The following is a 69,857-nucleotide window of genomic DNA, read 5'->3' on the forward strand; positions in this document are numbered from 1 at the left end:
TGCCCTCCTTTCTAGTGGAAGTCGCCTTTCCTTGGAGGATTGTAATAAATCTTTTATTTATTTATTTTTCACCTTGAGAGTCTCTGATTTTAATTTGTATAAGTGCTGTTATTCCCCCACAATTCCCTCAACTCCTTAGACATGCTTCTCAAAGGTTGTTCTTTGTTTTCCAAGAGGACATGACATCAGAGCGTTGATACTGGGACATGCGGGTGATGGAGGGCTGTGCAAGGTCACCTGCTTCCCTTTCCCTCCAGAACACGTGGGTCCAGTGGCTACATAGAGATCGGGATCACGGGAAACGGCCCTGGACGTGATGGGAGAACGTTACCTTTTTTTTTTTTTTTTTTTTTTAATAATTTTTTTTTCAAAACATATGCACGGATACTTTTTCATCATTGCATAACCTTGTGTTCCCTATTTTCCCTCCTTCCCCCACCTCCTCCCCTAGATGGCGAGCAATCCAATATATGTTATATATGTTAAAATTTATATTTAATCCAATACATGTAAAAATATTTATACGATTATTTTGCTGTACAAGAAAAATCAGATCAAGAAGGAAAGAAAATGAGTTAAAAAAAAATGCAAGCGAACAACAACAAAAAAGAGTGAGAATGTTGTAAGAGCTTTGCCTTTTTAAGCTGAGGTTTTTAATACATCTCAGTTAGACTGAGGCTGCATCCATTCAGTGAGTAAGGTTAAGAAGCAATAGAAGCAAAGAATTTCCTCTTTCCTCTCGTCAAAAAAAAAAAAAAAATCTAACTAACTAAATAAATCTGGTTGGGGAAGATCCTCAGGGTTTCTGGCCAAAAAGAAACCAGTGGAGAAATGCAGAAAGAAGGCAGGGAAAAAGATGAACCCCAGGCCCCGCCCATAAACACCGGCTTCCCCTCCTTCCCCCGCCTTCAGGCCCCGCCCAACCCTAGCCGCTGCCCAGAGCCTTCAGGCTCCGCCTACAGGGACCCGCTTCCTGTTCATCATCTCTCGCCATATTTAATCTTCCGGAAGCTCGGTCGACTGCCGGCAGATCCTTCCCGCCGCTACTTCCGGGGGCGGGTAAGAAAATGGCGGCTTCCAGTTAGAGCTGCAGTTGCTGAAGCACCTGTCAGAGGAAGAATTCTGAGCTGTGAGAACCGAAGCGATAATTCGCTTCGGAATAACTGCGGAACCCTGGCGGAAGGTCAGCGCCTTGGGAGGGAGGCGAGAGCGGGAGGATTGGCGGACCTTGCCCGCTGGGGGGGAGGGGACGGGCCACACCTCTCGGGGTCTCAGCATCCTCCCCTGGGAGAGGATCGAGCTAGACCGGATCATCTCCGAGGCCCCTCCCAGCGCCCACGTTCGGTGACCCGCTAGTCTGAGAGGTGGTCCCAGGCGCCTGGCCTATCATCTCCGGCCTCCGAGCCTTGGCGCCCGGAGTTCGTTCGCTGTTGGCGCCTGTGGCTTAGCCTTAGGCTTAACTCCGGGCTCCCTTTTCGGATCCGCTGCGCCGCGGGGACCTCCCCGGGAGTTACGTTCTGCGTATTTCCCATGTACTTTGTGTTTGTTTGCACGGGCACATGGTTTCTCCAGACAGTAGCCGTTGCTGCAAATTGGAGGACCTTAGCAACAAAGATGGCGAAGGATCCTTCCAACTCCGAGATTTTGTGTTCTGTGTCAATTAGCCCGAAGTGTCTTCTAGTTCTAACATCCTGCGTTTGTTCTAAAATCCCTTCCAGCTCTGACAGCCTGTGTTACAAAACTTCTCCTCAGTCTGATGTCTACTATGTTTTTAGAATAGTATATTATTACTAACGTTATTAATTACTTATAGATATTTATTAGTTTTGTGCGTTAATATATAATATTGTATATAGTAAGCCTTTCAGAGCACCCACTGATTGAGTGCCACTTGTACTTGATGCTCCTGGTCTACGCACACACTTTGTTCAGCACATACTGGAACTATTGGAAAAAAAGATAACAGTCCCAGGATATGTTAGCGGTAAAAAATTTTTGCATTAGCCCTCATGGCAAGATGGATACTTTACATTATCTTTGCCATTTCTCAAGCTAAGAAGAGCTAAGTCTATTAGGATTAGGATATCTATTTTTCCATTTAATAGTATATATTTTTTTCCAATTACAAGTAAAAGTGGTTTTCAGTATTCATTTTTAAAAAAATTTTTATTTAATGATTACTTTATATTGACAACATTATCCCTTGCACTCGTTTCTTTTCCGATTTTTTCCCCCTCCCTCCCTCCACCCCCTCCCCTAGATGGCAAGCAGTCCTTTATATGTTGGATATGTTGCAGTATATCCTAGATACAATATATGTTTGCAGAACCGAACAGTTCCCTTGTTGCATAGGGAGAATTGGATTCAGAAGGTATAAATAACCCGGGAAGAAAAACAAAAATGCAGATAGTTCACATTCGTTTCCCAGTGTTCGTTCTTTGGGTGTAGCTGCTTTTGTCCGTCATTTATCAATTGAAACTTAGGTCTCTTTGTCAAAGAAATCCACTTCCATCAAAATATGTCCTCATACAATATCATTGTCGAAGTGTATAATGATCTCCTGGTTCTGCTCATTTCACTTAGCATCAGTTCATGTAAGTCTCGCCAGTCCTCTCTGTATTCATCCTGCTGGTCATTTCTTACAGAACAATAATATTCCATAACCTTCATATACCACAATTTGCCCAGCCATTCTCCAATTGATGGGCATCCATTCATTTTCCAGTTTCTAGCCACTACAAACAGGGCTGCCACAAACATTTTGGCACATACAGGTCCCTTTCCCTTCTTTAGTATTTCTTTGGGATATAAGCCCAATAGAAACACTGCTGGATCAAAGGGTATGCACAGTTTGATAACTTTTTGGGCATAATTCCAGATTGCTCTCCAGAATGGTTGGATTCGTTCACAACTCCACCAACAATGCATTAGTGTCCCATTTTTCCCGCATCCCCTCCAACATTCATCATTATTTTTTCCTGTCATCTTAGCCAATCAGACAGGTGTATAGTGGTATCTCAGAGTTGTCTTAATTTGCATTTCTCTGATCAATAATGATTTGGAACACTCTTTCATATGAGTGGTAATAGTTTCAATTTCATCCTCTGAAAATTGTCTGTTCATATCCTTTGACCATTTATCAATTGGAGAATGGCTTGATTTCTTATAAATTTGAGTCAGTTCTCTATATATTTTAGAAATGAGGCCTTTATCAGAACCTTTAACTGTGAAGATGTTTTCCCAGTTTGTTGCTTCCCTTCTAATCTTGTTTGCATTAGTTTTGTTTGTACAAAGGCTTTTTAATTTGATGTAATCAAAATTTTCTATTTTGTGATCAGTAATGGTCTCTAGTTCATCTTTGGTCACAAATTTCTTTCTCCTCCACAAGTCTGAGAGATAAACTATTCTATGTTCCTCTAATTTATTTATAATCTCGTTCTTTATGCCTAGGTCATGGACCCATTTTGATCTTATCTTGGTATATGGTGTTAAGTGTGGGCCACAGTATTCATTTTTAGAAGATTTTGGGTTCCAAATTTTTTTCTTTCCTCCCTTTCTAAGACAACAAGCAATCTTATATAGGCTATAAATGTTTGATCTTGTTAAACATATTTCCACATGACTCATTTTATGAAAGAAGACAGAACAAAAGGGAAAAACCATAAGAAGAAAAAAAAAGGAAAATAGTATGATTCCATCTGCTTTCATTCTTCATAGTTCTTTCTCTGGATATGGATACCATTTTCAGTCATGAGTTTTTTAGAATTGTCTTTGATCATTGTATTGCTGAGAAGAGCTAAGTCTGTCAAAATTGATTATCTGCACAGTGTTGCTGTTACTGTGTGAAGTGTTCTGGTACTAGTGTCTTTCCGGGTTTTTCTGAATCTGTCTGCTCATCATTTCTTACTGCACAACAATATTTTATCACAGCCTTATACTAAAACTTGTTCAGCCATTCCCCAATTAATGGGCATCCCCTCAACTCCCAATTTTTAGCCACTACTAAAAGAACTGCTATAAATATCTTTGTATATGTGGATCTTTCCCCCCTTTTTTAATAATCTCTTTGTGATACACACCCATCAGTGGTATTGCTGTACTAAAGAGTATGCACAGTTTTATAGTCCTTTGGACATAATTCTAAATTGCTCTCCAGAATGGTTGGATCTGTTCATAATTAAATAAGTGTTCCAATTTTCCCACATTTATTATTTTGGGAGCAGTTAAGTGGCGCAGTGGATAGAGCACTAGCCCTGAAGTCAAGAGGACCGGGGTTCAAATATGGCCTCAGGCACTTAACACTTCCTGGCTGTATGACCCTTGGCAAGTCACTTAACCCCAATTGCCTCAGCAAAATAAACAAAACAAAAATGTCTCTACAACATTTATTATTTTCCTTTCCTATTGTTATCCAACTGATAGATGTGAGAGGGTCCCTCATAGTTTTGGTTTGCATTTCTTTAATCAATAGTGATTTAGAACATTTTTTTCTTATGACTAGAGATAGCTTGAATTTCTTCATCTCTTCAGCCTGTTCATATACTTTGACCATTTTTCAATTGGGGAATGACTTGTATTATTATAAATTTTACTCAGTTCTGTAGATGTTTTAGAAATAAGGCCTTTATCAGAAACACTGGCAGTAAAAAATTATTTCCCAGCTTTCTTCTTTCCTTCTAATCTTGGTTGTATCTGTGCAAGACCTTTTTAATTTAATGTCATCAAAATTTCCATTTTTCATTTTATGTTTTCTATTTCTTGTTTGGTCATAAATTCTACCCTTCTCCAAAGATCTGACAGGTAAATCATCCCTTGCTTATGATATTATCCTTTATATCTAAACCAGGTATCCTTTTTGACCCTATTTATAGAGTGTGAGGGGTTGGTCTATGTCTAATTTCTGCCATTCTGTTTTCCAATTTTCCCAGTAGTTTTTGTCAAATAGTGACTTCTTATCCCAGAAACTGGAGAGTTTAGGGTTGATCAGACAGTAGATTATGATAATCATTGACTACTGTGTCTCGTGTTTCTAATCTAATCCACTGATCTACCACTCTGTTTCTTAGTACCAAATAGATATGAAAATTGCTGCTTTATAATATAGTTTTAGATCTGATATGGCTAGGCCACCTTTCTTTGCCTGTTTGTTTTTTTCCCCCTTAATTCCTTTGATGTTCTTTACCTTTTATTTTTCTAGATGAATTTATTATTTTTCTAACTCTATAAAATAATTATTGGTAGTTTGATTGAATAAATAAATTTAGATAGAATTGTCATTTTTATTGTGTTAGTTCAGCCTACCCACGGGCAATTGATATTTTTCTAGTTCTTTAGATGTATCTTTATTTGTGGAAAATGTTTTGTAATCATGTTTATAGAGTTCCTGGGGTTGTCTTGGGAGCAGGTAATTTTATATTGTCTACAGTTACTTTAAATAGAACCTTTTTTAAATTTCTTGCTGCTATGGTGATATATAGAAATGCTGTTCACTTATTTGGGTTCATCTTATATTCTGCCAGTTTACTAAAGTTGTTCATTATTTCACATAGTTTTTTAGTTGATTCTCTAAGTATACCATTAAGCCATCTACAAAAAAGATTTTTTTCATTGCCTTTTCTAATTCCTTCAATTTCTTTTACTCCTCTTATTGCTAAAACTAACATTTCTAGTACAGTAGTAAACAATACTGTTAACTATTATTATTATTATTATTTTTTACCTTATTGAAAATGCTTCTACCTTATTTCCACATGTTCTTTTTTACCTAAATGAGACAGACCTTTCTGGAAGTCCTCCTAAATTATCTTAAGCTGGAAAATTGTTTCACTCCATCTTTTTGTGGGTTTCATCACTCCAGAATCCATTTTGAGGCTTAATTTAACATTTCAAGGCTTGATTTACCATTTCTGAGGCAAACTAGGGAGAGTTCAGACAACTTCCTGGCTTCTCTCTGTCATCTTGTTCCTGCTAACATGCCCATTTTTCTTCCCCCTCCCCCCACCAATGATTATTTTACCAGATTTTGTTTGAACATTAAATTTATCCTTATTTTGCAATATGAAATAGTTGCCTGAAGCTTGTTATGAGTTTTTTCTTGTGTTTATATTTTTTACTTTTTTTTTTTTTTAATTTTTAACACAATTTTGGGGGCGCTTAGACTGTCAGTACAAATCAGGAGAAAACTTTCCCTTTGTGTTTTCTGAGCATTTAAATTTGGTTTGGGTTATGGGTTGTCTTTTAAGTCTGTTTTTTATGATCTCATTTTTCCTGTATTCTCTAAAACAGAGTTGTCTTTCCCTTCCTCTCCCCCTACTCCCTATTTCCCCTTAGTAATTGGCTAACTTGCTTATGTCATATTAAGAATGATTTTAGAAAAGGTGCCTTGGTAAGAAGAGATCATAGCATGTACATTTTTTAAAGAAGAAAAAAAGGGATGACAAAGATCCAAAGAGAACATTTTCAGATGACAAGAAGGCTTTATTTGGGTTTAAGTTTTTGTAGAGAGAATAGCATTTTTGTGCTAATAAAGATCTGCTTGCCCTTAGCTGATAGAAATAGTGGAAGTGGACTGTCCCCAGATGGTTTCATCTTTTCTTCTTACTGTTTCAGAAAGGTTAACGTGTCTTCTGAGTGGGGTCTCCAGTTTGAACTTGAGAGCCCCAACCATGGAGTCAGCAGAATCGGGAACTGCTGCAGATGAGGAGGAGGAACGGGTGATGGAGCAAAGGCCTCGGACCCGATCCAACCCAGAGGGAGCCGAAGACCGAGCCCTGAGTGCCCAAGCCAGCGTGGGAAATCGGAGTGAAGGGGAGGGTGAGGCAGCCAGTGCCGATGACAGTCCACAGAATCCACCTAGCACCAATGGCAAGCCCTGGCAGGTGCCACCACAGACTCCAGAATTTCAGGTCCGGACTCCCAGGGTCAATTGCCCAGAGAAGGTGGTATGTATCAGCTTCCAGCTGAAGAAATCGGGAGACTTTTGTTTTAGCAGTAATTGTGGTAGCATGAGCCCTCAGTGCAGAGCTCCCAGTTGGCAAAAAAAGAACCCAGAATGAGAGGACATGCAGAAAGCTTAGGGGATCCCCGACCTGTGTATTCCTACTTACCTAGGAAGAGATTTTTTGTTTTCCTGTTTCTAGGATGCTATACTGAGTACAGGAATCAGGAGATAATTAACATTTTTATAATACTCACTTTGTATCACTGGTGCTGTGGGAAAACCCTCTGATAGTAACCTTATTTTCACTTAGGTGAAGTTCTCTATCCAAAAGCTTGACTGAAGCCAATTGACCAAGAATTGAGATTTAGTTCCTTTTGTACCCTTTTCCCCAGCCAGAATTAGGACAAATCTGAATTCTCATCTTGGCTTTGCAAGAATACTTCCTTCCAGCTTTCCCACCTATGAAATGAAGAGTTTGGACTAAATGATTTTTTAAAATTACACTTCTCCCTCCCCCCCTCCCCCCCAATCAATGAAAGTCTTATCTTCTTTTCTACCTTCTCTCTCCTTTTATTCTCCATTTCCTCTTACTCTCCTTGAGAATTAAATGAAAAGAAAACCCTCCTCAAAACATGTATAGTGAAATACAACAAACTCTCATGTTAACTTTTTTTTTTAAGTCTGTTTTCACTCTCAGTATAGAAGGTAAATAGTTTGTTTTATCTCATAAGTCCTCTGGAATTGTGGTTGGTCATTGAGTCAGAGTTCCTAAATCTTTCAAAGTTGTTTGATTTTGCTCTTTTGGTTCTTCCTTTACTGTGCTTTAGTTTCATACAAGCCTGAATTTTCTTCCAGATTTTTTTGAACTTGGTGATCACAAAAGTTTCTTCCAGCTCTAGTGACTTAGAATTCTAGTATGTTATATCTGTTTGGGATTTGAGTGGGGCTGCTTAGGGCTTCCTGGTAGAACTGAGGATTCCTGCCATTCTAGATCAAAGTAGGCCCAACCGTGCCTACTTCACCTTTAGACTGGATTATAGAATTATTATTATCAACTTGCCTTTATAGCACTTTACAATTTACAAAGTCCTCTGCACTCTGTTGATCCTACCACAGTTTTTTAAGATAGGATTACTTGGTCCCACTTTATAGATGAGAAATTTAGGCTTAGACTAAATATGTGTTTTATCTAGGGTCACATTTTGTAAACAATAGTCTTAAAGTTTTACAAAATCTTGTTTTTACTAAATCGTTTTTGCTTGATTTAAGCTATAGCCAACATTGTTGTCCCAAGTGAATCCCTCTTTTTTTTTTAATATTTTATTTTATTTTATTTAATAATAACTTTATATTGACAGAATCCATGCCAGGATAATTTTTTTACAACATTATCCCTTGCACTCATTTCTGTTCCGATTTTTCCCCTCCCTCCCTCCACCCCCTCCCCTAGATGGCAAGCAGTCCTATATATGTCAGTATATCCTACATACAATATATGTATGCAGAACCGAACAGTTCTCTTGTTGCACAAGGAGAATTAGATTCAGAAGGTAAAAATAATCCGGGAAAAAAAACAAAAATGCAGATAGTTCACATTCGTTTCCCAGTGTTCTTTCTTTGGGTGTAGCTGCTTTTGTCCATTATTTATCAATTGAAACTCAGTTAGGTCTCTTTGTCAAAGAAATCCACTTCCATCATAATACATCCTCATACAATATCGTTGTCGAAGTGTATAATGATCTCCTGGTTCTGCTCATTTCACTTAGCATCAGTTCATGTAAGTCTCTCCAAGACTCTCTGTATTCATCCTGCTGATCATTTCTTACAGAACAATAATAGTCCATAACATTCATATACCACAATTTACCCAGCCATTCTCCAATTAATGGGCATCCATTCATTTTCCAGTTTCCAGCCATAACAAACAGGGCTGCCACAAACATTTTGGCACATACAGGTCCCTTTCCCTTCTTTAGTATCTCTTTGGGGTATAAGCCCAATAGAAACACTGCTGGATCAAAGGGTATGCACAATTTGATAACTTTTTGGGCATAGTTCCAAATTGCTCTCCAGAATGGTTGGATTCGTTCACAACTCCACCAACAATGCATCAGTGTCCCAGTTTTCCCACATCCCCTCCAACATTCATCATTATTTTTTCCTGTCATCTTAGCCAATCTGACAGGTGTGTAGTGGTATCTCAGAGTTGTCTTAATTTGCATTTCTCTGATCAATAATGTGAATCCCTCTTTTTAAAGGATGTTTTTTAAATTAGAAAAGTCCCAATGATGGGACCAGCATAGTAGACCTGGGGTGACATTATTACTTTGGCACCTACCTGAGGTTCAAGGGGCTGAATGATTTGCTGGGGATGGGTTGGGCCAGGGAAGTGGGTTTACATGGTGTTAACTGTTCTTTATTTTCTCCTCTTTTCCTTGTCTTTAACACAGATCATATGCCTGGACTTGTCGGAGGAAATGTCTTTGCCAAAACTGGAATCGTTTAATGGGTGAGAGGTTTTTTCTCCCCTAATTTATAAGCCCATTTGGACTCTCTAATCCTGCATTCCTTCCATCTTGGGATCCTTAGGTGAAGACAGATGGGAATTGATCCTTTGTTGCTTGAGCAGAGAGCAGAGTGAACCCATATACTGGGGAAATCCCTTTGGCACTTGAAGCATAAGTTGGAGAAGGAAAAGAAACTAGAAAACAAATAGGAAACAGCTAAGCTAATCCAGGCAAGAGGTAAACTAGGCTGATGGCCAGAGGAAGGAGGAGGAGGAGAGTGGAAGCAGTGTAATTTGGCAATGGTTGGACAAGACTGTTTGTAGCTCTCTTTGCTCTTTTGGGCGCCCTATCAGTTGTGATTTTATTTGGAGGGAAAGGGGACAGTCCAGTTAGAGATCTGTGGGGAAGAAATGCAGGGCTTGGAAAGGGATGAACAGACCCTGATACCTTCTGTTGTATGGGTGGGTGGAAGATTTAAGTCTTAGTCTGATTCTCTTATGACCTGAGGTCCCATAGAACTTAATAGTGACTGAGTGACGGTGATGGTGACAGACTACAGCCCTCACTGAGAGTGGGGAGTCATCTGTGACTTAGCCCAGACAAGTGACCTCTTCATGGAGCCTCCATTCCCAGGATATGACTTAAGCTGTGGGGGTACCTATCCCTGAAGAAACCATAGCGGTTCTCCATACCTGAAAGGTGCCTTAGCACTGCCTGGAGCCTACTGAGTGTCCTCTGTCGTCCCTGACCAGCTCAAAGACCAATGCCTTGAACGTGTCCCAGAAGATGATTGAGATGTTTGTTCGGACAAAACACAAGATTGACAAGTGCCATGAGTTTGCCCTGGTGGTGGTAAATGATGATACTACCTGGGTGAGTGAGAATGGGAGGAGGCCCTGCTGCTCCTCTCCTTTCCCTTCTGCTTCTTTTCCCTTACTTCTTTTCTGTTTCATGGGAAGAGGTTAGGTACCCAGCCCACCTGATCTCCAGCTTCCTGCAAGGAATTTTCCCTCACTTTAAATGAATCATAGAAAACCAATCTAGAACACAGAACATAGGCTATTAGAGATGGAAGTGCTTTCTAATCCTAGTGCCAGAAAGAACTTTAGGACATGGAATATAAGAGCTAGCTGATACCTTAGACTATAGGGAGCCAGAGTTGGGAGAGAATGTCTGAAGTGGGAATGGGACCTTAGCGTTTGCCTAACCCTTCTATGACAGTTCATTTTGCAAATGAATATTGAGGTTCAGAGAGAGTATGTACTGGTAAGTAGCAGAGAGGTGATCCGTGGTCTCCTGACTGCAAGTCTGTGACAAGTTTGATCCAAGCTCATGAGAAACTCCAGAGGTCAGGTGCTTGATGAGAACAAGATTAATGAGTTAAATTGAAGCTCCCTAGTTACTGAGTAACCCATCCTCCTTTTGCCCTACTTCAGATCCTCAGAAAGTAGTAGTCTAAGGGGAGCCTTGGGGATGGGGACTGCTCTAGGACCAGCCGAGCCAACACATGGAGGAAGTAGTACCTGCCCCGACAGAGCTGTCTGCCTATCAAATGGTTAACTGGGAGGTGGGGCTTACAGACCAGGAAAGACAGACAGGTGAGCAGCCCTGGTTTTGTTTTTAGCTCTCAGGCTTGACTTCTGACCCCAGGGAGCTGTGCAGCTGCCTCTACGACCTCGAAACCGCTACTTGCATGGCCTTCAGTATCCTTCTGAAAGGGGCAAGGGGAGGCTGGGGCAGGGGTGATGAGGGGGCTCGCAACCCCTCATGTGGAGGAAGCACTGCTCAGTCTGAGGCCTCACCTCCAGAGTTGTCGGGGAAGAAAGCCTCCTTGGTACAGCCAGCCTTGCCCACTTTCCGGCCTCTTCTGTCTTTTTCCACATTCTCCTTACCTTTCCAGCCTGTGCTTTTCTGCTCCACTGGTGACCTGATCACCTCAATTGATTGTTTGTCCTCATAGGTCTACCTGCCTTATCCTGTAGTGGACTGTACTCTTGTTTGTAAACTGGAATGGAAAGGGAGGGCTCCCAGTCCTTAGGGGGCAGATTGAAAGGATGCCGTGGGCGATAGGAGGGTAACAGAGAACATCCAGTTACTGGGGAGGCCTTGAAGAAGGAACCCCACATTTCCAGAGATGATGACCTGGTCATCAGAGAATTGACCTCTGGCATTTTCACTGGTCCTTATCTCTCCCAATCCAGACTTGGACAGCCTGTTCAATCTTATGTAAGTTGCTGCTATTGTCATTTCTTGACACAAAGATTAGGAGGTCTTGGTGAATGTATTTCGAGGGACCTAGCCTGACATCCTTTAAAAATTTATTGACAAGAAGTTAGTGCTCTGACAAGAACAAGTGCTCTGAAATGTCACATATATCCCCTTCTCTCCACTTATCTAGACAGCAGAAGATTGAGCTTCCAGTCACAGACAATGTCCAGACCATCCCACCACCTTACGTAGTGCGGACCATCTTGGTGTACAGTCGCCCTGCCTGCCAGGCCCAGTTTGCCATGGTGGAACCCATAAAGGTAGGTGAGAAAAAGGTTAGGATGTCTGCAGAAGAGCCATCCTTCCCAGTCTGATGACCAGAGGATCTGGGAAAAGGATTCTAGAATGAACTTCCAACCCCACTGCCATGATCATCTCACTTCCTGGCTCAGAAGCGACCAATGATTTTCAAATCCTTAACAATTAAAGACCAAACTCCTTTTGACATTCACAGGCTTTCTCAATCTTAGTCCCACCTGGCTTTCTTTCCTGTACACTTACTCTACTCAGACAGGATCGTTGATTATCTCTGAGTTCATCCTGTACTCTTCTTTCTATCTTTTTCTTCTTCTTCTTTTTTTTTTTTTTTGGGCATGATTCCTATGTGTGGAATGACCTCTCCCCATTGCTTGTTGACAGTCCTCCTGCCCTTTCAGGTTCAGTTCAGATACTACCCCTTTTTGAAGTCTAACCTGGTCTTCTCAAGCTAGAAGTGACACCTCCCTAACCCATCTCATATCACCTTGTCCTGCCAGGCAGTTACCATTTTCTTTATGTTTTGTCTGCATATATTTCATACCTCCTTTGTTAGATTGTGGAATCTTTGAGGGCAAAGAACCAGCCTTCTTTATCCTGCCACATCTCCCTTTCTACCTGCACAGTGCAGTGGACATAATTACTTAGTAAAGATTTGTTGGGCAAAGGAAGGAGTGGATAGATGTACCAGGCTGGAGTGGATAGCACACTATGGCCATTTCCATTTAGATTGCTATCAGGAAGAACTTCCTCTTTTGTCACATATGGACATTGGGCTACCATGTAATCTATTTTCCTTGCTGGAGGAAAGAACATTCTTTGTCAGGAGAAAATGTAGGAGTCAAATCTGTATGGAAGGCATGGAGTTGGATAAAGTTTTGGTCAGAGACCTTTAGTGTCTCTGAAATGCTTTATTTGTATTATCAATTTACTCCTCACAGCAGCTCTTTTGCTAATGGGCAAGACCAGAGCTTACGGTCCCCTGAGGACACAGTTAGTGGTCAGCAGTAGCATTTAGCATTTAAACCCAGCTCTCTCCTGAGTCCCAGGCCAGCCCTCTTTCTAGTAAGGGATGCTGCCTTTTTGATTTCTGAAAACAAGTTTGCTATTATTCTTTTCCTGCAGAAGATGCTTCAGTGTCCATATTTCTTTTTTGATGTGGTATATATCCACAATGGAACTGAGGAAAAAGAAGAAGAGACCAGCTGGAAGGTAAGATGAGAGATGAGGGCAAAGTTGCCAAACTATAGAATGTTAAACTCTTCTTGAAGTCTTGGGAAAAAATGACATTTTATTGGAAGGAACGGTGTCACTCATTTCTGTTTAGACATGATTATGAGATTGGTAAGTCAGGGGAATTCTAAAGATGTCCTCTAGTAGATTTGAGAAAAGCATTTGACTAAGTATCAGGGATAAAATGGAAAGATTTAGGCTCAAAGAGACTATAAGTAGATGAATTTGATGCTGGTTGAACAATGGATACAGAATGGTCATTAATTCCTGCAGTGTCACCTTAAGAACTGTAGTACTAGAATGTCTTGAAATCTGTGTTCAGCATTCTTATTAAAGCACAATTGGTATGTTTATCAGATTTGCAGAGAACAAAACAACTGGGGTAGGGAGCTGGGGGAAAGTTGCTAAAATGTCATTCTATAACAGGATCCAACAAAATAATGGGCATAATCTAGTAAAATGAAATTTATTATGAATAAATATAAAGTCCCATATTTGAGTTTTAAAATCACTAGCACAAATTCAGAATATCAAGATGCCTTTAGATAGGAGTTTGTGTGAAAAAGATCTGGAGGTTTTAGTGGACCCCAGGCTCAATACGAGTCAGCAGTGTGATATAACAACCAGAGCCCCGTAACTGCAGCAGTGGAGGCTTCATGCCCCGGATGAGAAAAGTTGCTCCCCTGTGGCTAGGTCAGACTGAATCTGGAGTATTTTGTTGAGTTCTCTCCAGGAGGCACATTAACAAGCTAGAACGTGTTTGGAGGAAGATCACCAGGTTGTACAAGCTCTGAAGGTCCAGAAGAGACTCAAGGGAAGGAGGGGGGAGGATTTGAGGGCTGTGTTCAGACATCCAGGTGACACTTTGCAGCTTCCTGGGCATTTTTCTTAAAACAACTCTCTCTCTGAAGCAGGGAATACAGCGACCCAGAGAAGTTAAGTGTAAGCTAGATTTCTGCCTCTGAATCCATGACCTTTGTCATGACATGATACTGCATTGTTAGCTGGAGCCCTTGTGCTTAACCCTTCCCTCCCTGGGGCCTACGTCATCACTTCTTGAGGGCCAGGGTGGCTTGTTCCTGAGAAGGCAGGTCTCGGGGGTTGGGGGCAAGGGAGGGGAACGGACCCAAGAAGGGGTCTCAAGGGTAATCTTCAAACAAGATCAATTATTTGAAATAAAGACATGCCCACTGGCATTTAGCAGGGGGAGGTAACCTGCCTGCAGCCCCACTGCTGTAGGAGCAGCATGTATGCCATCATCAAGCATCTGCCCAACTTCCCCTTTGGTGATCCCCCATCACTCACACCAGCATTAGACATTCTGATGGGCTAGGAATACAGGGATTCCCAAGGACTTCGAGTCCAGGCTCTTCTTCACTTCCATTTTGTGAAAGAGGAGTTGAAGAAAGGCAGGTGTACAGTGAGACATGGTGGGGAGGTGAGGTGTAAATGTGCTTCTATCATGTGGGTATGAGGAGAAATATGCTCAGACACTGACTCACTGTTTGTCTGGACAAGTCACCCCTTCTCAGCTTCTGTATGCTAACATATATGAGGGTCACTGATTGGATGAGTCATTCCCCAACAAGGAGATTCCCCATTTGAAAAGTGTGTGAGGTGGAGGTAGGGTGTACTAGATTACCTCAAAGGTACCTTTCAACCTTTTCCTTGTATAGAGCTGTGGGGCTTTGGGACACAAGAACAGCTGGTTGGATTGTTGGATGAGGAGTGTGGAACTTCCTACCTCTGCATCTCTCCCCAACAGCTCACTGTGTCATAGCCTGAAAAGGGTTGGGAACCCCCAATCTCAACCACAGATTCCATGGTTAAGTACTATACACACACACACACACACACACACACACACACACACACACACACTATAGAACATAGAATATTAGAACTAATGGGAGTCTTAGAAAATAGCATGTCAAAGCTGGGAGGGACCTTATAAAATGTTAATTCTGGGAGGGCAGGACAGGAATAATAGCCATTTGTAGTCAAGGACACTCAGGCTCAAGAGAAATCATCCCTCACCCAGTGCTACATGTTTTATAAGTGACTATAGAACATGGAGAGGTTTAGAATAACTTAGAATAACCAGAGTTTTTTCAGACATACCAAACATTGCCTCTGAAAAACTGAAACCACTTCATGTCTCTTGACACATACTGGCTGTGTGACCATGGGCAGGTCACTGCCAGGGCCTTTGGCCAGACTCGTAAGACCTTTAATTACCGAGAAGGGTGTGCTCTACATGGGTGACAGAAGCCTTTCACCAGGAGCTCCAGACAACAATGAAAAAGGGGTTTGGGCCCCCTTCCTCAAAGGGCAGGGCAGCTGACTGCTGAATTTGCTGAAAGCAAATTCGTCTGTCAGCACCTGGTCTCATCCCCAGCCTCACTAAAGAGCATGGCTGTCTGAGGATGGGTGCTGAGTTTGGAGAGCCCTTTCCATCCTATGTTCCTGCCCTTAGAACTGGCCTTTTAGAATAGGGGGAAGACCAGAGGTCAGGAGTCTCTTCCTTCTCTGAGCTTCGGACCTTTGTCTCAATTGCCTTTGGACTTCACCTCTGGGTGTGCATGTGGGTGTATGTGTGCTTCTGTCTGATGAGCTCTGGCCCCTTCTCCCCCTCACCCAGGACACATACGCCCTCTTTGGAGGCCTGGATTCCAAAGGCACCAGCTACAAGTATGAGGTCTCGCTGTCAGGGCCAGCTGTGGAGCTGCACAACTGCATGGCCAAACTCCTGGCCCACCCTTTGCAGAGGCCTTTCCAGACACATGCCTCCTACAGCCTCTTGGAGGAAGAAGAGCCTGCAGAAATGGAAGCCACTGTTTGAGGCACTTTGTTCTTCACCTGGGATGACCCCATCTACAGACCTGGAAAGAGGGTCATTAAAAACAGTGATTATGGCCCTAGTGGAAATGGTGGCTCTTGAGGGAGGTCTAATTAATGACTGATCTGGGCCTGTCTTGCCACAATGTTAAATGCAGCCTGTGGGCCACGTGGTTATGAATTTTGACTCTATATTAAACCGTCAGTATTTTGTCCTGGATCTGGACAGGTGGTTGTCTTTTGTCTCTCCCCTGGGTTTTGCTGTCATGGCCAGAATGAGAGGGATGTTGCTGCCCTTTACCCTAGCCCGATCACATTTAGAATGTTCAGTTCTGCATGAAACTTTACTTTGTGTGAAGTACTACTGAGATCCATGGATACAAAAAGAGATTCCTACTCAAGTATATATTCAATCGGGCTACATTTTAGGAGAAATGGTGATGAATGATCATGATCAGAAGAGGGGAACCAGCCAGATTGGTGGGTGGGAGGGAGGGAGATTGGGATTTATGCCATGAGGATGGCTTGAAGGAACAAAGGATATTTAGCATGTGGAAGGAGGGACCAGACTTCTTTTGTTTGGCTCTAGAGGGCAGCACTGGGCAGAATTACAGGAGGCCAATTTGACTGGGCCCAAAGAATTCAGCTGCCAAGCATAGGCTGGTTGACCATTTGTCATTAGGTAGAAATGGAACCAGGAAGCCATTGTAGGTATTTTCTGCCTCTGAGACTGGGGCTTGGGGCGCAGAGATGAAGAGTGGTATGGAAGATATTAATGGAAGCTTGCTACTCCAGGCCTGAGAATAAGAGCAGCAGGGTTGGCTGCCTTGCACATGCAGCATAGTACAGGAGGAAAACCACTCACTGGTTCTGGAATCAGAGGAGTTGGGTTCAGATTCCATGTCTGTTGAATGCTGCCTGTGTAATGTAATCTTGGTGGTGTGATTTCACCTGCCCTCACCTTGTAGCTCCCTTTTAGCTCCATATTTCTAGTCTAAGGCTATGGTCCAAGTGGACCATCTTTTTTTTTTTTTTTTTAAATAGCTTTTCATTTACAAAAATTTGAAAATGTTGAATAAATTTTTCAGCATTGACCTTTGCAAAACCTTTTGTTCAACTTTTCCCCTCCCAGCCCCTCCCCTAAATGGCAGGTAGTCGAATACCTGTTAAACATGTTAAATTATATGTTAAATACACTATATGTATACATATCTATAGTTATCTTGCTGCACAAGAAAAATCAGATCTAGAGAGAAAGTAAAAAAAACCTGAGAAGGAAAATAAAAATGCAAGCAAACAATAACAGAAAGAGTGGAAATGTTGTGTTGTGGTCCACATTCGTTTCCCAGTGTTCTTTCTCTGGGTGTAGCTGTTTTGTTCATTACTGACTAGTTGGAACTGATTTGGATCATCTCATTGTTAAGAGAGCCCAGGTGGACCATCATTAAAGGACTTGAGCTCGCAGGGAATTTTTCCCAACCATTTTCTCCTGGAAAGCTCATCATGTCATTAAAATGTTGGGATTGAGAATTCCTTATCCTTTATTGAAAACAGAATAGATTTAGGCTTTTCCCCTGATGAGCAATTAGTGACCAAAGACTGGGGAAATAGTGAGGACATTGAGTATAGAAAAGAGATGAGAGAGGAATTGTTGCTGTCTTTAAATAGCTTGGGGCAGAATTAGCAATAGTCTATAGCTTTCCCTTCTGTATAAGAGTTCTTCTGACTAATGAGGCTGTTTAAAAATGCAGTAGCTTGCCTGGAGAGTGTACACTGTTCTAGAGTATTCAAATGTTGGTTCAAATAATATGGCAGACAGAAGGGATTCATCCCTCTTCTGGTGGGAGCACGACTGGAGACATTGGGGTTCCCTTTTGAATCAAAGATTCTGTAATAACTAAAAATACTTGAGCTTAAAATGTTGTGACCTGTCCAGAGAATGAGAGGACCATGACTACGATTTCAAACCCGAGAATTGATGGTGTCCGTGACAATTCACCAGTTTCTTCAAGACCTCCAGTGATGAGGAATTAATTGGCAGCCGTATTTCATCAAGAACTCCAAATATTAGGAAGTTCATCTTTAAAACGATTAGGTTTGGAACAGTCCCTAGGTACCAAGTATCCAACGGAACTGACTCCCCTCTGGTCAAGCACTATGGGCAATGGCCAAGCGCTGAGGAAGCGTTTATTCCCCGCCCTCCTTTAGCTGCGCTGTCAGTGCTGGAGACAAATATGGCCTCTGTGTTTCCCTTCAGGCTCACCTCTGCCACTGACTTGCCACTTACCCTTAGGAGGGAAATAGCCCGTCAAAGGGAAGCCCCTAAGGAAGCCTAGTTAGGACTGGACTGCTGCGAGGGGAGTCGGGAGCCCAGGGCCTCGCCCGCCTCCGCCTCAAGCTGCGGCCGCATCCCCTCCCCAAGCAGCCCGGCGGCAGTAGCCGCTTCCCTCGGGCCCCGCCCGAAACCTCCGGTAATCCCCTTCCAATCCTGAGCCCTCACTTGTGCGGTCGTGCTCTGGGCGGATGCCCCGGGACCTGAGGCCGGGAGAGCGGTCCGCCCCGGCCCACTGCGCGCGCCCGCACTTTATCGCTTCCCTCCAGGCGCCACCCAGCAGTTTATCGCCCAGGTCTGCGGCCCGGGAGCGGCGACGGCGGCGCTCCCAGAGCTCTGCCGGCGCAGGGCCGAGTGCGGAACGTCTGGAGCCGCTCCCAGAGCTCTGCCGGCGCAGGGCCGAGTGCGGAACGTCTGGCGCCGCCCCTTGCCGTAGGCCCATCGCGGGGCGGCCCGGGCCGCGCAGGCGCACGGAGCAGCGAGGGAAGTTCGAATGGCCGAGATGGGACCGTGGACAGCGGACTGGACCAAAGACAGCCCCGACTGCCGGGGCTCGGTCCGGCTCAGGGGAGCGACAGGCGCGGCCGCCCTGGCTCTGGCGCGGAGGCTCCGAGAAGCGCTGAACGCCGGCCAGGCTCGGTGAGAGGCCGGCCCGATGCATCCCTTCCACGCTGGGGCTAAGGGGTCCTCGGCCCAAAGGAGGGACGGGGCGAATTGCGTCCTCGGGCAGCTCCGGGGTCTGCTCTCCTGGGGCTCCGATGGGCTCCGGCTCTGCTCCTCCGGGGCCCGGGCTCGGCCGGGGCTCTAGGAGCTCTGCAGCCCGAGGCCCGGACGGAGCTGGCCGAGCCTGGCTCGGGCCCCACTCCAGTGGTTCTCTGATCCCTCCAGGGAGGTGGAATCGCTGCTGATGCTCGGGGCTGACCCCAACCTGGTGCTGCCGGATGGCGTGGCCGCAGTCCACCTGGCGGCGGGGAGCGAGCGGGACAGCGGCCTGCAGTGCCTCGCTGTGTTGCTGCGGCACGGAGCGGACCCCAACGCCCGGTACCGTGTCAGGACCCTGCGCCCAGCGCCCTGGACAGCCAGAGCCACGGCTTGACCCTTCCCCACGTAGTCCCGGAACCAGTCCCTTCAGTGAGACTAGATCCTTGTTCCAACTTCCCCTTCCCGGGGAGACCACCTCCCATTGAGCCTTTCTCCATAGGCCGGGTCCTGGGGGAAGGGAACCGACGTCCACCCTTAGTGCAAGGACCGCCCCTCCCCCTAAACCTGAAGGCGAGAGGGGGGGCGCGCGGCCCCGCTGCCAGAAAGCCCCCGGCTTAAGAGACAGCTAGTGATCCAGGCTCTCATGGCCGCCTCTAGGTCTGAGGATGCTCTGACCCCTGTGCATGTGGCTGCCTCCTGGGGCTGTTCCGAGTGCCTGAAACTCCTTCTGAGGGAAGGAGGCGACCCCGAGCTTCAGGACCAGGTGCCGGGCCTGGGTGGGGAGGGGGCGGAACTTGGGGTTCTTTGGGGGGTGGGCAGAGGCGGGTCTTCCAGAATGGGTCTGTAGCCCCCCGGGGCCGGGAGGGCTAGTCTCAAAGCTTTGTTCTTAGGATGGGAAAAGAGCGCTGGACCTCGCCGCGGAGCACGAGAACCAGGCGTGTGTGGAAATCCTGAGGGAGCGCGCCGGCTCCCAAGGGCTGCTCCCCGGTCCAGCCCTCCGCAGAGAGGAGGATCAAAGCGCCGGCTTCTCTGCCCCCAATGGAGAGGAGCTTGACACCAGCATCTGGGGACTTTCCGATGTGACTTCTAGCCCGAGGCCTCTGGGCAGCCCAGTCAGAGCCCAGCTGGATGGCCCCGAGGTGGGGGGTGAAGCGGTGGGGGCTGGGCACGCCCTCCCAAGCCAGGCTCTCCCAGCCCATCCTCAGCCCTCAAAGGGAAAAGGGCTTGGGGTGGATAAACTCTCTGGATCTGACTTCCGCTTCCCTGCCCCCCTCTTTCCCCAGCCCACTTCCTCACTTTCCCCAGCTCCTGCCCTGGGCTCTCTGCCCCCCTTGGGCCTGGAGGACAAACCCCCAGACCACAGCTGCCTCTCTCCCCCAGACCCTCCCTGTGAAGATCAAGATGAGACGCTGTCCAGCTCCCTCCCTGCTGCTAGGGACACTTCCTCCCCTGACTCCTTCCTCACTGCCGTGGAAGCCTTTGAGCCCGATGGCCACGGACCCGATGCTGTCCCGCCCACCCCCTCCGGCCCGGATACCATTGTGGCTGCGCCATCTCGGCCCAGGGAGAGGAGGAGTGGGTCCCAGCCGGGCAGCACAGAGAGCAGGGCTCCCCAGACATCAGGGCCCCCCAGGAGGGAGCTGCTTTATACAGCCCTGAGGGCTGAGCTCAGGGCCATGGCACTGAGTGCCGAGCCCTCCCAGCCCACTCTAGAGCGCCTGCTGCCAGCCAGGGTGGACCCTGTGAGCCAGCTAAATGCCCGGCTGAGGGGACTGGTTCTGGGTTCTCCCCCAGAGCCCCAAGAGTTGGTCACTACTGGGACTTCCTACGAGCTTCAGGGCTGGGTCTCCCACAATGGCGAAAGCTACAGGTCCTCCTTTTCTGACCAGAGAGTGAAACAGGGCCCACCCCCGAAGGTGCTGCCAGGAAGGGGTGGCCCAGGCTCCCTGAACAATGAGACTCCCAGGCAAGGGAAGCCCCCAACTCTGGGCAGGTTAGAAGAGGCCGGAGCGAGTCCCCTCCCTCCCCAGACTGACCACTCGGTAGCATTCCCTGGAGACGACCCATTTAGTGAGTTCCTGACCGATGACAAGACTTCCCAGAGCAGTGAGGATATGGATGGGGCCAGTGTGTGGCTGACAGAGGATGGGGAAGAGGAAGATGACCGCATCCCCAGAAGCTACAGGACCAGCTCCTGCCAGAATCGCATCGGGAAGCCTCCAGAGGCCCCTAGTCTAACCCTGTATCCTCGACTGCTCCCTGTGGGACGCTCCCCGCAGCCTTCTGGACCAGAACCTCTGCGTGCTGGGTCCAAACCCGGGCCCAGCTTCCTGGACCAGCGTCCACCACGTGTTGAGGACACAGACACGGATAGGCAATGTGGCTGTCATCCAGCCCTACCCTTCCCAGCACGAGGCCCTTCCACCCTGTCCAACCAGGAGCAGTCACAGCAGCGGCAGGCCCTTGGGGAGAGCCCAGGCCCGGGTCCCGCCTTCCCAGGACAATACCACCTCAAGCGACTGAAGGAGGGGAGCCCTGGGGGGCCAGCTGGTGAGTGATGGGTGATGGAACAGTCTTAGGGCCTTCCCAGTTATCCCGGAGCCTACCAGGCTCTGCCAGTGACTCACTGACACTGTTTCCTCCTGAAGGGATTCGTCCAGATAAATGCTGCTTCCCCCCCTCCCCAGTGAGTTCCCTGAGGAGGCTACACTGACCCCATTTTCTCTCCTGGTCTGGACATGGTCCTGCCGCAGCAGGATACAGCCGTGAGCTGACTCTGGCCCTGCAGACGGGCTGTGTGCCTAATGCCCAGGATGATGAGGATGTCCTGGCTCAGCAGTTCGACCAGCCAGACCCAACCCAGAGGTGGCGTGAGGGGACCGTGAAGTCAAGTTTCACCTACCTGCTGCTGGACCCCAGGTATGTGACTCTCCGGCAGAGGGGCGGGGGGTCTCTGCATCTCTGGAAGAAAGAGCCTTGGCTGGACAGTCCCCTGGGCTCAAGCCCTGGCTCCTTCTGGTGACTCTGAGAGAAGCTTTCCCTTCCCCTGGAGCTTGGTTTCCTCAACTGTAACCTAAAGGGACAGGTTTGATAGTGAGGTGGCCCAGGGCACAGAGCTCTGGGCCGGCATCGGGAAGACCCGAGTTCAAATAATGCCTCAGACACTTCCTAGCTGTGTGATCAGTCAGTTCACTTGTATGCCTTAATCCCCTGGAGAAGGAAATGGCAAACCCACTGCAGAACCTTTGCCAAGAAAAACCCCGTGGACAGTCTTGGGATGCCATGATCCACAGGATCACAGAGTCACAAAGACTGAGCAATGACAAAATCCTGTCCAGTTCTAATGTGTTCTTCCAATTTAAGTTCTAAAATCCCTCTCACAACCCTAAAATTCTGTGTTCTAAGGATTTCCCCAGCCCTGACCTCCTGGGTTCTAAGGGCCTTCCCAGCTCTGACATTCCCTGTTCTAGGGTCATCCCAGCTCTGATATTCTGTGTTCTAAGAGCCCTCTCAGCTCTGACATCCCCTGTTCTAAGGGCCCTCCCAGCTCTGACATTCCCTGTTCTAGGGTCATCCCAACTCTGATATTCTGTGTTCTAAAGTCTCTCCCAGCCCTGACCTCCTGGGTTCTAAGGGCCCTCCCACCTCTGACATCCTGGGTTCTAAGGGCCCTCCCAGCCCTGATCTCCTGGGTTCTAAGGGTCCTCCCAGCTCTGGCATCCTGGGCTCTAAGGGCCTTCCCAGCTCTGACCTCCTGGGTCCTAAGGGCCCTTTTAAGTCTGATATTTTAGTATTCTAAGGCCCCTTCTGGCTCTGACAGTGTTCTAAGGGCCTTTCCAGCTCTAACATACTGTAGTCTATATTCTTTGGATCCTTCTAGCTTCTTCACACAACTACATGAAAAGGCTAAGTTCATTAAACAAAGGGGAAAAAGTGAAATAAAGAAAGCTTCACTATTTATAAATGGACATGGGAAAACTGATTGGTTTGTTAAAAGAGAATTCTAAGGGAGTGAGAGAGTCATTAATAACTGGTGAGAATATGGAAAAGACCAATAGTAAGGCTTTTTTTCTCTTTTTTTCTTTTTAGGTAAATGGACAAACAGTAGGGTAGGAAATGTGTCAGACCTTCATCCTGAATTCCAGCTTTATGGTAGACTTAAATATAAGAAAGAACTACTACCAAAAAATGGAAGGAAATGGAATGTTTTTGATCTTAATTGTAGAAGGAAGCTGATTTTTCCTCCCTCTCAAATAGAAGGAATCATTAAGGACAGGATAGATGTCTTGATATAAAATGTTAACATGCTTTCCAACAGAAAGAAATGTGATCAAAATGAAAAGAAGGTAGATTGGGGAAAAGTTTGTGTCAGAAATTAATTTGAATTAAAAATTCACCATCTAAAATACATGAGAAGTGTTTAAAAAAAAAAAAAAACATAGAAAAGTGGCTCCTAGTCCTTAATGGATAATGGAACAGGGCAGTGGCGGTAATGGAGTGAAGGGGGTTTGGATACTATCAGAGCATTGAACATTCATAGGTAATTTAAGACAAGGCTTTTTAAATTTTGTCCAGTCAAGACCCTTGTTTACCCAATAAATTTTTATCCACCCCAGGTGTTTAAAACAAGTATACAAAATAAACCATAATTTTGTCACCCCCATATTCAGTTACAAAACCCCATATGGGGTCACGAACCACAGTTTAATAATTTAAGAAGCTGGAATTGAGGAAAAGTATAGGGCAGACTGGTACTATGAGTAGCATATGTTGTGGAGGATTTTCCCCCCACAAAAAAATCTATGTTTTTACCCCAGGGTGACCCAGAACCTACCCTCCCAGTGTCACATCCTGAGCCCAGCTGAATGCTTCCAGACCTTTATACGAGCCATCTTCTACGTGGGTAAAGGCACTCGGACGCGGCCATACTCCCACCTGTCCGAGGCCCTGCGCCACCGCCGGGACCGGCAGAAGCAGGTGCTGGGGCTGCAGGTGCTGGGAAGCGGGGGTGACTGCACTGATGGATCTGTGACCTAATCTCTCTCTTCCCAGACTTGCCCCAAGGTGGAGCGCATCCTGGACATTTGGGCAAGTGGCCACGGGGTGGTCTCCCTGCACTGCTTCCAGAATGTTGTGGCGGTGGAAGCCTATACGCGGGAGGCGTGTCTGGTGGACGCCCTTGGTGGGTACCGGTCGGGGCCCTGTCCCCAAACCCCTCCCCGGGGAAGACCTGGGGCCTTGCCCTGCGTGGGACAAGTTCCCTCTGTGTAGATGGGGCCTTTTTCTCTCCAGGGACGCAGGTGCTCTCTAATCAGAAGAAGGGCCACTACTACGGGGTGGCGGCGAGCTGGCCGGCTCCACGGCGCAGACGGCTGGGCGTGCACCTGCTGCACCGCGCGTTGGCCATCTTCCTGGCGGAGGGGGAGAGGCAGCTCCGGCCCCCGGACATCCAGGCTGGCACCTGAGGAGCATCAACCTCGGGCTGCTGAAACTGGGCCGTGAATGGCTCCGTCTCTCCCCGGCACCCAGGTCAGACCCCGAGTGGGGACACCCAGGTCGGACCCCGAGTGGGGACACCCAGGTCGGACCCCGAGTGGGGACACCCAGGTCAGACCCCGAGTGGGGATGGCCAGGTTGGACCCCCCCAAGTGGGAACGCCCAGGTCAGACCCTGAGTGGGGACATCCAGGTCGGACCCCGAGTGGGGACACCCAGGTCAGACCCGAGTGGGGACACCCAGGTCGGACCCCGAGTGGGGACACCCAGGTCGGACCCCGAGTGGGGACACCCAGGTCGGACCCCGAGTGGGGACACCCAGGTCGGACCCCGAGTGGGGACACCCAGGTCGGACCCCGAGTGGGGACACCCAGGTCGGACCCCGAGTGGGGATGGCCAGGTTGGACCCCCCCAAGTGGGAATGCCCAGGTCAGACCGAGTGGGAACACCCAGGTCGGACCCCGAGTGGGGACGGCCAGGTCGGACCCCGAGTGGGGACACCCAGGTCAGACCCTGAGTGGGCAGACCCTGAGTGGGCAGACCCTGAGTGGCCCTCAGACAAGGAGGCTGGCTCTGCGGGTCTGCCGGGGACACTTGAGCTCCTCTCCAGTGTTCACTGAGACGGTCACCAGCCCTGTGCAGCCACGTGGGTTCTGAGTTATGACTGCTGGGAGCCGCCCAGCGTGGCTCTGCTCGGCCTACAGCGGGGGGGTCAGTTCTGACGAATTCAGCAGCCCCGTTTCTAGGCCTTCAGCCGCAGCTGGGAGCAGCCAGTGACGTTCTTGGCTGGCGGTCCCATTTCTTTCTCTGTGGGACAGCTACCTCTATAATCAGTGGGGTCAAAGGCTCTCTCCCAGGAAAATGGCGCACTGGCTAGCTTCCCGCCCGGTTCCTGGCTCTGGGGATACAGGGCCCAGGACTTCCAGCTGTCAGTGCTGTTAGTGGCCAAGGGGTTTTCAACAAAGCCTTGTGACATGGATGATGGAGGCCTTAGCCGTAGATTCCTAGCATACCAACCATGGGAGGGACCCCACATTCTCTCCACCTGCTTCCTTTTATAGGTCAGAAAACAGGCCTACAGGGAGGAAGGGACTCTCATGCCATCCTACTTATAAATCAAATATCAGGGCTGTGACTGGGACCCAGAGAACCTGCCTCCAAGCCCCAGGCTCTTTAGGCCAGGCTGTGAGCCTGCAAGAGGACCCCATTTACAGAAGCTAGTTTTTTTTCCTTCGATTTTAGCCACGAAGAACCTTTGTCTCAGAGGTATTTGCCCAAGATCACTTCTGGAGCTTCGAAGCGTGCCTTGTTATTCTTCCCAAAGCCTAGTGAATGAGCAGGCTGACAAATGTCCATCCTGACTCGGTGGGTGATAGAAAAGTTAGGGACCATGTCAGAGGGAGTCCATCATAAACCAAGCACCTGCTCATGCAGACAAAGCTCGAGGACCCAGATGATCCCCAGCAGGATCCCACCCAAAGTGGGTGAAGGGTCTTCCCAATAGCATCTCCTTAAGGTGAACTTTCTCCCATCAGGGTCTTAACTTGAGGTCTATGGAACCTCTTCCCTTATTTTTGGAGGCCTGTGGCGTTCCATCTAATCCCAATAGCATCTCCTTAAGGTAAACCTTCTCTCACCAGGGTCTTAACCTGAGGTCTATGGAACCCCTTTTCCCTTTCTTTTGGAGACCCAGGACCACACAGCTACTGTCTGTCTGAGGTGTTCTCGGGCTGGCATTCTATCCAGCTGCCCCCCTCTGTGAACTTTTTTAAAAATGTACTAATTTGATAATTATTTCAATCTAATAATTGATTATTATTTTCCTTTGTAATCTCATCTCTTTTATTTGATGCATGTAAAGGCATGTTTCTGAGCAGGGGGCTCGCCAGAAGTAGCAGGATGGATCTGGGGGGTCAGCTCCATGCCGGGAGTCCAGTTCACAACACACAAAGCCCGTGAATGACGCTGATTGTCACATTTATTGGGCTATAGCTTGTGGTCTGAACAATCCACATCTGCTTCCCCACCAGCCCACCCGCTTCCATCCCTGACCCCGCGGGCAATCGTCTCCCGTCTCAGGCTGAAAAAGGTTTTCCAGCTGGGAGGAGCGCCATCGGGGGGAGTAGGTGTCCCTGGTCAAGTGGGGGGGAGGAAGAGAAAGGCAGGGAGGGAAGGAGAGTCCTTCCCCAGGAGCAGCCGTGCCGATGATGGGGAGAACTCTCAACTTCTAGAAATCAGTCCTCAGCCAAGAGACACACAAGACAGATGCCCAGTGGGGAGACAAAGGAGACCTTAATACTGAGCACTGGAATGGGGGTGGGGAAGTTGCAACATGGAAGGAGGCGAGTTTCTGTACAAGGTCCTTAAATATAGAGAGAGGGTGATTCCAGCTCTCTAGAAATATGGGGGATGGTGCAACTAGTCTTGCTGGGGGGTAGCCGGAGGCCACAGCTGAGCAGGGGAAGGGTCTTCCCCACTGCTGTTTTGGCCAGCCTGGGTGGGTGTCAAACCCTTCCAGAAAGCCAGGCCTGGCCAGTCTCTCTCCCAGGAGGGTAGGGGTTTATCCCTAATTTCCCGGGCGGTCTGCCTCGGGGACCCCTCTCCCCAAATAGCGCCTACAGGTACGCAAAGGAGACAAGCAAGAAAGGGGGGTGGGGTTGGGGGAGGCTTCAGCCCCCTCCTCAGTGGCCAGTCTGGCCCTGCTGGACAACTCCGAATGCCACTGGGCAGCCCCCTGTGGGCGCCTCGATCCCTGGATGGGGAGGGGCCCCCTCATCGTGGCTTTCCTCTCCCCCTCCATTAGCCGGAGGGAGGGCAACCATGGCCCTCCCTGAGGCCCGAGGGAAGGCGCCTTCTCCTGCAGCTCCCCGCCTCTTGAAAAGCGCCCCATCGGTCTGTCTGTCCGTCCGTCCATCCACTTTATTTCTTCTCGGTGGCACTGGCATCGGGATGTGCAGGAGGTCCCAGGACCTCTGGCTCCCACAGAAGGAATTCATGAAGTAGCGTGTTGACTGTCTCTGGACATTCTAGCATCACCATGTGGCTGCCCTCATCGATGAGCTTCAGGAAAGCTAAGAGGAGGATCTGGAGGAGGGAAGGCCAGAAGTCAATCCATCCAGCCCCAAGCCGCGGCACAGGTCCCCCAAATGGACCCTCCTCTTCAGAGGAACCAGGCTCCCTCACAAGCTAACCCAGCCCAGCCCTCTGAGATGGCACCAAGTGGCATTCTGCAACCTGACTTTCCCCAAGGAAGTCCTTCCCTCAGCCTCCCACAGCGTCTGTTCAGGAATCCTTTTCTCTTCATTCCTTTGTTCATTTACCTCAAGAACCAGGATTCTATCCCTCCTCCAGGGCTCCGTCCCCCTCCTCCAGGGCTCCATCCCCCTTCTCCCAGGCTCTGTCCCCCTCCCCAGGGGCCCAGCCCCCCCTCCCCACAGCCCAGTATTTCCGGGGCCCTTGCAGCTCTTCCCCTGGTGACAGAAAGGGCGGGGCTGTCAGCCTGTCCTCCCTACCTCTGCCATACGCTGGTCCTCTTCCACAGGCACAAATTTGTCGTGCATGCCGTGCACCAGCAAGACAGGTACCGTGAGCTCAGCGTGGTAGACCTCATCCCCTTCTGGCCAGTACTGCCCACTCATCATGGCCCGAAGCACGAAGGATGACACGTTGAAGGCGTTGCCCTCCTTCAGCAGTTGTTTCTCCTTGGCCCCCTGGCGGGCAAAGCCGGCCCTAAGGGGGTAAAGGGGGGTAGGGGAGGAAATCAGGATCTGTGGCTGAACCACAGCATCCCACCCGCTCTGAAATCAGGGGCACGTCCCCTCCTGGATCACCCCATGGGCATCATGGCCGGCCTGTAGCCGGGATACCTCCCTTTCAGGGTCACCCTGAAGGGGAGGGGAACTGTTCCCTTTAAGATTATCACTGAAACTGTTCCCTTTTGGTCTGTGATCCCCTTTGGAGTCTCAGCCCCTGCTGGGGAAGGCACATCCCCCAGGTAAGTTATCTTTTGGGGTTGCCAGAGCCTTTGATTCAATCAGAAATCCTGGTCCAAAAGCACCGCTTTGGAGTACTGTTAATTCCAAGTGGAGATCCAGGCCCGATACCGATAAGCAGCTCGGCCCGGGAACTCCCGCTTCCTTTTCAACCCAAAGCCTCAAGACCCCTTTTAAAGGGCAGTTTCTGAACTCCCTCCTTGCAGAAGGTCCCCAGCAGCTCGGGCCCTGCCCGCTGAGAAGGCCTTCTCTGCTCAGTGTCAGCCTCCATTTCCCTAACAGGACTTTGCCACGAAAGGAGTCATCTCAGCAAAACTGGCTTCCTGTCCAACACAAACTTTCCGCTTTGCCAATTAGTAAGTGGGGTTTCGTGAATTCTTTCATGAAGAACCTGCGCCCACCCTAAGGGGATTTTAACAACTCTCTGATCCACCCCACGGGCACCTGCCAGCCTGGAAACCAGGACATATCAGGACACCCTGCAGGCCTCGTGCCCGCCCTGAAGTCAAGGCCACCCCCACGGCAGAAGCCCCCTCCACAGAGACTGTGGGCCCGGGTCTCACTTGAGGAAGCTCCAGGCCAGGCAAGGAGAGAGGCATCGGAGAACACAGGTGGGCATGTTGAAGATGGAGCACAGGCTCGGCTCCAGGGCCGTGGGGCCCCCACCATTGATCATGATCACCTTATGAACCAGTTCCGGGTACTCGTGGGCCAGAAATGTGCAAAAGGAAACCCTGCAGCGGGGGAGAGGGGCTGCTCAGAGCGCGCAGGAAGAGGCAGGGTCCCTGGGACTCCTGCAGAGCCCCACCCCCTCCTCACAGGGCCACCCTGCCCCTCACTTCACAAGCATTTAAGAGCCAGGCACTTCGTGTGAGTCAGTCCTATGATCATAATCATTAAGTACCTACTGTGTGCAAAGTGCCCAGGAGGCCAAATAAAAATTAAGTCCCTGTCCCTGGAGGGCAGGGGCAGTTGGGGGAGTGGGTACCCCTTACAGCTATCCCCCGCTTTTTAAATCAGGGAAATGGCCCCTGAGGCAGCTTGGCCAAGGCTGTGTGACAATGGTGGCTGAGAGGACTAAGCCCAGCCTTCTCCGACCCGGAAATGGCGCCCCCTACTGCTCCCCAGTGCCCCGGACAACGACGACGCTCCCTCCCCACCCCCACACTCATGCTCCCTCTCCTCTGCCCGCGGTGCCCCCCCCCATGCTCCCCTCCTCCCCCGCCCCCATGCTCCCCCCTCTCTGCCCGCGGTGCTCCCCCTCCCCCGCCCCCATGCTCCCCCCTCTCTGCCCGCGGTGCTCCCCCTCCCCCGCCCCCGGTGCTCCCTCTTTCTGCGCCTCACCCGTAAGAATGCCCGATGAGCACATTCCGCCTCTTGGCGTAGCGCTTGAAGATGGCGCGCATGTCCTCGGCCAGGGCGTAGAAGGTGTAGGCGGCGGCCACCTGCGGGGCCGAGCTGGCGCCGTGTCCCGCCAGGTCCGGAGCCACCACCTCGTAGCCCAGGCCCACAAAGAAATCCAGCTGCTCCTTCCAGATGGCCAGGGAGCCGCCCACGCCGTGGATGAAGAAGAGGACCACGTCGGCCTGGGCGCCCTTGCAGCTGGTGACGCGCTTCTCACAGTCGATATTGATGGTGCGCTTGGGGCGCCGCGCCCGCCGCCGCCGCCCCGCGGGCCCCGAGCCCGGGCGGGCCCCGTCCCCCGTGGAGGACACGTTCCCCAGGGAGGAGGAAGGTTCGGGCATCTCCAGCTCCAGCGTGGAGGCCGGCTCCCCGATGCTGCTGTAGCCCTGCAGGAGGTCGGATCGCAGCACGTCCCCGAGGTTCTCCACCACCAGCTGCCCGTTGCGGTAGACGGTGATCCGCCGCTTGCAGTGCACCAGGCCGCCCCGCTCCCCCTCTGGCTGCGGCGGGGCTGGGGGCTGGTCTCCCACGGGCGGGGGGCACACGTGCTTCACCCGAAGGATTCTCCCCGGCTTCACCTCCACAAAGGTGTAGCCGTCGCTGGACTCGACGCTTTCCAGAGGGCCCACGGCGTTGGCTGCCGAGCCCAGGAGGCAGCACATGATGCCATCGGCCACACCGGTCAGCATGGTGTGTCCTGGGGGGAGAAAGGGCCGCGGGTGAGGACGGGCCCCAAGCGGGAGCCTCGGGTCCTCCTGCAGACTTCCGGACAGGGCCGGAAGGCAAATGGCATGGGCTGGCAGCAATGGAAGGCTCTTGGGTGGAGGACTGGTGCTGGAAAGGACCGTGGAAGTCATCGGGCCCAATCTTATTTCCTGCCAGATCCAGCAGTCCAGCTTCCATGTCCCAGGGCCTTCCCAGCTCCAACAGTCCAGGTCCCATGTCCCAGGGCCTTCCCAGCTCTGACAGTCCAGGTCCCATGTCCCAGGGCCTTCCCAGCTCTGACAGTCCAGGTCCCATGTCCCAGGGCCTTCCCAGCTCTGACAGTCCAGCTTCCATGTCCCAGGGCCTTCCCAGGTCCCATGTCCCAGGGCCTTCCCAGCTCTGACACCTTAGGTTCCATGTTCCAAGAGCTCTCCGGGCTCTGACATGTCATATTCTAAGGGCCTTTTCAGAGCTATGGTATAATTCTATGATTCCAAATTCTACTAGAGGGCCCCTAGGTGGCGCAGTGATAGAACACCAGCCCTGAAGTCCCGAGGACCTGAGTTCAAATCTAACCTCAGACATCTAACACTTTCTGGCTGTGTGACCCTGGGCAAGTCACTTAACCTCAACTGCCTCAGGGGGAAAGAAAAAAAAACTTTGTCCCTTGACTTGGAGATGGGTTCAAGTCTAAATTCTACTAGATCTTTAAGTTGCTTAGAACTTGATGGACCCTTTAGATTAATCCTTGGGAGATCTGGAACAATAAATGAGTCTTACCTGAAGAAGGTTCACACCCTCTCACCCCACCCCCTTTCCTCTTCTCTGTCTGTCTCTCTCCCTCTCCCTCCCTCCCTCTTTTCTCCTCCCCCCCATGTACACACAGCACTGTCCACTAGCACCTTGCCCTATTCCCCTCCTTTGTTAAGGATATATATATATATATATATATTTTTTTTGCTTTTACAGTGCCGAATTCTCCTTTATTCTCTCTTTCCCAGAGAACCATGGAGGGGAAATGGTTATGTCTCAAAGCCCAGAGTTTCAGAGTTCCCTGGGGAAGGAGAGAAGGCAGAGGGTCCCTGGCCGGGATCGATGGGCTCCGGCTGGCCCTCAGCTGAGACTTGGTGTCTCTGTGGAGGCCTCGGAAGGAATTTCCAGAGCAGGGATCAGGGACAGAGTCCAAGTCTGTAGGCCGTCCTTTCCATACCAGCCTCCAGGGGATGCTTTCTCAGCCCTATGGGGGAGTGGATGGAGGCGCTGTGCCGGGCTAGGAAAACAACCCAACAGCCTGGTGTAAAAAGCCCAGAAATGTCTGGGTGGAGGGGACATGCCAGAAGTCACCTCACTCAGGGAGTCTGGCCTCAAAAACAGCATCCCGCCAGGGGAGGGGGCAGACCCCACTCCGGGCGGTCCTTGCTCGTGGTGGGCGAGGGAAGATCCTCCCAAATGTCTGCCCTCGCCGCTGTTCTCACTTCAGAGAAGGGTGGCCGGGGAGCAAGGGAGGCCCCAGCTCCCTATGTGAGAACTGATTGGATTGGGGGGATGGGCAGAGCTTAGGGCAAGGTCCCTTGATCCCAGAGGTGGAAGTAAGTAAGTAAGCTCCAAGGCTGGAGGGGCTAGCTAGGGTCAGCACTCGAGGGACCTTTGGGGGATGGGGGGGGATCCTAGACTCACAGCGTTAAAGACAACATGAGAGATAAAGAGGGACAGACCTCGACCCAGGGAAGAAGCGGGGAGGGAGCTGCTCTTTGATGGGGAGGACGGTTTGATTTGGGGAAACAGATGGGATATGGTAGAAGAGCATAGGAGAATAACACTAGAGGATATTCATTCTTTCTTTCATTCCTTAGGTTCAACCAATATGAAGTGCCTGCTGTATGCAGAGCAGCCCTGGAACTGTTTCATTCCCTTAAGTGACTGCTGTATGCAGAGCAGCCCTGGAACTGTTTCATTCCATTAAGTGACTGCTGTATTCAGAGCAGTCCTGGAACTGTTTCATTCCATTAAGTGCCTGCTGTATGCAGAGCAGTCCTGGAACTGTTTCATTACATTAAGTGCCTGCTGCATGCAGAGCAGTCCTGGAACTGTTTCATTCCTTAGTTCAAGAAATATGAAGTAACTGCTTTATGCAGTGCAGTCCTGCAACAGTTTCACTCCCTAGTTCAACAAATATTAAGTGACTGCTGTATGAAGTCAGGAGTCCAGAATGCAAACTCCAGTTCCATTACTATTTGACCTTGAAGTCATTTAACCTGTTTGGACCTCAGTTTCTTCTTTTGTAAAGTAAGGGAGGATTGGGTTAGCTGATCTTCTAGTTCTAAACTTAAAATTAAGATCCTATGATAATTGGTGCTAGGGAAAAGATGAAAGTAACATAAGACAGAGGCCCTGCCCTTATAGGATTCACAGTCTGGTATATATAGTTAGGATTTTTAATTATATTACACAAATGTTTTGCTTTGGTTTGGGCTTTTTATTTTTGGTCCAGACCTGTGATTTCATTGGTAAAACAAACTTCTAGCCATCCAGAACTGCCCCTTGGAAAGTTAAGAGTGTGGCAGGGGATGGGGAAGGGGGATGCATTGGGATGAAATCACTTGCCCAGGGTCAAACAACTCAGTATACGTCAGAGGGAAGACTTGAATCCAGGTCAGCTCTTTAATCTACCACATTAAACTGCCTCTTGAGTATTTTAGAAAGGGGCAAAATCAGATCTCTAAGGTCCAAGAGAAAAGTCATGAGGAATCAGGCAGATATGGAAGAGATCGTATTTGATTTCCAGAGGCAGCGAGGGGCAGAAAGAGGCCATTCCAGGCCTGCACAACTGCAGGGAATTAAAAGAGCAGAAGAGCACCAGAGAGCTTTGAGGGACAGAGCTATCCAATCTGGCTTGATGGGTAATCTAATACTGAAAAGCTAAATGTGGTGCAAGATTTCGGAGGGCTTGGATGTCAGCTGGATGACAGGAGGAGGGTTCGGGTAGATGCCGGGGAAAGGTGTGGGTGACGAGAGACAGGATGTGGAAGGGAATATGCGGGGAGATGGGAATGTGGAAGTGGGAGGGCCATGGAAGAGGAAACACTTGAGGATGCAGGCTCCATTGTGATGTGGGGAGGGGGAGGCACACAGTGCTTAGAGGAACAGGGACTGGAGGACCGGGAGCCTGGAGAGGACATGGAGATATAAGTAGAGGACAGAGGGATAAAGACACAGGGAGAGACAGGGAAAAGAGGCGCTGGAGACAGGGGATGTTAAGGGGAGGAAGCCCAAGAATGAGACAGGGAGGGCTAGGAACCAGGATGAGGGAGGCTTGCATCCTTCTGCCTTTCCCTTCAGCCCCAGCCCCCCCCCATTGGTAACCATAGTAACGAGGCTGTGGCCCTGCCTGTCTGTTACATAACAGACATCCTTGGGCCTTGGGGAACACTGTCCCCCCCCCAGGGGAAGGTCACCCTCCTTATAAAGTGGGGGCACAGCTTAGTCTCCCAGTCCCAGGTCACTTTCTCTCAGCCTGTCCTTAAGGTCCAATTGGAGGTGTGGGGGGAGGGGAATCTCTTCCAGAGCTGCTCCAGCCCCACTGGTAGAGCCTGGGCACAATGGGGGGAGGGAACCCAAAAAGACAATCGGGAGCCAGACGTTCTGGATTCTCCCCTTAATGCAGAGGGAGGTGCAGCTGAGGCCTGAGGCAGGGGCGGGAGGGGATCTGGGCTGCGTCCTCCCGCGACTGCCTGGGCCTTGGCCCCCATCCTGGACCTGCAGTGACAGCACAAATGGGGGGTGGGGGCGGAGAGGAGGAGGGGCGGCGGGGTTAGGAGGCAATTGGTAGAGGCATCTGGGAGCCCCAGGGTCCAAGTCGGATTCTTCTCCCCCCTCCCCGGCCCTGCGGCTCTCAGGGATCACCCCCATTTCCCGGGATCCCATCTTTAATCCCCAGGCTCCCATCCCTGCATCCTAGTCCCCGGAATATGATCGCGGGAGGTTTCATCTTCACCCCTCCCCCTAGCCAATCACTCCCCCCAGTCAATGTCTCTCCCATCCCCCATCCTTTCTCTGGCTCCAGGGGGCCTCCTTCCAGATTCTATGCCCACTGCCACCCCACCCCCCGCATCTTTGCCCCCTAATTGCTTCTGCCATCGCCTCCTAGGTACCCCTTTTATCCCCTTCAGGAAGCTCCGAACCCCCAATCCCTTCTCATGCGCGCGCCCCCCCGCCCCAGACCCCCTGCTCCCCATGCCCGGTCAGTCGTCCTTCGGGCTCACCTCATCGGTGGCCCCCGCGGGCCGGAGCTGCAGGCTGCGGGGGACCCAGGAGTCCGGGCATCGACAGCGACATGCAGTCGCTAGCCTCTACATGGTGGCGGCCGCCTGTCGGAGCAGGGGTTAGAGGGCTCCGGCCTGCTTCTTCCAGGCCCGCTGCCCGGCTGGGGGCGCGGGGGTTCGGGGCGCTCGGGACTCGCAGAGCTCAAGGCGCTCGCATCTCGTAGCCATAGAGAGCGCCTAGGCCCTTTAAATCCCTCCCGGGTGGGAGGGGTGGGGGGGGCAGAAAGAGCACAGCTACGGGACGGGCAGGCTCCCGAGCCAATCCGCAGCCCCGGCAGGCCTGGCCTAGATAGGAGCCAATCAGAAGCCTCGTGGAGGGAAGGGAGGCGGGCACAGGGCAACCTCCCCCCACCCACCCCCACCTCGTCTCTCCTAACCTAGGTGCGCTGAGCTAGTAGTCTGGGTCTTTGGAGGGGAGGGGGTCGCCTGGAGGTCTCCAGATGCCCCCGCTGGAGGGGAATTGACTCGTCCCTTTGCCCATACCTTGACAGAAACTCTTTTCTACAATATCTTTGACAAAAGGTCACCTGGCCTCCGCTTGAATAGCTCTCTGGACGGGGAGCACACTACCTGCTGACCCATTCCCCCGGGGGTAGCGCTGATTGTTACATCAAAGCTTAAATCTGCCTCCTCGCCGCTCGCACCCACTACTCCTCGCTACTCCCGGACTAGCGGACCCGCCCAACCTTGTCCCACGCTTAAAGTCAGCTATCACGCTCTCAGGCTCCGCCATTCCTCCTCTCCGGGCGCCTCCAGGAACCTTCCTCGAGGGTTCCAGCCAGGAGTAATCGACCCTTTTCTTCTTCTAGGAGATGGATGAATTGAGAGTCGCAGTGTCAGACTTGGAATCCTGTCTCTGCCCCATGATCTTAGGCAAGTCAATCCTTCCCTCACCTGTAAGACCCGGGGTGGGGGGGGGAGGGGGATTAAAGGACCTCCGTCCCAGGAGTCGCACAGCAAGTCCGCTTCATTCAGTTCATCCAACCCTCACTAATTAAAATCCATCCCGTGCTAGGTCCAGGGACCAGAGAGAAAGCAACAATAACAATTACACCGTACTGGGGGGATGCTGCTTTTAACAAACTGCTCTCCTAAAGGAAAAAATAATGACCCGACATTTTAAAGTTTCATCCATATTATTAACATTTTCTCCATCACTTTATCAAATCCAGACAATCAAAAGATACTAAATCAACCCCTGATTTTTGTAGCGTTTGCCAGTTTCCAAGCTGTAAATACTCACACTGAAAATTGAACGAACCGATCTCCAGCCTGTTCAGCAAGTTTCAGCCCAGCCATATTTTATACAAGCACATAAGTAAATTAATATAAAGTAAGGTTTTTCTTTTGTTTTTGTTTTGATCACTTCTCAATGATTTCCCATTGCTCCAGCTCCATTGTAACAAACAAATCAACCCAATTAGCAGCTCATGACTCATTTGAAACCTGTCTGATACTTTTCAGTGGAGAGGCCTGTTTCATCATCAGTCTTGTGGAGTCATGATTGGTCACTGTGTTGATCAAAGTTCTGAAGCATTTTGGTATTGTTGGGGGGTGGTGGTTTGTTCTTGTTCTTGTGTTTTTTTTTTTTTTTATATTTTTAGCTTGCTTTCTGGTTTTATTTCATCTATACTTGTTAGCTACAATGCTATGGATCACATTTCACCCAAACCCTCTTTCTCTCCTTCCTTCCCCAGTCCCTTATTTACAAAGAAGAAAGAGCAGAAAACAGATTAGTAAAACACATCAAAAGTGTGAAATCCTTTCTTTCTGGAAAGTCCAGATTTTGTCTATATTGTTTCTAGGAATTAATCCGGGAATTTCTTTCATGGGATGATCAGTGGATTCCTTCTATTTCTATCTTGTCTTTTGATTTTTAAGAGATCTGGACAGTTTTTTGGTATGATTTAAAATGTTTGATGTCCAGGCTCTTATTTAGATGATGGCTTTTATGCATTTTAGGCAATTTTAGGTAAATTATCTTCATTATTTTCCAGGTCAGTTATTTTTACTATAAGGGTACTGTACATTGCCTTCTTTTTTACTTTTATTTTTAATTTTTTCACAGTACTCATTTCTTGCTTTCTCAAGGAGTTATTATCTTCTATTTGGTCCGTTCTAATTTTCAGGGAGTTTGTTGCTTGATCAAGGTTTTGTACCTCTTGTTCCAAGCTCTTTCCAAGTCTTTCTTCCACAATTCATTTATTTTCTAATTTTGTCCTCATATTACTAGGAGTAGAGGGATTTAAAAAATATTTTAAAAAATATTTATAACTTCATTTATAAAATATTTTAAACTTTAATTTTCAATTTTTTTAACTCTTGCTTTATATCTCTATCAGGAACTCTAGTTAAACTCCTGCCCAAACATTTTCTTTGAGACTTTTCTTTTAGGTTTATGTTTTGAGCATATAATAGGTTTTTATTTTCTTTGAGACTTCTCTTTTAGGTTTATATTTTGAGCATATAATAGGTTTTTATTTTCTTTGAGACTTCTCTTTTAGGTTTATGTTTTGAGCATATAATAGGTTTTTATAGTGAATTTTTTTTTTTTACTCATTCTAGCCCACTTCCTTTTTTTCCCAATAAGAAAAATTTCATTATGAATCCTTTATTAATATGAATCTTTTTCTGTGTTTAATTTTTACTTTGGGTTTTGAGCTGATATAAGTATAAACTTTCCATGAAGACCAAAAGCAATAGGTAAATATTAAGTACCCAGAGAATAAAAAATGTAAACAACCAATATTATAGATTTCTTAAAAAGTCTATTCTTAATAGACAAATAGCAAGTTACCCATTCGAAAAAATTTCCTTCCCTTACAGCATGAAGTTTTTCTGCAGACAGGGAAATGGCATTTTGATAAACTACTAAGATTTTTCTTGTGCTTGCTGATCTAAACATAATACCAATTCATTAGTTTGAGAGAATTTCCCTTTCAAATATGCTAGAAAAATAACTGAAGAAAACAGTAACATTGTCAGAATACAAAAGAATATACTGAAAGGGGAAAAAATGGCCTTGTTTTATTGGTCAAAATAAACAATCAAAAGGAGAAAAATCATAACATCATCTATGTAGCAATTGTTGCTTGGAGTTTGGAAACTGGCAAATCTCTTATCTAGCCCACTTCTTTACTTCAAACTTTATGTTAGGGCCTGTCTAGGCTGATGTGTATTCTAGGTTCCTGATGCTTTCTTGAATGTTGTTTAATTCTAAGATCAGGGACAACTCAGGCTGGCAACTACAAATTTTCTCTTGACACAAGGCAATCCCTCTTCTACTACGAATTTTGCAAGTGCCTGACCTGGGCTTTGGGGTCTCAGCTTCATACTTGCAAGCTTGCCCCTCGATGGAGTTCTTATTTTGGTACATAACCTAGGGACCCTAATCTCACCCTGGAACATCTCCCAAAGGCACAGATCCCCTCCTCAGTCTTGCTTCCAGAATTGGACATTGAATCACAGAGCATTCAGCTGACATGTACTCCTGTACCTCCCACAAGGTCAGGAACCTTTGTGCTGGATTTGGGGCCTCCTCTTGCTATGATTCACAACTCTCCTGACAGTGGAATGTTCTGTTAGCCCATTCTTGCCTTGATTCCATCTTCAATGGCCTTTTTTTTTGGTAGCCCTTTTTTCCTGTCTTCCTATGATGTCCTTGTGGGAAAAGTTACTCACTGTGATTCATCCTTGGCTTTCTGAATCAGAACTTTGGCTTGTGAATTTTCTGGTTCTATTTGGAGGTGAGAGGGGAATGGGGCAGATCTCAGCTGTACTTCTTACTACTACTCCACATGATAGGTTTAATATGATTGTACATATAAACCGATATCAGATTGATTGCTGTCTTGGGGAGAGAAGAGAAGAGAAGGGAAGAAAAAAAAAAAACGGAAATCAAAATATTATAAAAGTAAATGTTAAAAACTAATACATACATTTTATTAAAAAAGAGTACAATGTAATCAAATTAAGGAGGGCTTTAAAAAAGGCTAGGTAGAGGAATTTATTTCTCTTGATTTAGTCCCTCTGACTTAAACATTTACAAAACATCCCAAAATCAACTTGTCTAAAACCAAACTCATTATTTTCCCCCCTATATCCATGCTTAAGAGGTCACTAAGTGATGTCCTGGAATCAGGAAGACCTGAGTTACAGACATTTACTAGCTGTGTGACTCTGGATGAGTCTCTTCACCCCGTTTGCCTCAGTTTCCTCATCTGTAAAAGGAGATGGAGATGGAAATGGCAAATTTCCATTATCTTTGCCAAGAAAGTCCCAGATGGATCACAAAGAGTTAAATAAAACTGAACATCAGAGAAAGTTTTAGTTTATCCTTAAGGAGACAGAGAGCCATTGAAGATGACATGGTCAATTTGGATTTTAGGAATATCAATCAGGCAGCAATGAGGGGGGTGAACTGGAGAAAAAGAGACTAGAATGAGAGTAGTATCAAAAGTCCCGATGAGAGGCCATGAAACCCCGAGTAGAGACAAGTTTCTGCTGCCAGAGATGTGACAATTGATATGGGGGGGAAGAGTAAAGGATGACTCCAAATCCGAGTGTGGAAGTGTGGAAGGCCAAGCTTCTGATGGGGGAAAGGAGGAGAGGGAGGACTAGATGAATAAGACCTGATCCCTGTCCTCCTAAGGCTTACAATCTAGCAGGGGGCATAAGGCATGTGCAAAAATATGTGATCACTGCACGGAGGGTAACCGAGGCTCAGACTTAATTGTGTGAGACTCTACTATTAGAGAATGACTGCTCTGTATACAAGAGAGTGGAACTGGGGAAAGCCTGAGAGACAAGAGATCCTGGTTCTTCTTGGAAAAGGTGTCCCATGTGGCTAACTGGGGAAAGGTCCCCAGAGGAAAAAGAAAAAACTAGAAAAAGGTGATACACAGAGGAACTGGAGCCTTGGTCATAATTCTAACTCGTTTATCATAGTAGAAATTTCAGGGGATCTCTGTCTCTGTCTCTGTCTTTGCTTCTCTCTGTGTCTCTGTTTTTGTGTCTCTGTGTCTGTCTTTATCTCTCTGTGTCTCTCTGTCTCTTTCTCTCTCTCTGTCTGTTCTATTTCTCTCTCAATTGAGCTGGAACCTAGAACTCATTCACACTCTGAATTGTCTGACGTTCTAATCTGTGTAACTCCTGATTTTTGTTTGCTATTGGCTTGGATAAATGGGGTTATATGCTATCTGCCACAGCGGATACTCTGTATCAGTGGCATTTGGTGGCAAAGGGTGTAAAAGCTTGGAGCACTTCAAAGGACAAAGATCAATAGGGTCTTCAGCCTAAAAACTATTTCTCTAGACTAATAATACTCAGGGGAATAGATTGATGGAATTCTAGCCTATAACTCCGAGGTGAGTACAGTCTGCCTTAGCATCCCAGACTGCAACTTCCTTCTGGAAGGTATCAAAAGCTTTTTGGGAGAAGGGTGAGCTGAGGGGACTCCAGATATATCTGTCCATTAGATTGTGGATGCTTTGAGAGCAGGGAGGGTGTGGGGTGTGGTTTTTTGGGGGGAGGGGACTTTTATCTATATCTTAAGTGCTTAGCACTTGCCTGGCACATAGTAGGTGCTTGATAAATGTTAGTTGGTTGACTTTCACATCTTCCTAAAAGTCACATCTTGAGAGAACCATGCAGATGTACATAACCTATAAAGGCACAATGCATGCAGTATACTGTAATAATAATTGACATTTATAGGGTACTTTAAGATTTGGAAAGCACTTCATATTATTTCCTTTGAGCCTTGTATCAACCCTGTGGTGTAGGGACTAGAGGAAGTATTATTGTTTTATAGAACCAGGAGCGGAGAAAAAATCACAAGTTTTGCCCATTATCACTCCTTCAAGAAGGGCCACGAAGTAGCCTTTGAATCCAGATCCCTTATTCCAAGTCCATCATTGTATCCACTATATCCCACTGTTTCTCAGTAACTAGATTGTACAAATTATACAGTTAGAAAAGGAGACAAAAGGTGCAAATGCTAAGTAAACTCAGAGGAATAAAAGATCCTGTTCCAAATAAAGAGCTTTTCTGTTTTCCAGGGATCCCAGACTCCCACTTTCCCCAACTGAGATCTGGTTTCTGGGCTCAGGAAAGCCATAAACAAACGCAGGTGACATCTGTTATGTTAGTCTTGTCTGTTTCTTTGTGACTCCATTTGGGGTTTTCTTGGCCATTTCCTTCCCCAGCTCATTTTACAGATGAGGAAACTGAAGCAACACAGGGTTAAGGGACACAAACTAGTTTTAAGTATCTGAGGCCAGATTTGAACTCAGTCCAGTCCACTGTCGCTTCCCTGGGTGGTAGAGAGGGCAAATACGTCCCAGAAGAAGTTTGCCAGTTTCCTGACTCAGGCCTGTGCCGGCCTGCCGAATCCTGGCCCCATGGGATTACTGTGATGACTCTGATTATTGACCTTGACCTTGATCACTTGTTACGGTATTGACTCCGTCTGGTAATGGAAGCTGAGTGGCGCGTTCTGGATTCACTGAAAGGAGTTCTGAGTATTGCCAGGGGAAGCAGAAGGCCCCTTGGGCCAACCTGAGGCACAGACTCCATAGCTCTCTGAACGTAAAGGAAGCTTAAAAGTCCTTAGTCCCCTTGGCTGGGCCAGCCTTCTCTCCCCAAGGCCCTCAGGCAACGTGCCATGAAAGGCAACAGAGTGTAATGGAAATAACCCTGAGATTTTAAATCACAAGCTCAGGTTCAGATCCCAGCTCTGTGGCTTACTGCCTGTAACTGCACAATTCTTTGGGCTTTTTTGGATTGTTTCCTCATCTGTAAAATAAGGGGGTTGGAACTAGATGACATCTAGATTTTCCATTTCTAAATTCTAGAAATCTTATCAACTTGGAGGATTGCCATCCACTGAACAAACCCTCCCGGATCTCCAAACCTTCTTCACGAGAATTGTTGTCTAGACTATCCTCATTTGGTCATCCACTTGGTTATCAAGCCGTGAATATTATCCCTGCAAAATCCCTCAGAGCCTACACACACACACACACACACACACACACACACACACACACCTTCCTCCTTCTCACCTCCTTCACTTCTGTAAAATGCCTCATTGCAACCTGTATTTTTGTAATAGCCTCCTAACAAATCATCTTACCTGTAAAATGGATAATTTTGATTATACAAAACTAAAATTTGTTTCCCCTTTGATTCATTAGGGTCACTACTGGGCCTGTATCCCAAAGAGATCATAAAAAAGGGGAAAAGAGCCACATGAGCAAAAATGTTTGTAGCAGCTCCTTTTGAAGCAGCAAGGAATTAGAAGCAGCAGAAGTTTTGAAGCAGCAAGAAACTAACTGGATGCCCATCAGTTGGGGAATGGCTGAATATATTGTGGTATATGAATGTTATGTAAGAAATGACCAGCAGGATGATTTCAGAAAGGTCTGGAGAGACTGGGAAATGAGCAGGGCCAGGAGATCATTGTACATGGCAACAAAAAGACTATACAATGATCAGTTCTGATGTATGAAGCTCTTTTCAGCAATGATGTGATAACAGGATAAAGTCAATAAACTTGTGATGGAAAGAGCCATCTGCATCCAGAAGGGAGGATTATCTGCATCAGAGGGAGGATTGAATATGGATCAAAGTATCGTATTTTCACCATTTTTTGTTGTGTTTGGATGATTGTTTTTTTCTCTCATTTTTTTTTCTTTCTGATCTGATTTTTCTTGTTTAGAATGATAAATATGGAAATATGTTTAGAAGAATTGCACATTTTTTTTTTTTTGGCTATTCAATTTCTTTTTAACAAGATCTATGCATGGGTAATTTTTCAGCATTGACAATTGCAAAATCTTTTGTTCCAACTTTTCCTCTCCTTCCCCCCACCCCTTCCCCAGATGGCAGGTTGACCAATACATGTTAAATATGTTAGAATATAAGTTAAATACAAAATAAGTATACATGTCCATACAATTATTTTGCTGCACAAGAAGAATCGACTTTGAAATAGTGTACAATTAGTCTGTGAAGGAAATAAAAAATGCAGGTAGACAAAATTAGAGGGATTGGGGATTCTATGTGTGGCTCATAGTCATCTCCCAGAGTTCTTTCTCTGGATGTAGTTGGTTCAGTTCATTACTACTCTATTGAAACTGATTTGGTTCATCTCATTGCTAAAGAGGACCATGTCCATCAGAACTGATCATCATATAGTATTGTTGAAGTATATAATGCTCTCCTGGTCCTGCTCATTTCACTCAGCATCAGTTCATGTAAGTCTCTCCAGGCCTTTCTGAAATCATCCTGCTGGTCATTTCTTACCGAACAATAATATTCCATAATATTCATATACCACTATTTATTCAGCCATTCTCCACTTGATGGGCATCCACTCAGTTTCCAGTTTCTGGCCACTACAAACAGGGCTGCCACAAACATTCTTGCACTTGTGGGTCCCTTTCCCTTCTTTAATATCTCTTTGGAATATAAGCCCAGAAGTAACACTGCTGGGTCAAAGGGTATGCACAGTTTGATAGCTTTTTGAGCATAATTCCAAATTGCTCTCCAGAATGGCTGGATGTAGAATTGCACATGTTTAACCTATATTGATTACTTGCTGTTAAGAGGAGAAGAGGGAGAAAAATTTGGAATACAGATTTTGCAAGGGTGAATATTCAAAACTGCTGCATGTATTTTGAAAAATAAAAAGCAATAATATTTTTATTGAAGCTTTTTATTTACAAAACTTATGCATGGGTAATATTTCAACATTGACCCTTGCCAAACTTTCTGTTCCAAATTTTCCCCTCCTTTCCCCCACCTATCCCTTCCCCTAGATGGTTAGTAGTCCAATACATGTTAAATATGTTAAAGTATATGTTAAATTCAATATATGTATACATAGTTATACAGTTATCTTGCTGCAAGAAATCTGATCAAGGAAAAAAAACAAAGAAAACAAAATGCAAGCAAACAACAACAGAGAGAGTAAGAATGCTATGTTGTGATCTACCTTCTGTTCCCACAGTTCTCTCTCTGGGTATAGATGGCTCTCTTTGTTACTGAATAAGTGGAACTGGTTTGATTCATCTCATTGTTGGAGAGTCATATCCATGAGAACTGATCATTGTATAATATTGCTGTTGCCATGTATAATGATCTCCTTGTTCTGCTCATTTCACTCAGCATCAGTTCCTGTAAGTCTATCCAGGCCTCTCTGAAATCATCCTGCTGATCATTTCTTATAGAGCAATAATATTCCATAACATTTATAATACCATAAATAAAAAACAATTATAATTTTTTTTAAAAAATAAGACCCCCCCCAAAAAAAAAACACTAACATTTTTATACAAACAAAACCAATGCAGCCAAAATTAGAAGGAAAGCAGGAAACCGGGGAGGGGGAAGGGGGGTTTTACAGCAAGCCTTTGACAAAAAACTTTATTTCTCAACTATAGAGAACTGAGTCAAAGAATACAAGTTGTTCTCCAATTGAAAAATGTCAAAGAATATGAACAGACAGTTTTCAAAAGAAATCTAAGCTCTCTATGGTCATATTTTAAAAAATGCTCTAAATCACTATTCATTAGAGAAATGAAAAGAAAAATAACTGAAGAACCACCTCACATTTATCAAATTAGCTAACATGATATAAAAAATAAAATGACAAAAATGACAATTGTTGGAGGGGTTGTGGAAAAATAGGGACACTTAATGCATTGTTGGTAGAGTTGTGTGCTGATACTCCTACCCTGGAGGCTAATGCCCTAAAACTGCATACCCTCCAACCCAGCAATACTACTACTTGGTCTGTATCCCAAAGATATCATAAAAAATGGAAAGGACTTACATGTACAAAATATATATAGCAGCTTCTTTTGTGGTGGGGAAAAATTGAAAACTAAAGGGATGCCCATCAATTGGGGAATGGGTGATAGAATTTAGTTGTAATAGAATATTATTGTGTTGTAGGAATGATAAAGAGGATGCTTTAACTGGGAAGACTTACATGAGTTGATATAAAGTGAAATGAACAGAGCTGGAACAGTGAATACAATAACAGTAATATTATATGATGACCAACTATGAATGACAACTATTCTCTTTTTTTTTTTAATTTTTTATTTAATAATTACTTTATATTGACACTCGTTTCTGTTCCGATTTTTTTTCCCCTCCCTCCCTCCACCCCCTCCCCTAGATGGCAAGCAGTCCTTTATATGTTGGATATGTTGCAGTATATCCTAGATACAATATATGTTTGCAGAACCGAATAGTTCTCTTGTTGCATAGGGAGAATTGGATTCAGAAGGTATAAATAACCCGGGAAGGAAAACAAATGCAGATAGTTCACATTCGTTTCCCAGTGTTCTTTCTTTGGGTGTAGCTGCTTTTGTCCGTCATTTATCAATTGAAACTCAGGTCTCTTTGAATGACAACTATTCTCAGCAATACATCTAAGATTTATGATGAAAAAAATGCTAGCCATCCACCTTCAGAGAAAGAATTCGTGGACTCTGAATGCAAATTGAAGCATATTTTAAAATCTTCATTATTATTATTTTACAAGGTAATTGGGATTAAGTGACTTGCTCAGGATCACACAGCTAGTTGGTGTTAAGTATCTGAGATCAGATTTGTGTTAAGTATCTGAAATCACATTTGAACTCGGGTCCTCCTGACTCCAGCTGATTGATTCCACTGTACCATTTTCTTATGCAATACAGCTGATATGAAAATATTTCGTATGACTGCATATGTCTAACATGCTTAATTGTTTGCCTTATCTATAAAAGCGTAGGAAAGGGGAAGAGGGAGACAATTTAGAATTCAAAATTTAAAAAAAAAAACTGAATTCTAAAAATGTTTACTTAGATTTGAGAAAAAAAATAGTTAAAAAAAAATTTAAACTAAGTCTTCTCATATTGAGTTTCTACTCTCTATTCACCAATCCTTCACAAGCTGGCAGATCATCTTCTTCATACCTAGAGCTGGCCATGATAATTCTCCACCCAAAACCCAGCAACATCTCTTCCTTTCCTACCATATAATGTATAAACAGTTTAGCTTGGTCCTCCACATTCTAGTGCCATCATATTTTTTAGCTTTATCTCTTTGTGCCTGTCACTGTGCTTTGCAAACAATAGTACTGAATAAAAATCTGTTTAATTGAATTAAATATGACTTTTCTCCAAGTGCCATATAATTTAGCCAAAATGTACTACCCAACCAGCAAGTCACATACTTTATATATGTTCCTATCTCATACTCATATTATTCATTTTATCTCTTCTCTTCCAAATGAAAATTTACCTCAATAAGAAAAAGAAGCAAAATGTTTAATTATATCTTTTGTCTTTCCCTTATGGTCATTTTAACCATTGTTCAGCCTGCCTGTCCCAAATTGAACCCTTCTCTTTTATAATCAAGAAAAAATATTCAATAAAATGGCTATATAACTCTGTCCTGTGAATACCCATTCTCACTTTCTGGACTGACTTATTTTCCCAACCTGCTCTCATGCTGATAAGTCTTGGATTTCCAGAAGGAAGTATATTATATTGTTAGCAATCATATTCTCCCCTTCCCAGTGCTAAGAATTACCTTGCTATGTAGGTGAGATATACTCTATTTGCCACTCTAGCTCCTCTCTTTTTAAGCAGATTGACTTGTTGCTTTATTTAAGTGTCTGTATGAAGAAAAATAATGTGCATCCCTACCATATATGTGCAAAAATACTAAGATGTACAGTGTACAAAAATACATCCTTGTGGCTCATATACTTAAGGAAATAAACAATTTAAGTATTACCAAAGTAAGAGTAATACAGTTCCTTGGTCATAGTTGCATCTGCTTAAAATCTTTAACCAGGTGACTAAATCTTTCACAGATCTAATGAAATAACTAGCAAGGTCAAGAAATGTCACATGATCTAAAGCTACAAGGAGGTACTTTAATTACTAATTTAAAAGTATAATTTATGGTTGGTCATTTATTTATATAATAAATACTTTACATGCTTGCTTGTAATTCACTACCAGGACTAAGATAAGATTCATACTGTAGACAGTATGAATAGTAGCTCCAAAGTATTTACATTGAGGTGTGATAGAATTCTTAAACATAAAATGCTAAGTGACACAACAAACATCATCATCATCATCATTATATTTACTTGATAGAAGACAAAAGCAGAAATAACCAAAATGTCAAAGTATATCCTAAAACCAGCTGGTATGAAAATATTTTATATGACTGCATATGTATAACTTATACCTAATTGTTTGCCTTATCTATAAGAGGGGAAGAAAGGGGAATGTGGGAGACAATTTAGAATTCAAAATTAAAAAAAAAAACTGAATGTAAAAATTTTGTTTACTTAGATTTGAGAAAAAAATAAAATAAAATAATTAAAAAAATTTAAACTAAGTCTTCTCATATTTAGTTTTGTGCATCAATGCATAAAATGTCTCTGAGGGGAGGGTATGCATATATTTACAGAAATTTAGCAGGGAGGTACAAGTAGGAAAAACCAGAACAATTCACAATTGCTCTGTCCACCTGTCCCACCCCAAGTGCTCCCTTTCTGATCCTTACTACCTTGCTAATGGGAAATCCTTCTCTTCTGCTCTCCTGCTATGGCAAACTCAAGAGCCCTCCTTAATAGCTTACTAAGAAATTGTTACACCCTTTAGGGAAAAAAAAAAAAATTAGTCTTGTTTGGTGACAAAGCAGTTCCCTTAAGGCAGGGGACAGCAAATCTCAGGTTCCTCTAAATAATTCCAGCCAGCTCTTCCCTCAACAGGATGCAGCTTCCTCTATCAGCCTCAGACCAAACAAAAAGCCTTTTCTCCAATAAGCTCAATCCACAGTTAAATCAGCCCAGTTTTTTCCCCCTTCTGTTTCTCCCTTCTCAAACCACAGAGTGATTTCCCTTCTGGTCCATATAGCAGCGACTGGCACAGATTAAGCATTTAAATGCTCATTCCCTTCCTCCCTCCAGCTTTAGAGGGCACTAGAAAGCAATAATCTTGAACAGCTCTACACATAGCAATCAGATTTATCTCTCCTACAATCAGCCCTGCTGAAAAATTTTCTCAGCTGGTGGAGTCTTTCTGCTGCAAAATGGGAACGTAATGTCTTTCAATCAGCAGGCTTCCTGCTAGGTGGAGGGAGAGGGGAGGAGCAAACTGTAACCTTCCACGTCTTCTTGACCAGCTTTTTGTGACTTATCCTGTACTTACTTCTCCATGTCTCCTATCTCTCCCCTAATTTCTATCTTTCCTATATTTTCCAAGGCTTCAAATCAAAGCATCCTTGTGGTCAGTGACTTAATCTTAGAAAGCAAAACTAAAGAAATCGGATTTTGTACATTTCTTAATTTACTTTGTAATTTACATTGTAATCATAACTGCTTCCCAGATTTTCCACATGGAAAGGTCCCATCTCAAGCACCAGATCACCGCCAAATAAATATTCTTTCTCTGTCTGTCTCTCTACCTCTGTCTCTTTCTCTCTGTTTCTGGGTCTCTCACCTTTTTCAAATACCTAATTGATCATCTATTGGAAAAGCAGCATCTTGCATATGACAATATGTACAATATTCCAGACCAATAGCTCCCCTTACCCGCTGACACAAACACACTTCTTTGCCAGGAGGAACAAGGTATGTTTTACTAGTTTTTCATTTACTTAGAAGTTCAAAAAAATTTTTTTAGCAATCTTCATTTATAATGTTGCAGTTATTACATATTTTATTGCCACCCCTTATTTCACGATGCATCAGTTCAAACAAATCTTCCCATATTTCTCTGAAATCTTTAGAAGAGTCATTTCTTATTGATCAATAATATTCTTTTAGGTTTTTTTCAGCCATTCCCCAATCGATAATCATGCATTTTGTTTTTAGTTCTTTGCTAGGATAAAGATTGCTGCTATAAATATTTTAGTATATTATTGGATCTTTGTTTCTGTCTTTGACTTTCATAGGGTAGAAGCCAGTATTGGGATTGTTGCTGAATCAAAGGGTATATATAGTAGCCACTTTAATTACAGAATCCCATAGTGCTTATTATAAGAATGATAGGATTATTTCACGCCTGCCATCCCCAATGTCCCTCTAACAATTACCATCTTTTAGGTAAATTCGAGGTTTTATTAATTTGCATCTCATTGCTACTAGGATTATGGAGCATGTTTTCATGTGGTCATTTATATGTAAGCCTGGGGAATAAATAGCTCTACTCTAATTAATGTTAACAAAGAAGGGCCATATTGCTCCACTCAATAAATGAATCTGTTAAAGGCATTAACTAAGTACAAACAAGTCCTTGATCAATTTAGAAAAAATATAGTACTTTGATTTTTAGATCAGAGAAGATGGCTCTAGAAAATGCATGTATATATATTGGATTTAACATATATTTCTATCATGTTTAACATATATTGGAATACTTGCCATCAAGGGGAGGAGAAGGGGGGGGGATTGGAACACAAGATTTTGCAAGGGTTAATGTTGAAAAATTATCCTTGCATGTGTTTTGAAAATAAAGAGCTTTCATTTAAAAAAAAAAGGAAAATGCATGTAGTTGGTTAATGAGAATAAGTCATGCTCTATAGATAAAATTGCAAGCCGATTTGGAATCGTGTATTGCAGTAGCAGGCTATTGCAGTGGTGAAACTGTGCCATCCAAGCTCTTAAAAGAGAATTGCTTGAGGGAAGGGGAAAGTCTGTTTCCTTCCTACTGCCAGGCAACCATGTAAATTTGGGAGATCTGTAAGAGTTAGCAAAGAAATCCCACTGGCAACTAAGCTGGTAGCAGCAGCAGAAGCTGAGATCAACGCCTGCCTTGGGAGTTTAAAAATACACCGAGGACAATTATATACACAATTATATACAGTGACAAATATATACAATTATATACAACTTTTAGGACTCCGCATGAATACAGAATTACCCCCCTCCCCTTAATCCTCCCATCTCTGCCAGCCCAGCAATGAGGTACACCAAAGTGGAACTTCATGAGGACTCCACAAAAGGAAAATAAAAGATTTTCCATAGCCAGAAATTTTGAATGTTAATTTTGGGGTAAATCTGCTCTCTTAAGACTGAGCTAACTCTCTTGGGGACTTTGTGTGTTTGAGAGGGGAGTATATTCCCATTTTGGGGAGATGTTTCTGTAACAATTGTCTTGGCTACACCTCAATAAATATCCCTTTATTAAAGCCAACTGATGTCAACTGGTTGGTTGATATTGGGGAAGACGTCAAGTGGGGGCTCGTGAGTCGCAAGTCTATAAATTTCTTAGTCCTTAAGTGTTATCCTTAGAACTCTGAAGAAAGAACCCAAAGTACTAGTGCTAGTGGGATTTAGAAATGTAGTCTGAGTGGAGTTGTTGCATGCAGTTATAGTTCTGGTGAAAACTTTTCCTATTTTTAGATAATTTATTAATTGTGGGAATGGCACTTGTTACATATTTATATTGATTATATTATGTATGTCAGATTTTTATTAGCAACATTTGACACAAATATTTTCCAACTTTATTATTTCTCTTCTATTTCTGTCTCCATGGATTTTATTCATATAATTTAAATACATTTATATAGTCAAAATCATCTATTTCAAAACCATCTATTTTATAATCAACTCTGTCTTTTATTTGGCTAACAATTCTCTCCCAGAGTTATAAAAGATAACAGCTCATTTTCTTCTAACTTTTAAAAATATCTTTTTACATTCAAGATGTTTATACCTTTTGACTTTAACGTGTTATATGGTATAAAATATTGGTTTAAAGTTAATTTCTATCAAACCACTAGTTGTTTTCCCAGCAGTTTTTATTAAAAAGGAAATCCTAGCCATTAAAGGTAAAAACAGACAACTTAGAAGCACAGACAAGGAACCAGATCGGGAACTGCCTTTCTGAAATTTTGAAAAATAATTGGATTATTTTCATAGGAGTTATGCTCAATAGTATTAAAATTCTGTCGCTCCATTTTGTATCTCTATAATAAAAAGAAAATGACGAACCATATGTAAGGGTTAGCTTGAAAAGTAGTTTCCTTGTGTTAATTCATTCTAAACTTTTTTTTTTTTATCTGTCTACAGGGAGATGCAGATAGATATTTGAAAATCTGTTTGCCTGTAAAATTTGCATTTATAAATGTGTTGCCAATGGATCACTTGGGCCTATACATACACTGATTAACATAACCATTTCCATATTAGAAACAGAAATCTAAATCTATCTATATATATATATATATGTGTGTGTGTGTGTGTGTGTACATAAAGGACTATGGCTTGTATACAAACTATTGCAAACACTTGTGCAAATCTGTCTTGATTTAAAGGAAAAAAGCAAAACCTGTATAATAATATTACTACTTGAATGACTCTATGACTGATTTTTTTTTTCATTTAAATATGTACTTTTTTGTGAACAGTAAGATTAATTTTTTTTTCCTTCCTACATTCCCTTGGAAATACATTTTGTTCTGTGTGACTCAGTTTGGAAATAGTTAACTGATACTGGATTTGCATTAAATAAAAAGTAAGTTAGCTTGGGGAAAAATAATAAAAAGGGAGTCCTTTCTCTGGTAATTTACATTATTGGATTTATTAAACACTAAGCTACTGATTTTTTTTAGTTGTTCCTATTTCTTGCTTATTTAATTTGTTCCGCTGGGGCTACTTTTCTGGTATTTTAATCAATATCAATAGTTATGATGATTACTGTTTTATAAAATAATTTGAGACTTAATAACACTATATCCTTTCATTTATATTTTTCCTCATTATTTCCCATAAGACTTTAGACCATTGTATTTGAAAATTTTAGAATTCTTCCAAATAAATATTATTTTGTTTAGTTCTAAAAAAAAAAAATCCCCTTGGCAATATTGTTGATACAGCACTACAATTTGTAAATGAATTTGGGTAGTATTGTCATTTTTATTGTATTACCATGATCCAACCATGAGCACTAAATATCTAATTTTTTGTCTCCCTTTATTTCTATAGAGTAATAAATATTGTATTTATCTTGCTAATAATAGCTCCCAGACATTTCATAAACTTTGAATAAATTTTGAATGGAATTTCGTCTATTATCATTGCATCTTCATTTTTGTGTAGGAATGATTTGTATGTATATTTATTTTGTATTCTGATACCCTAATGAAGCTAATGGGAGCTCAACACTGGGAAATTTCATTATTCTGCAAAATTGAATCTGCCTGGTTCTCATATCTGACTGGATGGTGGGGCATGGGTTCCAGGACTTCTTCTCTTCTCCAAGGGAGACTCATTCCTTCTAAAAAAGAAAGCAGGAGTTTGGGAATAGAGGCCATCCTTCTCAGAGAGAGAGGAAATAATACAGGATTCATATCTTTCTGCTCTCTTAAATATTTTTTGCTTAATGGATATGGTAGAGCTCACTGACTTCTGATCACGTCATCTCATTGTTATTGGGAGAAAAAAGGAACCTCAAATTCTGTATCTAAGTTTTAACCCCTTTTCTACTTAATATCAATTCCACAATGAATATACATAACAAATACCAAAGAAACCTATTTATATATGTCAAATAATAGTGGGAAGAAAGGGCATTTCTGAGGACAGAGTTTATAACCTATGCTTTTATGTTTTAAAATGTTATTATTTCAATATATTATTTATGATTTATTGAACATATTCATTATTCAGAATGTCATTATCTATTCCTATTTAGGTCTAAATCTTAGACTCATATTTTCTTTATTCATGACTTTTTTTGTGTGTTACAGTCTAAAAGTCTAAAAATATATATTTTATATATATTCTTCTATCTTTGAACCAAAGGTTCAAGTGTTTCCTACTATTAAAACCTCCATTTCCCCCTACATCGCAAAAGCTCTTCCCTCTACCTCTGTTTTATATGAGATAATTTCTCCATGCCTCCCCTCCCTTCTCCCTTTATCCATTGTATACTACTTTCTCATTCCTTTTTTTAAATCAGTTCACATGAGGGCCCTCTATTTTTGCATACTCCTTGTGATTGCTCTAATAACGAAAAAGTTCGTAGGAGTTATCACTAACTCCCGTATAGGAATACTAGCATTTAACCTTATTATTCCATTATGATTTCTCTTTCATGTTTAGCTTTTTGTGCTTCTCTTCAGTTTAAATGTCACATTTTCTATTCAATTCTTGATTTTTTTTTCATCATTTCATTCATTAAATGTCCATTTCCCCCTGAAGGATTACACTGTTTTGCTGGGTAGATGATTTCTGGTTCTAATCCTAACTTATTATACAAATCTTTTATTCCTTCCACATGGAAGCCCCTAAATCTTACGTGATCCTGGCTGTGGCTTCCACAATACACGAGCCTTCTTTCTGGCTGCTTGCAATAGTTTCTCCTTGACCTCAGAGCTCATTGTCCAACTTGCATTTTTCCTTTGAGACATTGCTGGTAGCAGTTTTCATGTTTTTGTCTTCTTCTGAGTTTGTGTCTTGATTTTCCTGCCACCCCAGAAGCCTTTGATGATCTAGTTCTTTTGGTTGTTGTAGTCTGGTCAATTTTTCAGACTATTTCTTGGCTTTCAACTTTATATTAAAGTAGCACTCTATTCCCAGGGAGGGAAGGACTGTCCCAACTTCAGACTTTTTCACACTGCTGTTATCAGAGCTAGTTCTGGGGATCTGGAGGTTTTAGATCCTGTCAACATGGAAATATCCAGAGATCACTGCTTTCCTAGGCTGCAGTCTTGTCTTTCCCTGGGAATGGCCCCGTTCCCCTGCAGCTTTAAGTGCCAGTGTTCCTTTTTGCCCTGGAGCATCTCTGGGAAGAGTTCCTAAAGCTGGTAATACTGTCACAATTACCTCCAAGACCCCTAAGCTGGTCTCTTGCCCAGAGCTACAGAACTCTCCTTCCAACCTCCTAAGTTGTGTTAAACCAGAATAATATCCCACGTGAACTTTTATTGACTATACTGCTCCAGAATTAAATTTGACACATTATTTTAAAGTTGTTTAGAGGGAAATATTAAGGAAAGTTCAGCGGGGTTGCTGCTTCTGTTTGGCTTTGCTTCTATCCAAGATGACTCTCTGTAAAAGTAATGTGGAATGTTGAGATATATGTATATTCTTCAGTATTTCCACTTAGAAGTTGCCATAATCCAGCAAAATCTAGTTTGTCCAAAAAGTATTCAATTTTATATTTTTCCTTTTCTTTTTCTTTTTTGTTTGAATTTACCAAGTTCTAAAAAATGAATACTGAAGTCCCTTATTATTATGTTGTTACCAATGCATTTTATAATTCATCTAGCTCTTCTTTTATACTTAGCTGGTATGAAATTTTTGCACATAAATTTAACCACTAATTATTCATGTTTTATATAGCTTTTAAGCATTATGCTTTATTTATTTATTATATATGCTATATAAATATAGCATTTATTATGCTATCTTTCTTGCCTTTATCAATTTTTATTGTTGCTTTGTCTGAGATCATATTTAGCTGGCATGAAATTTTTGCATATAAATTTAATATTACTAATTATTCATGTTTTATATGGCTTTTAAACATAATGTGATTTCCCTATCTTTCTTGCCTTTATCATTTTTTATTGTTGCTTTGAGATCATACTTAGCTGGTATGAAATTTTTGCACATAAATTTAACATTACTAATTATTCATTTTTATATATAGCTTTTAAATATAAGGTGATTTCCCTATCTTTCTTGCCTTTATCATTTTTTTATTGTTGCTTTGTCTGAGATATCATGATCACAAACGTTCCTTTTCTAAAACCACCTGGAGCCTATGTAAAGTTGGTTCCACTCTCTGCTTCTACTAATTAATAACATAAGACCCCAAATTTATTAAGAGTAGGGAAAGGAAATTCACTCTGCACCTTGATTAACACAATCATAGAATCAATCAATCTGTCAATAGAATGTAATTATAAAGTAGTAGATGAATTTTCCTACAACCATACAACATAGTAGGTGAATTGTAGCTGAATGGGCTAGAATGAAGGTGGGAGGGGGTTTGGAAGAATATTTTGTACCAACTGTTCTTATTTCTAGTAAATGCCTTTACTACAAGCTAATTAAGGGGCAGCTAGATGGTGCAGGGAATAGAACACTGATCCTAGAATCTGAAGGATCTGAATTCAAATCTAGCCTCAGACACATAAGATTTACTGGCTGTGTAACCTTGGGAACTCAATTAACCTCACCCCAAAAAAGCTGTTGATTGACTGTTAAAGGAAATGATATGCAACTCATATCCAGAGAAAGAATTGGTAGAGCCCAAAAGTAGATTGAAAATTCTTTTAAAATATTATTTTGGGGGGGATTTCTTTTGGAGGTCTGTCTTTTCTTTCACAGAATGATTTACATGGAAATATGTTTTACATGATTATACATGAGTAATCTATGTGAAATTGTCTTGACAATGAGAATGAGAGGGGAAGGAGGGAGAAAATTTGGAACTCAAAATTTTAAAAAAAGCTAAAATTGTTGTTTTTTTTTTGACATGACAATTGATATGACATCTTTAGTAAATACCTTTGCTAAGAGTTTATTGATTTACTTCTAAACTGTTGGGGAGTATACTTTATGGAGGCTCCTGAGTAATATAGTACTAGAAACCTAGACCATGGGAGAAGGATCAACTCTACAAATTGGAGAATTTGTTTCAGGGAGGATACTATTTTATAAGGACTTTTCCTGGAATAAAAATAACTAATCTTAAAACTTTTCAGAGTGCTTTACATATATTACCTCATTTGATCTTCACAACTTGTATCTCCATTTTATAAAGGAGGAAACTAAAGGTGAAAAACTACCTCAAGGAGGGAGCAATACAAATGGCTAAAGCTGATTCATTTCCTTTGTTCTTAAAAATATCATAGTCTATTGCATGAACTGATGCTGAGTGAAGTGAGCAGAACCAGGAGAGCATCTGACACAGAAACAGCAAGATTATGTGATGATCAGCTATTACAGACTCAATTCTTCTCAGCAATACAATGATCCAAAGCAATTTCAAAGGCTTGGAGAGACATGAACTGATGTTGAGTGAAATAGAACCAGGAGATCACTGTATATGGCAACAACAAAAGTTTATGAGATCAATTCTGGTGGACATAGATCTCATCAACAATGAAATGATTCAGACCAGTTCCAATGATCTTGTGATGAAGAGAGACATTTACACTCAGAGGACTGTGGGAAATGAGTGTGGACCACAACGTTCTCACTCTTTTTGTTGTTTGTTTGCATTTTATTTTTTTCTCATTTTTTTCCTTGTTTGATCTGATTTTTCTTGTGCAACATGATATTTGTGGAAATGTGTATAGCAGAATTGCACATGTTTAATATAATTGATTACTTGCTATCTAGAGGAGGGGAAAGGGGAAAGAGAGAGAAAAAATTTGGAACACAGGTTTTGTAGGAATAAATGATGAAAATTTTCTACGTATGTTTTGAAAATAAAAAACTTTAATAAAATAAATAAATTTTCAAAAAATGTTTTGCTTTTGACCACAACTCTCCTCAATCTGCCTTTCTTCTATTAGCACCCTGATATGCCCTCTTTTACTCTCCTCTCCTCCTATTTCCCTATAAAATGAGATAGATTTCAATATCCAACTGAGTATGTATATTATTCCCTTTTTGATCCAATTCCAATGAAAGTAAGGTTCAAACATTACTGTTCACTCTCCACTCCAACTTCCACTTCACTGTAAAAGCTTTTTCTCAACTTTTTATGTGACAATTTATTCCATTCTGTCTCTCCTTCCCCCTTCTCCCAGTGCATTTCTCTTTCTTATCCCTTAATTTAATTTAATTTTTTGGATAGCATCCCATCATAGTCAATTCATATCCATGCCCTCTAGCTATTGTATACTCCTTCTAACTATTCTAATAATAATAAAGTTCTTATGAGTTACACAAGCATTTTATATAAAATTGTACAGTTTAGCCTTACTGAATTCCTTATGATTTCTCTTTCATGTTTATCTTTTTATGCTTCTCTTGAGTCTTATTTGAAACTCAAATTTTCTACAATTCTGGTTTTTTAATTGGAAATGCTAGAAAGTCTTTTATTTCACTAAATATCCATCACTTCACCCCCCTACTCTGCCACCCCAAAGAATTATACTTGGTTTTGCTGGGTAGGTGAATTTTTGGTTGTAGTATTTGCTCTTTTACTTTCTGGAATATCATATTTCAAGCTCTCCAATTCTTTAATGTAGAAGCTGCTAAATCTTGTTTTATCCTAATTTTGGCTCCATAATATTTGAATACCTTCTTTGTTGCTGCTTGCAACATTTTTTTTTTCCTCCAGGAGCTCTGGAATTTTGCTATAATACTTCTGGGAGTTTTCATTTTGGGATCTCTTTCAGTAGGTGGAGTCTTTCAATTTTTATTTTACTCTCCATTCTAGGCTTTCATTTTCCTCAATAATTTCTTGAAATAGGATGTCTAGGGACTTTTTTTTTTGGGGGGGGGGAGAACCATGGCTTTCACAAAGTCCAATAATTATTGAATTATTTCTCCTCAATTTCTTTTCCAGGTCACCTGTTTTTTCAGTAAGAGTTTTCACATATTCTTCCATTTTTTTTCATTCTTTTCATTTTGTTTTATTGTTTTTTGATGTCTCATGGAAACATTAGCTTCTTCTTGCTCAATTCTAATTTTTAAAGAAGTATTTTGTTCAGTGAGCCTTTATATTTTCTTTCCCATTTAATAGATTTTGCTTTTTAATGCTTTTTTCTTGTGCTTGATTTGGCAGCACATATACTAAAATTGGAACGATGCAGAAAAGATTAGTATGGTCCTTGTGCAAGAATGACATACAAATTCATGAAAATTTTTAATGCGTTCTCCTCAGTGAAGTTTTTATACATCTTTTCCCTGCTTCAGTCAATTCTGCTTTTTAAGGATTCTCATCTTCAATGGATTTTTGTATATTCTGTTTTTTTCTCTACCTTCTTTACCAAATTTTGGTGAAGTTTTTTTCCCCCCCATGGTTTTCTTGCATCAGTCTCATTTTTTTTCCTAATGTTTCCTCCATCTCTCTTATTTTGCTCATTTATTTATTTATTTGTGGCAAAGCAAGGATTAAGTGTCAATTGAGTCCTACTCCCAGTGCCTTTGGCTGAATGACCACTTAAAAGGGATATTGAAGAAAAGACTCCTGTTTGGTTTAATTGAATCAGATGCCTTAGGAGATCCCTTCCAGCTGGAGATTTTGTGACATTGTGATGATTTTATAAGGTGCCCAAGTTAATAGGGCTATTAAATGGTAAATTCTAGGCTTCTCTCTCTCTCTCTCTCTCTCTTAGAATGATGACATCATTTTGAGCGTTATAAATACTTATGAAGGAAGATGATAGCCACATCCAGAGAAAGAAGTGAAACATGGAAGTATGCATAGTATGGTTTTACACATAAAATATGTATGTATATGTATATGCATGCATATTTGTGTCTAATAGTAATCTTCTGTAAGGTGGAGTGGGGAGGGAGGGAGAATAATATATAGTTTTTTTTTTTAAGTAAACAGTATGAAATGGAAATTCACGAAAATGGAAATATATTAAATCATCTTTTTATGTTGTGCTTTGTACATGGAAATGTTCTTTTTTTGTCTTTGTGTACAAAGTTCAAATTGAACAAAATAGTTCTTTAAAGTTCAGATTGGACAAAATAGCTTTTAAAGGAAAAATAGATAAAATGAACATTTTTTTAAAAGATTAAATAAAATTTAAAAAGAACTTAAAATGCTACATACATGTCAGTTATTGGGATGGTTATCAGATATCCATTGTAGAGAGTTCATGAAGCCTCCTGAGTTTTTTGTTTATAATTTCAACATCAGCCACCAGCTTAATGGATATTCTAGAAATTTTGAAGAACAGGACAACCATCTCTATCTAAGGATGACTGAGATAGACAAGAGTGTACTCAATAGTACATTTAATAAATGCTTCCTGAATGAAATACAATCTGAGTTTTTCTCTAAAGCGAAATTTTGATATGTATTAACTAATAAATCTTTAGGGTCACTATAGCACTTTACAAATATTATTTTATTTGGTATCCACAAAACGAGGGGGGACAAATGCTAATATTATGCCATTTTATAGTTGAGAAAACTGAGGAAATCAGAGGCTTGCCCAGGATCACATAGCTACAAATAGCCAAACTGGGATCTTTTTGTAAAAGATAAATAAATAATAGAAATAGAAACAACAGTCCCATGAGTCAGGCAAAGAACTCATTGCTATTCCCAGTTTATATATGATGAAATTGAGCTTCACAAATAGAGAGGAGATTTATCTGGAGTTACAGAGCTGGTAAGTGGCAGAGCTGGTATTTGAACACGGGCTTGAATAAGTCTGAAGTCTATCACCTTCCCTGAACATCAATGGCCCAATACACTGCCAGTTGTAGGGGACTAAATCCCTAGTTGTATCTTCTGCTGAGCAAATGTCGATAATGCTCCATTTGTTGGTTATGATTATAAGGCATAAAAGTGCATGCATGGTACAGGATCCAGCAGAGTCTACGTCAAGGAGAAGGCCATACATACCTTTGAGGGTTTTGGCCCAGTGATTTTATTAATCACTTAATTGTGATTTATTGTAATCTTGATTTTTAAATCACAATTAAATAGCTCTTTCTGGGAAATGTGCAACAATTATTAATTTTTTTGTTTTTTGTTTTTCTTTTTAAAAAACTTTCCAATCACATTTTATTTTCCCAATGTAGGCAAAGATAATTTTCAGCATTCACCTTTGTAAAATCTTATTTCCAAATTTTTCTTTCTCCCTTCCCCTCTCTTCTTCCTAAAGCAACAAGGAATCCGATATAGGTTAAGTATGTGCAATTCTTCTAAACATATTTATTTCCATCATGTTGTACAAGAAAAATCAGATCAAATGGGGAAAAAAAAATGAGAAAGAAAAAGCAAAACAAACAAAAAAATTGAAAATACTATACTTCATTCCAAATTCAGTCCCCATAGTTCTCTCTCTGGATGCTGATGATATTTTCCATCCAAATCCTTTGGAATTGTCTTAAATCACTGCATTGCTTTGAAGAGCCAAGTCCAACACAGCTGATCATTGTGTGATCTTCTTGTTACTGTGTACAATGCTCTGTTCACTCTACTCAGCATCAGTTCATGTAAATCTTTTAAGGCTTTTCGGTAATCAGCCTGCTCATCATTTCTTATAGAATAATAATAACTATTGTTATAAAATAAACTGAAATCAGCCTGCTCATTATTTCTTGAAAAACAATAACAATTATTATTTAAATACAACAAATACAACTATTTTCCATGAGTACTTGAATAAATCTTGCTTTTTTTCTATAGATTCCCAAATAGGTTCCAACTTATGTTGGCTCTATTGATCCCTTTGAAGTTGTTTCTATGAAACTTGTAGCTTGGCTAATTGCTCTTATGTAGTTTTCCTATAACTACATAATCAGTATATAAGGCAGTTAGCTCAGTAGACATAGTGCTGGATCTAGAATTGTTCCTCAGAACTAGACAAGTCATTTAAATGCTATTTGCCTCTGTTTCCCCATCTGCAAAAGGGGAATAATAATTGCACTTAACCTCACAGGGTTGTTGTGAGATTCAAATGAGATGATAATTGTAAAGTCTTTAACATAATGCTTAGTACACAGAAAATGCTATGTAAATGTTAGCCATTTTTATTAATTGGGAAATATTTAGCGAAATAAAACGACAATTCAATGCAGATAAGTTAATATGTTATACAAGGATCCATTCCTCTTTGAGATTGACACTACTGCCCTATAATATATCAAAAAATGGTCATCCACTCTCCACTTACAGAGCGTCAGTGATTTAAAATTCAATTCACTGAACATTTATTAAGAATGTAGTATGTGTCAGGCACTATGCTAAGGGCTGGAAATACAAAAAGAGGCAGTCCTTGTCCTTAAGGAGTTTCAGTGTAATGGGGCAAGATAGCATGCAAACAAATATATATAAAACAAGTTATAGGTTGAATAAATTGGAAATAATTAACAGAGAAAAAGCACTGCAATTAAGAAGCATTGGAGAAGACTTCTGGTAGAAGGTGGGATTTGGGGAGGTCAGTAGTCCAACTGGATTAGAGTGGTTTCTCAGGGGGACAGCCGGAGAGAATGCCTGGATCTGAGATGTGGGATTTTTTTTGTGGAATAGACAAGAGTCCAATGATATTTGCCTGAAGAGTATGTGTTGGCAGTTGCAATGGTCTTGTGATGAAGAGAGATGACACAAAGGTGAAATCACCACATTTGGTATAGAGGGTTCAGGGGGTCTTCAGGGTGACTCTTAGATTGCAAGCCTGGGACACCCCTAACTCAAGACCCACTTAGGCAGCTCATTCCCCTTTGGACAAGTCTATTAGGAGATTTTTTCCTGACATCAGGTTGCAATTGATTCTGGAACATCCACTCCTTCCCATTTCTAGTTCCTTCCTCTGAGGCTAAGGTCAACAAATATAATTTCACTTTTCCAGAATGAAAGACAAAATACTTTAAAATAAATATTAAATAAATAAAATTTTAAATAAAATAAAAGACAGCTACCATATTCTCCCTTGTCTTCTTTCCAAGACGAACATCCCTAATTTCTTTAACTGATCTATATACAGGACATAATCTTGAGCTCTTTATCATCCCAATTGACTCACTCTGAATTCTCTCCATCTTATCAGTGTCTGTCCTAAAATGAGATTCCTAACATAACTGATGTGGAAATATATTTTGCATGACTTCCTATGTATTAGGGGTATTGTATTTCTTGCCTTCTTATGATGGGGGGGGGAGAAGGAGCTAGTTGAAGGGAAAGAATTTGGAAATGAAAAATAAAATTTAAAAAATATAATAGTTTCACAACTCAAATAAAACAAATTAAGAAAAAATGTGATTCCTAGAAATGATGTGGATAGATGTAAAACACTGATTATAAAAATAAAGTCAGATTAAATAATTGGAGAAATATTCACAGTTCTTGAGTAGGTGAAGCCAATGTAATAAAAACGACAATTTTATCTAACTAATCTACTTATTCAATGCCATTGCAATTAAATTACTAAAAATTATTTTAATGAGTTAGAAAAACTAATAATAAAATTCATTTGGAAGAACAAAAGATCAAGAATTTCAAAGAAACTAAGAGAAACAATATAAAGGAAGGAGATTCAGCAATACCAGACTTTTTTTTTAATTTTAATTTAATTTTATTTAATAATAACTTTATATTGACAGAATCCATGCCAGGGTAATTTTTTACAACATTATCCCTTGCACTCGCTTATGTTTTGATTTTTCCCCTCCCTCCCTCCACCCCCTCCCCAAGATGGCAAGCAGTCCTATATATGTTAGATATGAGCAATACCAGACTTTAAACTATATTATAAGACAGTAAGTTTCAAAACCATCTGTTATTGGCTAAGAAATAGTAAAGATAGATTAGCAGAACAGAACAGACATATAATGCATAGTACTAAAGGATTATGTGTTTAACAAATGTAAAAATTTAAATTTTAGGGATAAGAATCTGCTGGCTTCACTCAGCTCAGGTGTCCAAAAGAGAACAGAGCACTCTTTTACTATAATGAATTGTGGTGTTTTATCAATACTTTGCTAATGCTGATTGTAACTTTACTGACTGATCTTTCAATTTGTGATTCCTGTGGATCCTTACCTCCATTCCTTGAATCACAAGAAGCTGTTTTTTCTTAATGGCTACAGCTCCATCTTTTATGGAAAGAACCTCAAATATATGACTTTTGTGATCCATGGCCCAGGAGGCTCTTTTCGCAGCACAGATTCTGCTCTCGATTCACATAGACTGGGTTCAATCTTTCCCTCAAAAATGGATGGGGCTCCCTTTCCTCTCCCTTTCTGGCTTATGAGACTCCCATTATTCTGACTTCTGAGTTTGACTTCTTGAGCAGCTGTGGAGTGGATAGAATGCCAGGTCTGGAGTCAGAAAAGCCAAATGTGGCCCCAGACACTACCTAGCTGATTGGCTGTGGACAAGTCACTTAACCCTGTTATCTCAGTTTCCTTAGCTGTAAAAATGAGCTGCAGAAGGAAATGGCAAAACACTCCCATATCTTTGCCAAGAAAATGCCAAAATGGAATCGCGAAGCATCCGACATGACTTAAAACAATTGAACAAAAATCTGGCTCCAGGTCTAACTCTCTACCCTCTGAGACACTTAGCTGGCCCATGCTGCTGGGTACCATATTGGGTAATGTATGAAGGACAGAGATGACCAGCTGGTAGTTGACCATTTTTGTTCCTTCTTTCAGGCTGGATTTTTCTCAGGTCTTTCTAATCTCTTTTTTCAGAGGCTTTAGGATATAAACTTTTCTTTCCTTCTTATGTTCTTTCCTTCTGGGAAACTTAATCTGTCATTGTCTGTCATTTTAACAGTTAGCTCACCTTTTTGCCTGAAGCAATAGCTCTCAGGCTTTTCTCTGTTCCCCACCATCACTCCGAGGCAATTGGGGTCAAGGAACTTGCCCAGAGTCACACAGCTAGGAAGCTATTAAGTATCTGAGACCAGATTTGAACTCAGATCCTCTTGACTTCAGGTATAACTATCAGATAAACATTATTAATTCAATCACAATAGCTCACAATTCCAATTAAGAAAATTCCTATGGAAAATACCAATCCCATTCAGAGAAAGAACTATGGAGACTGCATGCAGGACAAAACATACTATTTTCACTTTTTTTTTTGTTTTTCTCATGATTTTTCCCTTTTGTCCTGATTTTCCTTTTCCAAAAAGACATGGAAATATGTTAAAAAATGATATACTATCAGATTGCTTGCTATCTTGGGAGGTAAGGAAGAAGGGGAGGAAGAAAAAATTGGAACTCAAAATTTTACAAAAACGAATGTTGACAATCATCTTTAGATATGAACAAATTTCAGAAGAAATTAAAACCATTTCTAGTCAAATGAAAAAATGCTTTAAATCGCTGTTGATCAGAGATTTGCAAATTAAGACAATTCTGAGGTACCACTACACACCTCTCATATTGGCTAAAATAACAGGAGAAGATAATGATGAAATGTTGGAAGGGATGTGGGAAAACTGAGACACTAATACATTGTTAGTGGAGTTGGGAACTGATCCAACCATTCTGGAAAATAATTTGGAACTATGCCCAAAGGATAATCAAACTGTGCATACCCTGTGATCCAGCAGTATCTCTATTGGGATCCCAAAGAGATCTTAAAGGAGGGAAAGGGACCCACATGTACAAAAATGTTTGTGGTAGCCCTTTTTGTAGCAACCAGGAACTGGAAACTGAGTGGATGTCAATCAGAGAATGGCTGAATAAGTTATGGAATATTACTGTTCTGTAAGAAATGATTAGCAGGATGATTTAGAGAGGCCTGGAGAGACTTACATGAACTGAAGCTAAGTGAAGTGAGCAGATGCAAGAAAACATTGTAGACAGCAACAAGATTATTTGATGATTAATTCTGATGGATGTGGCTCTTTTCAACAATGAAGTGATTCAGGCTAATTCCAATAGACTTGTGATGGAGAGAGCCATCTGCACCCAGAGAGAGGACTGTGGAAACTGAGTGTAGATCACAACATAGTAGCTTCACCTTTTTTGTTGGTGTTTGCTTGCTTTTTTTTTTTCTTTCTTCTTTTTTCTTTTTTGATCTGGTTTTTCTTGTGCAGAATGATAAATGTGAAAAAATATATATATATAAGAAAAAGAAAATCATCTTTATATGTAATTTAAAAAAAAAGAAAAATATTATACTATTAAAATAAAATAAATAAGAAAATTTCTAACATCCAGACAAAGATTTGGTTTTCTGCACTGATTTAAACTTTTTCTTATCTCTAGCATTATATAGCTTCTAAATGTTGAAGGGGAAAAAAATCAGCACCACAGAGCATAGTATAGAGTCTGTTATTGGATGGTTATAGGGGAAGTTGGAGAAAGAACAGACTTTTTAGGGGGAACTTTGGTTCTTGAGGGGGTGAGGACAACTGGTAACTTTCAGGTTTGGGGTTCTGAATTAACCCTGTTTGTCTCAATTACTTTTCTAAAAGTGATCTGGGGAGAAGAAAATGGCAAATCACTTCAGTATCTTTGCCAAAAAAAATTATAAATGGGGAGAGTAGAACATTTATGGAAAAATGACTAAATGACAATAACAATAAAAAGTTGAATAATATTAGCAAAAAACAAAAAAGTTTTCTGTTCTGTTCAGCCTGAAGGGGACCAGTGCTCCTTGATCTGTCTCTTTGCCACAGCTCAGCCCTGCTTCAGTATCTCCTTTTTGCCAATGGATTTGCTGATCGTTTCTGGCAGGGTGGGGATATCTCCTTCACTATGGCTGCAATTGCTTCTTAACTCTTCCAGAGCTTGCTTTTTCCTCTCAATCATCACTCAGAGACTCCTAGACTTGACTCAAGTCTGCCTCCTGGTACCGATTGTGCTGGTCTCAAAGCACTCTCAAGGTTGGCACAGAATACCTGTCTGGATGCCAGTCAGTTCTTAAACTGACATCGTGGGCCCCCCCCCCCCTCCTCTCCAGGAACTCTACACTGAGAGTAAAGGAGTCCCCCAATCCTTGTATCTCCTTTAGAATAAAAACCAACTTTTCATTTGTGCCCTGGCAGATACATAAACACAGCACACTCTTGGGAGTTATATAGCAAGATTCTGTTTGCCCTTCATAACTGCTGGGAGCAGGAGGGTTTTTGTAGAAACTCTTGGTGAGCTTAGAAGGTTTTGTCACGCAGGGACTCCTGAATAAGTCTTTATTTATTTATAGAGGGCTTCTGCCTTTCTATGTCCTTTCTTTGCATAGTGCCTGACATTTAGTAAATGTTTATTGATTGGGTTACATCTTCACCTTGCCCCTAACTGAGCTCTCTGTCTCTCTACTTCTGTCTCAGTGTCTCTCCCTCCCTCTTTCTCTCTCTGTTTCTCTTTCTAACTGTCTCTTTCACCTCTCTCCCCTTCTCTCTGTCTGTCTCTATCTCTTTCACTCTGTCTCTGTCTTTCTTTGTCTCTTTCTCACCACCTGTCTCTCTGTCTCTGTCTCTGTCTCTCTCTTTCTCTTTCTCTCTCTCTCTTCTCTCTGTCTCTGTCTCTGTCTCTCTGTCTCTCTCTGTCTTTCTGTTTGTCTCTCTTTGTCTCTGTCTCTCTCTGTGTCTCTTTCTCTCTATCCCTGTCTCCTTCTCTTTGTCTCTGTCTCTCTCTGTGTGTCTATTTCTCTCTATCCCTGTCTCTTTCTCTGTCTCTCTCTCTCTGTCTCTGTCTCTTTCTCCTCTCTCCTCCCTGTCTTTCTCTCTGTCTGTCTCTGTCTCTTTCTATCCCTGTCTCTTTCTCTCTGTCTCTGTCTCTCTCTTTCTGTTTCTGAGTCTTTCTCCTCTCTCCCCCCTCTCTGTCTCTGTCTTTTTCTATCTCTGTCTGTCTGTCTCTCTCTCTCTTTCTCTCTATCCCTGTCTCTTTCTCTGTCTCTCTCTCTCTGTCTCTGTCTCTTTCTCCTCTCTCCTCCCTCTCTGTATTTCTCTCTGTCTCTGTCTCTTTCTATCCCTGTCTCTTTCTCTCTCTCTCTCTGTCTCTCTCTTTCTGTTTCTGTCTCTTTCTCCTCTCTCCCCCCTCTCTGTCTCTGTCTTTTTCTATCTCTGTCTCTCTCTCTCTTTCTCTCTATCCCTGTCTCTTTCTCTGTTTCTCTGTGTTTCTGTCTCTGTCTGTTTCTCCTCTCTCCTCCCTCTCTGTATTTCTCTCTGTCTGTCTCTGTCTCTTTCTACCTCTGTCTCTGCCTCTTTCTTTCTGTCTGTCTCTGTCTCTTTGTCTTTCTCCTCCCCTTTTTTCTTTCTCTCCTCCCCTTTCTCACACACCCTTTAAATGTGTGTGTGTGTGTGTGTGTGTGTGTGTGTGAGATCTTGCCTCAGACTATAAGCTCATCGGAGGCAGTGACTGTCCTTCTTTTTGCCTGCTCTTATATTCCTGGTGTTCAGTACAACCCTGGAGCACAATACACGGTTAATACTTTTATTCATCTGATGGGACTCCTTTGCTCAGATGCTTTTGATCAGCAACTAGTAGATTCTTTCCAAGTCTATTGCAAACAGAAGTTGACCTTAAAGTTTTTCTGCCACTGAGTCTTCGTTAATAATAAATCGATCATTCAAAATTTATTAAGCAACTACTATGTGTTAAGCGCTCTGCTACGGCTCCGACCCCAGGACACACTGACTAGCTCCAGGTAATGCTCTGAAAGCCAGCAGCAGATGCAGCCCCAGCTGTGTAGACGCCAGCTGCCCACAGGGACTACAATTCCCGTGAGGCCTTGCGGTAGAGCACCGCATTCCCCCCTCCCCCGAGGACAGGAGCAAGGTGAACTTGTCCGCCCCGAGTATGACGCGCCTGCTCCTACGGAAGGCAGCGATTGGCGGGGAGAAGCCAATAGGAGAAGGTGTTGCTTCAAGCTTAGTGAGGTCTACGGCCAGGAGGAGAGGACTGAGGATGAACTTTGTGCTGCGTACCCTTGGCCAGTGCCGGGGCCTCGCGGGGTCCTGGGGTGGGATCGCCCCTCATGCTGCTCCCAGGTGAGAGTCAGGCAGAGAAGAATCCGGAGAAGAAAGAAGGGCAGCTTTAGAACATGGAGCGGTGGAGTTGAGAGGGAGAGGGAAGCCTTAGAACATGGAAGGGTAGAGCTGAAGGGGGGGAACCTTAGACCGTGGAACGTTAGAGCTGAGGAGGGGGGCGGGGCGGGCTTAGAACGTGAATGTTAGCGCTGAAGGGGGGCAGTCTTAAAACCTGGAACTTCAGAGCTGAAGCGGGGGGATGGGAAGGGCCTTAGAACTTACAACTTTAGAGTGGAGAGAGCGTTAGGGTTCGGGTTAGAACGGGACCTTACAGACCAACCTCATCCTTCTCCGGAGAAGGCTGAATCACGAGGTTATGATTAGACAGTGTCTGAGACGGTCTGATTGCAACTGCAGTGCTTAATGTTTGAACTGGAAAGGGCATGGGGGACCCTTAAAATATGGAATGTTAGCTTTAGACAGGAGCCAGGAGGGAGTCTCAGGAGATGCAGTGTTGGGGCTGGAAGGGAGGGGGGAAGGGGAATTTAAAGTTCAGAAAAGAATTTTCTTTTCTGGAGGAGTAAGGGAGCAGTTCTAGAGAGAAGCAGCCTGCCTCAGAATTTAGTGTCACTTTGAGGTAGTTGTTGCTATCTGTAATGCCGGGATTCCAGGCCAGGGTGAGCTTGTCTGGAGGGGGGGCAATAAGTAAAAAAGAGGAAGGAGGGTTCAGTGAGTGGGGGAGCCTAAGATTTATGAAGTGCCCTCTGTGCTCAGTTCTAGGGATCTAATGTTTTTAATGACAGAGCCATTCTTGAGGAGCTCATAGTTGAGTTGATGGATAACTGGTACTGAGAGGGAGGTGGTTGAATGGCTCCTTGCTGCTGGGGGAGAGAATCTCCCTACAGCCAAAAGACATAGTGCCCTCTTTCCTTGAAGTTAACTCTAGGTAAGTCACTTTTCCTTTCTAGAGGAAACTTGTTTTCTTCTCTGTAAAATGGGGTTAATGATACTGCTCTGTCTTCCCCAGAGGATCAAGTGAGAAGGTGATTTGTAAATGACAAAGTGTTGCTAATCGAGGTCCCAGTGTTTCTATAATAGAATGACCACCTGGGACAAAGGTGTTATAAGAATAATTAGCCCATTTAATAACTGAGGGACCGGGTACACAGCAGTCTAGTGACGTGCTTGTGGTCAGAGGTAAGACTCCTGGCAACACAGCAGTGTTGCCCCCTCTCCTTGAGCTTGCTCACAGAAACCCCCTTCCTTCTCTCTAGACCGTTCCTACCATGGCTGCCCCAGCTCAGGACTATCAGCCTCCTCACTCGAATCTCTGCTGATCCCTGTGGCAGCTTCCATGTGGCACAGCCTAGGTCCCTGGCTCCTTGGGGCTATCAACAGGTGCGCTCTAAGGCCCGGGGCAACGAATACCAGCCCAGCAACATCAAGCGGAAGCGGAAACATGGTTGGATTCGGAGACTCAGCACTCCTGGTGGAATTAAGGTGATCTTGCGGCGGATGCTGAAGGGTCGGAAGTCCTTGAGCCACTGAGGCCTAAGCAGGCTCTCCCCGGGAGCCAGAATGAGCAGCGCCCAAGGACTGCATTAGCCAGACGAGATGGACAGGGACACCTCTAAGACAAAGCTTGAGCTCCTGACTGCCAGCCAGGACGATGGCTACCCTTACTTGGTATGTTAATACCATGGGACTTTTTCAGCAAAATCTTTGAGTTTAGAAGACTGAAATTCTTCCTGTGATGTCAGAGAATTGACTAAATGCAGAACTATTAAAGCAGTTAAACCCTGCAGAGATATTGGAGTATGATCTTTTCCCAGGTGTGCAGTTGATGAGGGAAGTTTTAAGCATATATATGAAAATGAAATTTGGTGGAATACATGTAAAGTCCTGTACTGAGGTTCCAAAAACAACCACACAAATAAAGAGTGAAGGAGGTGTGAATGAATGAATGAATGAACTAGCCAGTGGTTCACTGAGAAAGATCTGGGGGGTTTTTTTGGACTGCAAGTACAAGATATCTTAACTCTATTATGAAAGCTAAAAATCCAATCTCAGGCTGCATAAAAGACAGGTGAAGTGGCCAGAAAAAAAAGTATGAGATAGTCTCCCTGTGTTCAGTTCTGTTAACCAAATTTTGGGAAAGATGTAGCTAAGCTAAAAGGTGATTATGATGGTAAGGAAAAGTGGGACTGCTTAATCTAATTGTTTAGCATTCACAGCCATTCACAAGCTACTCTTC

At 43.5% G+C, this 69,857-nt stretch overlaps 4 protein-coding genes and 1 non-coding gene across 7 annotated transcripts; 4 read left to right on the forward strand and 1 right to left on the reverse strand.

The window, feature by feature from the left end:
• Nucleotides 1–1,050: 1,050 nt before the first annotated feature.
• BABAM1 (BRISC and BRCA1 A complex member 1) lies at nt 1,051–16,261 on the forward strand. Its single transcript, XM_051972109.1, has 9 exons — nt 1,051–1,183; nt 6,610–6,941; nt 9,391–9,449; nt 10,200–10,320; nt 11,072–11,150; nt 11,649–11,673; nt 11,846–11,975; nt 13,096–13,182; nt 15,845–16,261. The coding sequence occupies exons 2-9, from the start codon at nt 6,666–6,668 to the stop codon at nt 16,043–16,045; spliced, it is 978 nt and encodes a 325-aa protein (XP_051828069.1). The 5' UTR covers nt 1,051–1,183; nt 6,610–6,665; the 3' UTR covers nt 16,046–16,261.
• A 2,567-nt stretch (nt 16,262–18,828) lies between these two features.
• ANKLE1 (ankyrin repeat and LEM domain containing 1) lies at nt 18,829–26,401 on the forward strand. 3 transcript variants are annotated; one of them, XM_051972111.1, is made up of 9 exons: nt 18,829–19,012; nt 19,262–19,414; nt 19,733–19,838; nt 19,966–21,625; nt 21,829–21,994; nt 23,893–24,052; nt 24,128–24,257; nt 24,368–24,630; nt 24,919–26,401. In XM_051972111.1, exons 1-8 carry the CDS (start codon nt 18,867–18,869, stop codon nt 24,538–24,540), a joined length of 2,694 nt encoding a protein of 897 aa, XP_051828071.1. In that variant the 5' UTR covers nt 18,829–18,866; the 3' UTR covers nt 24,541–24,630; nt 24,919–26,401. The 3 variants fall into 3 exon arrangements, with proteins under 3 accessions (XP_051828071.1, XP_051828070.1, XP_051828073.1); XM_051972110.1 differs by having other exon boundaries at nt 24,368–24,604; nt 24,683–26,401; XM_051972113.1 differs by having other exon boundaries at nt 21,832–21,994; nt 24,368–24,604; nt 24,683–26,401.
• Nucleotides 26,402–26,530: 129 nt separating this feature from the next.
• Nucleotides 26,531–35,874, reverse strand: ABHD8 (abhydrolase domain containing 8). The gene is made up of 5 exons (XM_051972114.1): nt 34,934–35,874; nt 29,907–30,663; nt 29,126–29,296; nt 28,083–28,299; nt 26,531–27,654 (listed from the first exon to the last, which is right to left on the reverse strand). The coding sequence occupies exons 2-5, from the start codon at nt 30,653–30,655 to the stop codon at nt 27,490–27,492; spliced, it is 1,302 nt and encodes a 433-aa protein (XP_051828074.1). The 5' UTR covers nt 30,656–30,663; nt 34,934–35,874; the 3' UTR covers nt 26,531–27,489.
• A 21,884-nt stretch (nt 35,875–57,758) lies between these two features.
• On the forward strand, nt 57,759–57,865 carry LOC127546021 (U6 spliceosomal RNA). The gene has a single exon (XR_007949892.1). It is a non-coding gene; the product is annotated as a U6 spliceosomal RNA (small nuclear RNA).
• Nucleotides 57,866–67,418: 9,553 nt separating this feature from the next.
• Nucleotides 67,419–69,405, forward strand: MRPL34 (mitochondrial ribosomal protein L34). Its single transcript, XM_051972115.1, has 2 exons — nt 67,419–67,624; nt 68,878–69,405. Exons 1-2 carry the CDS (start codon nt 67,434–67,436, stop codon nt 69,149–69,151), a joined length of 465 nt encoding a protein of 154 aa, XP_051828075.1. The 5' UTR covers nt 67,419–67,433; the 3' UTR covers nt 69,152–69,405.
• The last annotated feature ends 452 nt before the right edge of the window (nt 69,406–69,857 follow it).

The sequence above is a fragment of the Antechinus flavipes genome, chromosome 1 (genome assembly GCF_016432865.1).
Source record: "Antechinus flavipes isolate AdamAnt ecotype Samford, QLD, Australia chromosome 1, AdamAnt_v2, whole genome shotgun sequence".
Taxonomy (NCBI): domain Eukaryota; kingdom Metazoa; phylum Chordata; class Mammalia; order Dasyuromorphia; family Dasyuridae; genus Antechinus; species Antechinus flavipes.

What these genes read in the sequence shown, in the direction of transcription:
- MRPL34 (XM_051972115.1), top strand. Translation starts at nt 67,434, where the DNA reads ATGACGCGCCTGCTCCTACGGAAGGCAGCGATTGGCGGGGAGAAGCCA. An exon ending in GCCCCTCATGCTGCTCCCAG is followed by an intron (nt 67,625 to 68,877) that starts GTGAGAGTCAGG and finishes CCTTCTCTCTAG; the next exon opens with ACCGTTCCTACCATGGCTGC.
- ANKLE1 (XM_051972111.1), top strand. Translation starts at nt 18,867, where the DNA reads ATGGCCGAGATGGGACCGTGGACAGCGGACTGGACCAAAGACAGCCCC. An exon ending in ACCCCGAGCTTCAGGACCAG is followed by an intron (nt 19,839 to 19,965) that starts GTGCCGGGCCTG and finishes CTTTGTTCTTAG; the next exon opens with GATGGGAAAAGAGCGCTGGA. An exon ending in GTGTCTGGTGGACGCCCTTG is followed by an intron (nt 24,258 to 24,367) that starts GTGGGTACCGGT and finishes TTTTCTCTCCAG; the next exon opens with GGACGCAGGTGCTCTCTAAT.
- ABHD8 (XM_051972114.1), bottom strand. Translation starts at nt 30,655, where the DNA reads ATGCTGACCGGTGTGGCCGATGGCATCATGTGCTGCCTCCTGGGCTCG. An exon ending in CTCATCGGGCATTCTTACGG is followed by an intron (nt 29,297 to 29,906) that starts GTGAGGCGCAGA and finishes CCCCCGCTGCAG; the next exon opens with GGTTTCCTTTTGCACATTTC. An exon ending in AGGACCAGCGTATGGCAGAG is followed by an intron (nt 27,655 to 28,082) that starts GTAGGGAGGACA and finishes TCCCTCCTCCAG; the next exon opens with ATCCTCCTCTTAGCTTTCCT.
- BABAM1 (XM_051972109.1), top strand. Translation starts at nt 6,666, where the DNA reads ATGGAGTCAGCAGAATCGGGAACTGCTGCAGATGAGGAGGAGGAACGG. An exon ending in CCATGGTGGAACCCATAAAG is followed by an intron (nt 11,976 to 13,095) that starts GTAGGTGAGAAA and finishes CTTTTCCTGCAG; the next exon opens with AAGATGCTTCAGTGTCCATA. An exon ending in AAGAAGAGACCAGCTGGAAG is followed by an intron (nt 13,183 to 15,844) that starts GTAAGATGAGAG and finishes CCCCTCACCCAG; the next exon opens with GACACATACGCCCTCTTTGG.